Raw genomic sequence first — 72089 nt, 5'->3', positions numbered from 1 at the left:
CAGCACCAGATAGCATCATTTTACTTTCAAGCCTAGAAATTGCACACTTGTATATAAACCAACCGAAGATGAGGATTGAGAGTTCATCTTGGTGGATTTTTCCTTTGATGAATATGAAGTGTCCTTCCTTATCTTTTTTGATGACTTTTAGTTGAAAATTGATTTTATTTGATATTAGAATGGCTACTCCAGCTTGCTTCTTCTAACCATTTGCTTGGAAAGTTGTTTTCCAGCCTTTCACTCTGAGGTAGTGTCTGTCTTTGTCTCTCAGGTGTGTTTCCTGTAGGCAGCAGAATGCAGGGTCCTTGTTGCGTATCCAGTTTGTTAATCTATGTCTTTTTATTGGGGAGTTGAGGCCATTAATGTTGAGAGATATTAAGGAATAGTGATTATTGCTTCCTGTTATATTCATATTTGGATGTGAGGTTATGTTTGTGTGCTTTTCTTCTCTTTGTTTTGTTGCCAAGATGATTAGTTTCTTGCTTCTTCTAGGGTATAGCTTGCCTCCTTATGTTGGGCTTTACCCTTTATTATCCTTTGTAGTGCTGGATTTGTAGAAAGATATTGTGTAAATTTGGTTTTGTCATGGAATATCTTGGTTTTTCCATCTATGTTAATTGAGAGTTTTGCAGGATACAGTAACCTGGGCTGGCATTTGTGTTCTCTTAGGGTCTGTATGACATCTGTCCAGGATCTTCTGGCCTTCATAGTTTCTGGCGAAAAGTCTGGTGTGATTCTGATAGGTCTGCCTTTATATGTTACTTGACCTTTTTCCCTTACTGCTTTTAATATTCTTTCTTTATTTTGTGCGTTTGGTGTTTTGACTATTATGTGACGGGAGGTGTTTCTTTTCTGGTCCAATCTATTTGGAGTTCTGTAGGCTTCTTGTATGCCTATGGGTATCTCTTTTTTTAGGTTAGGGAAGTTTTCTTCTATGATTTTGTTGAAGATATTTACTGGTCCTTTGAGCTGGGAGTCTTCACTCTCTTCTATACCTATTATCCTTAGGTTTGATCTTCTCATTGAGTCCTGGATTTCCTGTATGTTTTGGACCAGTAGCTTTTTCTGCTTTACATTATCTTTGACAGTTGAGTCAATGATTTCTATGGAATCTTCTGCTCCTGAGATTCTCTCTTCCATCTCTTGTATTCTGTTGGTGAAGCTTGTATCTACAGCTCCTTGTCTTTTCTTTTGATTTTCTATGTCCAGGGTTGTTTCCATGTGTTCTTTCTTGATTGCTTCTATTTCCATTTTTAATTCCTTCAATTGTTTGATTGTGTTTTCCTGGAATTCTTTCAGGGATTTTTGCGATTCCTCTCTGTAGGCTTCTACTTGTTCTCTAAGGGAGTTCTTTATGTCTTTTTTGAAGTCCTCCAGTATCATGATCAAATATGATTTTGAAACTAGATCTTGCTTTTCTGGTGTGTTTGGATATTCCGTGTTTGCTTTGGTGGGAGAATTGGGCTCCGATGATGCCATGTAGTCTTGGTTTCTGTTGCTTGGGTTCCTGCGCTTGCCTCTCGCCATCAGATTATCTCTAGTGTTACTTTGTTCTACTATTTCTGACCGTGGCTAGACTGTCCTATAATCCTGTGTAGGAGTGCTGTAGACCTGTTTTCCTGTTTTCTTTCAGCCAGTTATGGGGACAGAGTGTTCTGCTTTCGGGCGTGTAGTTTTTCCTCTCTACAGGTCTTCAGCTGTTCCTGTGGGCTTGTGTCTTGAGTTCACCAGGCAGATTTCTTGCAGGGGAAAAGTTGGTCCTACCTGTGGTTCCAAGGCTCAAGTTTGCTCGTGGAGTGCTGCCTAAGTCCTCCCCGCAGCGGCAGCAACCGGGAAGATCTGCGCTGCTCTTTCCGGGAGCCTCCGTGCACCAGGGTTCCAGATGGCGTTTGGTGTTTTCCTCTGGCGTCTGGATGTGCACAGAGTGCAGTCTCTTCTGGTTTCCCAGGCGTGTCTGCCTCTCTGAAGGTTTAGCTCTCCCTCCCACGGGATTTGGGTGCAGAGAACTGTTTATCCGGTCTGTTTCCTTCAGGTACCAGCGGTGTCTCAGGTGCAGGGGTCCTGCCGCTCCTGGGCCCTCCCCTACGGGAACCCAGAGGCCTTATACAGTTGCCTCTTGGGCCAGGGATGTGGGCAGGGGTGGGCAGTGTTGGTGGTCTCCTCCGCTCTGCAGCCTCAGGAGTGCCCACCTGATCAGGCTGTGAGGTCTCTCTCCCACGGGGTTTGGGAGCAGAGAGCTGCTGCGGGCCGGGATCCGTGGGTGTGGGACTTCCGGTAAACACAGGAAGTGCCGATTGAAGTGTTTTTTAAGAAATTGCTTTTTAATAAACTCCTAATGCTAGGCATGGTGGCATATGATATTAATATTCTCAATACGAAGGATGAGGCAAGAATAGATTTTGAGAAACAAAGTTAAAATCAGGCTGTGTGATGCTAGATCATATCTGGTATTTGTAAGCATCTGTACTTTTAATTTGAATAGAAATATTAAATGTTCTCTATTTGGGACTGTGGAGAATGTTTGTTAATTAAGGGAATGTTGTTTCCAGGCTCACAAGCACGTGTGCATACATCTTTTAATTTTCATGATCCTCTTTTGTCATCGTGCACTCATGGACATATGTGTCTCTCCAATTACACAAATATGAATTAAAATAAATGGGAAAGCAAAACAAATCAAAAGACAACAAAAATACTTTGAAACTTTCTGAGATTTATTTTTTCTGAATTGAAGATATTTGGACCTAACCTATTTTAGACTCAAATTCAAGAACTCACACTATTCCTGAAAATAAATTTTTCAAGTCAATCATCACTAAGGGATTATGGCATGCATCTATACACTTCGCAGGTGTACTTCCTAATGTGCACAAGCAATCCCACATATAAACCACATAACATGTAAAACAGCAGCAGTTACAATTACATAAATGTTCTCTGGGAAACTGTGTAGAGTTGCTGCCAAATGCCTGTAATCTTGTGAAGAAAAAGGCATATGGGAGGACTATAAGTTAATCAAAGGCATCTTCTTCTACACAGTGACCTTATGACTAACATGAATGATGAGACAATATCTTACAAGAAATAACAAAGATTCACTCACCTTTAAAAATTTCATTTGCCTATGTTGAATATTGGCTAGAAAGCTTGGTGGATTGTAGAATCTTCTGGAATCAACACCATCACTCATTCTCTCAGTCAAGGGCACTGGTACAAAATAAACAAAACATAAGTCTTTCTAAGAAACTCCATCTTCTAGTCTTTTTGTTTCTCACTTTCTTCTTGGTGTCATATTTCAGAATTATTAATTCGTTTATATACTGTCAAATTGGATTAAAAATTTTGGCAAGAGGCTTTAAAACACCCATTGTCAACCAGAGAACCAAATAATACTATTAAAAAATGGAGTACAGAACCAAACAAAGAATTCTCACCTGAGGAATAGCGAATGGGCATGAAGCACCTAATGCAATGCTCAACATCCTTAGTTGTCATGGAAATGCAAAACAAAACAACCTTGAGATTTCACATCACACCAGACAGAATGGCTAAGATTAAATCTCAGGTGACTGCACATGTTGGCAAGGATGTGGAGAAAAAGGAACACTCCTCCATTTTTGGTGGGACTGCAAGGTGCTACAACCACTCTGTAAATCATTCTGGTGGTTCCCCAGAAAACGTGGCATAGAAGTACCTGAGGAACCAGCTATACTACACCTCAGAATATGCACACAAACGATGCTCCAACATATAACAAGGACACATGGTCCACGGTGTTCTTAGCAGCCTTATTTATAAAAGCAAGAAGCTGCAAAGAAGCCAGATGCCCTTCAACAGAAAATTGAATACAGAAAATGTGGCACATTTACACAATGCAAAACTACTCAGCTATTAAAAGCAATGGGTAAAAACAATATTTAAGCAAGTGAGTGGAACTAGAAAATATCATCCTGAGTCCTTTAACCCAGTCACAAAAGAACACAAATGTTCTGCACTCCCTGATAATTTGATATTTCCCAAAAGTTCTGAATACCCAAGAAACAATTCACAGACCATATGAAGTTCAACATGAAGGAAGTTCAAAATGTGGATACTTCAGTCTTTCTTTGAAGGGAAATCAAAATACTAACAGGAAGATATACAGGAACGAAGAGTGGAGCCGAGACTGAATAAAAGTCATCAAGAAAACCCCCCACTTACGAATCAATACCATATGCAGCCACCAAACCCAGTCATTATTGCTGATGCCAAAAAGTGCTTACGGACAAGAGCCTGACTTGGATGTCTCCTGAGAGGCTGTACCAGAGCCTTTCTGTTTTTTTTTTGTTTTGTTTTGTTTTTGTTTTTTTGTTTTGTTTTGTTTTTGTTTTTGTATTTTTTTCATATCTTTTATTAACCTGAGTATTTCTTATTTACATTACGAATGTTCTTTCCTTTCCCGGTTTCCGGGCCAACATCCCCCTAACCCTGCCCCCTCCCCTCCTTTATGGGTGTTCCTCTCCCCATAGTCCCCTCAATACTGCCCTCCCTCCAACAATCACGTTCACTGGGGGTCCAATCATGGCAGGACCAAGGGCTTCCCCTTCCACTGGTGATCTTACAAGGCTATTCATTGCTACCTATGAGGTCAGAGTCCAGGGTTAGCCCGTGTATAGTCTTTGGGTAGTGGCTTAGTCCCTGGAAGCATTCGCCTATGTATTTGCTGTATTCTGGCTGTGTCTCTCAGGAGAGATCTACATCCAGCTCCTGTCGGCCTGCACTTCTTTGCTTCATCCATCTTGTCTAATTGGGTGGCTGTATATGTATGGGCCACATGTTGGGCAGACTCTGAATGGGTGTTCCTTCTGCCTCTCTTTAAATCTTTGCTTCCCTATTCCCTGCCAAGGGTATACTTGTTCCCCCCCCCTTTTTTTTAGCAAAATTAGTTTTATTTTTAATTTAAAATTAGATAAAATTTCTACATTTTTGTTAACCTGTTTTTTTTTAAATTGGATATTTCTTTTTTTTATTTATTTAATACTTAATAATAATTCTTTGGTTTCCGGGCAAACATCCCCCTCCCCCCACCCCTTCCTTATGGGTGTTCCCCTCCCAACCCTCCCCCCATTGCCGCCCTCCCCCCAACAGTCTAGTTCACTGGGGGTTCAGTCTTAGCAGGACCCAGGGCTTCCCCTTCCACTCGTGCTCTTACTAGGATATTCATTGCTACCTATGAGGTCAGAGTCCAGGGTCAGTCCATGTATAGTCTTTAGGTAGTGGCTTAGTCCCTGGAAGCTCTGGTTGCTTGGCATTGTTGTACATATGGGGTCTTGAGCCCCTTCAAGCTCTTCCAGTTCTTTCTCTGATTCCTTCAACTTGTTCCCCTTTTAAAGCAGGAGTGAAGCATTTGCATTTTGATCATCCATCTTGAGTTTCATGTGTTCTGTGCATCTAGGGTAATTCAAGCATTTGGGCTAATAGCCACTTATCAGTAAGTGCATGTCATGTGTGCTTTTCTGTGATTGGGTTACCTCACTCAGGATGATATTTTTCAGTTCCATCCATTTGCCAATGCATTTCATAAAGTCATTGTTTTTTATAGCTGAGTAGTATTCCATTGTGTAGATGTACCATATTTTTTTTATCCATTCCTCTGTTGAAGGGCATCTACCAGAGCCTTTCTAAAACAAATAAGGTTTGAAGTCAACCATCAGACTGAGCATAGGGAAGACAATGGAGGAGTTGTTAAAAGGACTGAACGAGCTGAAGCAGTTTGCAAATGCATAGGAAGAACAGAAATATCAACCAACTAGACCTCCACCCACAGTTACCAGGGACAGGGCCAACAACCAAAAGTACATGGTGGGACCCATGACTCCGGCCAATTATGTGGCATAGTTTGGCATGTCCAGCATCAATATGAGGAAAAGCCCTTGTCCCTGTGAAAGCTCATTCCCCGAATATAGCATTATGCCAAGGCATTGAATTGGGAGTGGGTGCATGGGAATGGGAAAATCTTCATGGAAGAATGTGGAGGGAAAGGGGGATAGAAGAGGGGCCAAAGGAGATAACATTTGAAATGTAAATACATAAAATATCCAGTTAAAAATTAATTAGATTTCTCTTAAATACATCTTTTTAGTGATCTTCAGTTATGTAGTTAGTACTGACAGGACTATCATAGAGAACAGAGTGGTTAAAATCTTATAGTTCACAATTTCATACAGGTAATTTTTTTAAATTGATTGATTTGTTTAATGATTTATCGATTAATACTCATGCATAGTTATGGTTACCCTCATAAATATATGTTTCACACATGTTTCCTAATGATGAGGATACATAGGATGTCATATAACATAGAAGAAGACTGAAAGTCAACCTCTCAGCATCAGTTGAATGCATACCATTACCCACTTAGGTGTGTGATTACGTGAAAATGTCCCCGTCCCTATGGCATGCCAACTGGTAATGTCATTTTGTATGTCTTCCTTAGGTAATTCACTTATAATGTTGTCAAGCTGCAGCTCCACTGTTACATAGAAGATATTTCCTCTCAGCAGGAACCCTAGTGCTCTAGATTTCACCATCTTCTAGTCACTTCACATGAAGTTACTTGTGAACTCCAGGGCGTGGTGTCATGTTGTGCAGGTATCATATAGGGTTGGACACCCCAAAGTTAGATGTCCCATCATGTTAACAAGTACAGATTTTCTGCAACGCAGAAAATTAAAAATTGTCTTATTTTTAATAAGTCAATTGAAAATAACTTTTATTCTTTATAAACAGTACTATGCTTATGTGTGGATAAGGATAGATATTAAGAATTAGTATGGTTTACAGAAATAGAATTATTTGGTTCTCCGTTAGGCTCTAAGCTCTCAAGATTTAAGAGTATATTAGAAGTTATATTTGCCACAGCTCTAGTAAAATATATGTATTCTTTCTATGCTTTGTGGTGGTCCACAAGTTCAACAACTGGGTAGGACCTGGATTTGATTTCACTATCAGAAAAGCTTATAACTACTTCAGTAAAGCTGAATTATTTTCCTCAGAATAGAAACTTCCTGGTTAGTTTCAGATTAGTACTTCTATGTTCTGTAGCTGAAGTATAAGGTGCATTCAGAAAAAGGGCATAGATTCTGGGATGTTTTTGTAAAAATATAAAAAAATAAAATGCTGTCTTTTAAACAGTCAATGTCTGGCACTGTGGTATCTCAAATATCTGCTAGATATCTTCAGTTTCATAGTGCTGAGTGCCTCCAGAGTGAAACAGGAGATAGCATACATTAGCAGATTGACAGTATGCATAAAGATCTAGAACAAAAAGAGGCAAATAAATTCAAGATGAGTAGATGGCTGGAAATAATCAACCTCACAGCTGAAATCAACCAAGTATAATAAAAAAGAGCTTTACAAAGAATCAGTAAAACCAGGAGCTTGTTCTTTGAAAATAATCAAGATAGGTAAACCCTTAGGTAAAGTAACCAGTGGGCCCAGAGACAGTATCCTAATTAACAAACTCAAAAATGAAAGGGAGACATAACAAGAAAATCTGATGAAATTCAAAAAATGATCAGATTGTACTACAAAATCTATATTCAACCAAACTGGAAAAATCTCAATGAAATGGACAATTTTCTAGAAAGATACAGGGGCCAAAGTTAATTCAGGACCAAATAAATCACCTTAACATTCCCACAACCCCTAAGGTAATAGAAGCAATTACTAAAATTCTCCCAATCAAAAATGCCCCACTACCAGATAGCATTAATGCAGAATTCTGTCAGACATTTATAGAAGACATAAAACCAATAGTTTCCAACCTATTCAACAAAATAGAAGAAGGAACATTAACCAATTCTGTCAATGAAGCTACACTCATCCCTATATCTAAACCACACAAAGATCCAACAAAGAAATAGAACTTCAGACCAATTTCTGCTGTGAATATTGACTCATATATACTCAATAAAAATCTAGCAAACATAATCCAAGAACATCCAAAAATTCATCCATCATGACCAATTAGGCTTCATCGCAGGGGTGCAGGGATAGATCACTATGTGGAAATCCATCAATGTAATTCACTATATAAACAAATTCAAAGGAAAAAAATCATGATAGTTTCATTAGAAGCTGAGAAAGCATTTGATAAAATCAACACCCCTTCATGATAAAAGTCCTGGAAAGATCAGGAGTTCATTGCCCATACATACTAAATGCAATCTACAGTAAACCAGTAGTCAACATTAAAATAAACGGAGAGAAACTTGAAGCAATCCCACTAAAATCAGGGTCTAGCCAAGGGTGTCCATCCTCTCCCTACTTATTCAATATTGTACTCGAAATCCTAGCACGACCAATAAGAAAACAAAAGGATGTCAAAGAGATCCAAATTAGAAAGGAGGATTTCAAAATATCACTAATTGCAGATGATGTGATAGTATACTTGAGTGACCCCAAAAGTTCCTCCAGAGAACTACTAAGCCTGATAAACAACTTCAGCAATGTGCTGGGTACAAAATTAACTCAAAGAAATCAGTAGACATCTTCGATTCACGGGGTATACAGACTGAGAAAGAAATTAAGGCAACAACACCCTTCACAATAGTCACAAATAACATAAAATACCTTGGTGTGACTCTAAGCAAGTAAGTGAAAGACCTTTATGAAATGAACTTCAAGTGTCTGAAAAACAAAATTGAAGATCTCAGAATATGGAAAGACCTCACATGTTCATGCACTGGCAGGAATGATATAGTAAAATTGGCCATTTTGCCGAAAGCAATCTACAGATTCAGTGCAATCCCCATGAAAATTCCAAGTGAGTTTTTCCTAGAGTTAGAAAGAGTAATTTAAAAACACAGGATAGGGGGTTGGGGATCTAGCTCAGTGGTAGAGCGTTTGCCTAGGAAGTGCAAGGCCCTGGGTTCGGTCCCCAGCTCCGAAAAAAAGAACCAAAAAAAAAAAAAACCAAAAAAAAAAACCAAAAAACAAAAACAAAAAACGAGGATAGTGAACACTGTCCTCAACAAGAAAAGAACTTCTGAGGGAATCACCATCCCTAACCTCAAGCTCTATTGCAGAGCAATAGTGATAAAATTCTATATGGTACTTGTACAGAGACAGGCAGGAAGATCAGTACAATAGAACTGAATACCCAGAAATGAACACACACAGCTATGGTCACTTGATATTTGACAAAGGAGCTAAAACCCTCTAGTGTAACAAAGATATAGCATTTTCAACAAATGGTGCTCTTTCAACTGGAGGTCAGCATTTAGAAGAATGAAAATCAAGCCACTCTTACCACCTTAATCCAAGCTTAAGTCCAAGTGGATCAATGATCTCTGCATCAAACCAGATATGCTCAACCTAATAGAAGAAAATTTGGGAATTGCCTCGAATGCATGGACACCGGGGAAAATTTCCTGAAAAAACAACAACCCAGAAATTAGAGAAAAAAGAAATCAGGGAAAGGACACCTTTCATACTAGTCCAAAATAATATAAAATACCTCAAATACATCAAACCAATAGCTAATATTAAACTAAATGGAGAGAAACTTGAAGCAATCCCACTAGAATCAGGGACCAGACAAGGTTGCCCACTCTCTCCCTACTTATTCAATATAGTTCTCGAAGTCCTAGCCAGAGCAATAAGACAACAAAAGAAGATCAAAGGGATACTGTTTGGAAAGAAAGAAATCAAAATATCACTATTTGCAGATGATATAGTATATTTAAGTGATCCCAAAATTCCACCAGAGAACTACTAAACATGATAAACACCTTCAGCAAGGTGACTGGGTATAAAATTAACACAAATAAATCAGTAGCCTTCCTCTACACAAAAGAGAAACAAGCCGAGAAAGAAATTAGGAAAATGACACCCTTCATAATAGTACCAAATAATGTAAAATAACTCGGTGTGACTTTAACCAAGACGATGAAAGATCTATATGATAAGAACTTCAAGCCTCTGAAGAAAGAAATTGAAGAAGACCTCAGAAGATGGAAAGAACTCCCATGCTCATGGATTGGCAGGATTAACATAGTAAAAAATGGCCATTTTACCAAAAGTGATCTACAGATTCCGCACAATCCCCATCAAAATACCAATCCAATTCTTCAGAGGGTTAGAAAGAACAATTTACAAATTCATCTGGAATAACAAAAAACCCAGGATAGCTAAAACTATCCTCAACAATAAAACTACTTCTGGGGGAATCACTATCCCTGAACTCAAGCAGTATTACAGAGCAATAGTGATAAAAACTGCATGGTATTGGTACAGAGACAGACAGACCAATGGAATAGAATATAAGACCCAGAAATGAACCCTCACACCTATGGTCAATTGATTTTTGATAAAGGAGCCAAAACCATCCAATGGAAAAAAGATCGCATTTTGAGCAAATGGTGCTGGTTCAACTGGAGGTCAACATGCAGAAGAATGCAGATCAATCCATGCTTATCACCCTGTACAAAGCTTAAGTCCAAGTGGATCAAGGACCTCCACATCAAACCAGATACACTCAAACCAATAAAAGAAAAACTAGGGCAGCATCTCGAAAGCATGGGCACTGGAGGAAATTTCCTGAACAAAACACCAATGGATTATGCTCTAAGATCAAGAATTGACAAATGGAATCTCATAAAACTGCAAAGCATCTGTAAGGCAAACGACACTGTTCTTAGGGCAAAACAACAACCAACAGATTGGGAAAAGATCTTTAGTGACAGCAGATGCTGTCAAGGTTGTGGAGAAAGAGGGACTCTCCTACACTGTTGGTGGGATTGCAAGGTGCTAGAACCACTCTGGAAATCTTTATGGTGGTTCCTCAGAAAATTTGGCGTAGGAGAACCTGAGGATCCAGCTATACTACTACTGGGCATACACCCAAAGTTGCTCCAAAGTATAACAAAAACACATGCTCCACTGTGTTTATGGAAGCCTCATTTATTATAGCCAGAAGCTGGGAAGAACCTAGATGTCCTTCAACAGAAGAATGGGTACAGAAAACGTGGTACATTTACAGGATGGGATATTACAAAGCCATCAAAAACAATGACTACATGAAATTTTTAAGCAAGTGGATAGAACTAGAAAATGTCATCCTGAGTGAGGTAACTGCATCACAAAAGAGCACACATGTTATGCTTTCACTGATAATTGGATATTAGCCCCAAAACTTTGAATACCCAAGAAACAATCCACAGACCATGTGAAGCTGAAGACAAAGTAAGCCCAAAATGTAGATTCTTCAGTCCTTCTTAGAACGGAGAAAAACACTCATGGAATGGAATATAGGGACAAAGAGTGGAGAGGGGATTGAAAAATGATCACCCACAGACTGCCACACCTGGGGATCCATCCTTTATGTGGGGAATCCAAAACCAGTCACTATTGCTGATGCCATGAAGTGCATGCTGACAAAAAACAGATATGGGTGTCTCCTGAGACGCTCTGACAGAGCCTTAGTGATACAGATAAGGATGATTGCAGTTACCCATTGGACTGTACAAGGGGACTCCAATGGAGGGGTTAGAGTAAATACTGAAGGAGATGTAGGGGTTTGCAACACCTTAGGAAGAACAACATCAACCAACCAGAACCCACCAGAAATTACAGGGACTAAACCACTAACTAATTAGTACACGTGGAGGGACCCATGACTCCAGCCACATTTGTAACAGTCGAAGGCATTGTCCAGCATCCTGAAGGGGAAAAGTCCTTTCTGCTGTGAAGGCTCCTTTCCTCCAACGTAGGGTAATGCCAGGGCATTGAGTTTAGAGCGTGTGCGTGTCAGACAGTGAGCATCTTCAATGAAACCCGGAGCGGGGGTGTAGGTTACTGGGGAGGGAGAAGGGGATAACTTTAAAATGTAAATACATAAAATATTGAAGAAAAATAAAATTACAAATAGGAAAACATTACAATAGATAGAAGAAAGTAATTGTCTTAAGGATATAATTTGAATCATGTGAAGTCCACTAATTGGAAAGTGTGTAAGAAATGAGAACATGGGTGTTTGTGTTGTGTGTGTGTGTGTGTGTGTGTGTGTGTGTGTGTGTGTTAGTGGGTGTCTGTGTATAGATGTTATATAACAGCCAATGAGATGTAAATGATTTTACAAACTGCACTCTACAACAAAACAAAACAATACAAAACAGACAAACAAATATATAAACAAAAAAGCCCTTTGCTAGAAGAATTCAGCACAGAGTTCTAGCAGATCTTCAAAGTAGTAACATTAGGAGTTTTTAATTTTTTTCAGTAAAATGAAAAAAATCTCCAATTTTTAATTCAACAGTTTGTGCTTGCCATGTTTGTTTGTTGTTTGTTTCACAATAAGATAAACATGCATGAAAGAATTTCATTGTGATAATGCCTCCATAATATTCAGCTCTGAGTCATTTTCTTTTTGTCTCTTCAATTTTATTTAACATATTGAAGTAGGGTTTTTCTCTATAGCCCCAATTCTCCTAGAACTTGCTCTGTAGACCATGTTGGTTTTGAACTTAGAGATCCACCTACCTCTGCCTCCCAAATAATGGGATTAAATGCAGGTGCTAAATGCAGACCTGCATTTTCATAATTAATGCTTCATAGTCAAGTGTGGATCAGGGGCCTAGGATTTATAAAGGAGCAAACTGAGAAATACATTTGGGGTGAGTTTGAAGACTGCAATTCTTCCTGATCTCAGATCAGGCTTCCAGGTTCTAGTCTTATTCCTGACCCAATTTCCCTCAGTGATGGATGGTTCTTAGAAATGTAATGCAAAATAAATCCAAATTTCCTTCAGTCTTTCTGTTTCATTAAAGAAATTCTAACATTAATTATGCCACCAGAATTACTCCAATAAAAGTCAGAGAGAGAATGAAATTATACACTTAATATTTAAAGGATCCTTTGTTGAAATAAATGAAGTCCATGTCTTACAACATTATTTTTCATGAGGCAGAAGGCAGAGTCTTCTTTGAATTTTAGAAATCAGTATTGTTTAGGAGTGCTGTAACCTTGCTGTCTGATGGCTCTGGCATTAATTCATCACAGAGGAAGGCTTCCATATGTCCATGGGGCCTCTCTGCTCATCCACCAGTCCAGGCCAGATGCTTTCCACCAGTCCTAGCCTTTTGTTTGATTTTTTATTTTTTTTATATTACAAATATTATTCCTCCCAGTTTCCCTTTCACAATCCCCTATCCCATTACCTCCTCACACCTGTATCTATAAGAATACTCCCCACCACACCGACATGTTTCTGCATCACCACCATGCATTCCTATATGCTAGGCCATCTGGCCTTCACAGGACCAAGGGCTTCCCTCCCATTGTCTCCACATAAGGCCATACTCTGCTGCATATGCAGCTGGATCCAAAGGTCTCTCCATGTGTATACTTTGGTTTGTGTTTCATGTACATCTAAAGGTTCTGGTTGGTTGATATTATTGTCTTCCTATAGGGATACAAACCCCATCATCCTTCAGTTCTTCCTCCAACTCCTTCATTGTGGTTTCTCTGCTCAGTCCTATGGTTGGTTACAAGCCTGTGCATCTGTATTGATAAGGAGATAGCTATATCAGTTTCCTATCAGCAAGCACTTCTTGGCATCAGTAATAGCGTCTTTGTTTGGTGGTTGTATATAGGATAGATTCCTAGGTGGGGCAGTCTCTGGATTGCCTTTCCTTCAGTCACTGCTCCACTCTTTCTCCCTGTATTTCCTTTAGACCGGAGCAATTATGGATTAATATGTTTGAGATGGGTGTTTGGTCCCATCCCTTAAATAGAGACCGTGCCTAACATTTCATTATGTTCTCTAGAAGCCCTCTCTCTCTCTCTCTCTCTCTCTCTCTCTCTCTCTCTCTCTCTCTCTCTCTCTCAAGATTTTATTTTATTTATGAGTACACTGTAACTGTCTTCAGACACACCAGAAGAGGGCATCAGACCTCAATACAGATGGTCATGAGCTACCATGTGGTTGCTGGGATTTGAACTCAGGACCTCTGGAAGAGCAGTCACTGCTCTTAACCACTGAGTCATCTCTCCAGCCCCGAAGCCCTTTCTCTTATTTGTTCGTTTTTCTTCTATTGTTATCTCTGTTGCATTCTGGTAACCTCTATCTTTTCTGGCATCTGTTTTTCTGGTGGGTACCTCAAGTTCCTTATCCACCTTTGCTACAAACCTCTGTTCCATTTCATCTCCCCTGACTCCTGCATACCTGATCCTGCCCTCGTTTTCTCCTTTCCCTTCTTTCTTTCTCCCAGCTTCCTCCCATTCTCTACCAATGATGATTATTTTTTCCCTTTTCAAAGGAGTACTGAAACATCCACGCTTTGGTCTTCCTTCTTGAGTTTCATATGTTTTTTGTGTTGTACTTTGGATATTTGTAGCCTTTCTCCCTAATATCCACTTATCAGTGAGTATATACTATGTGTGTTCTTTTGTGGTTGTGTTACCTCACTTAGTATAATATTTTCAAGTTCCATCCATTTGCCTGCAAGTTTCATGATGTCATTGTTTTTAATAGATGAATAGTACTCTATTGTGAAAGTGTACTATACTATCTGTATCAATTTTACTTGAATTTTGCACAAGGAGAAAAAAATCAATCTATTTGCATTTTTCTCCATGCATACTGTTACTTGACCCAGCATCATTTGTTGAATACAGTTTTTTCCCCTCCATCTTTATTTACTTGGGTATTCCTTATTTACATTGCAATTGTTATTCCCCTTCCCGGATTCCAAGTGAACATCCCCCTAACCCTTCCCCATTCCCTTCTATAAGGGTGTTCCCCTCCCCATCCTCCCCCCATTACCGCCCATCCCCAACCATACCATTCCATAGGGGTTAAGTCTTGGCAGGATCAAAGGGCTTCCCCTTCCACTGGTGCCCTTACTAGGCTATTCATTGCTACCTGTGAGGTTGGAGCCCAGGGTAAGTCCATATATAGTCTTTGAGTAGTGGTTTAGTCCCTGGAAGCTCTGGTTGGTTTGCATTGTTGTTCATATGGGGTCTCAAGCCCCTTCAAGCTCTTCCAGTTCTTTCTCTGACTCCTTCAACGGGGGTCTCGTTCTCAGTTCAGTGATTTGCTGATGGCATTCGCCTATGTATTTGCCGTATTCTGGCTGTTTCTCTCAGGAGAGATCTACATCAGTTTACTGTCAGCCTGCAATTCTTTGCTTCATCCATCTTATCTACATTGGTGGCTGTATATGTATGGGCCATATGTGGGGCAGGCTCTGAATGGGTGTTCCTTCAGCCTCTGTTTTAAACTTTGCCTCCATATCCCCTCCAAAGGATATTCTTGTTCCCCTTTTAAAGAAGGTGTGAAGCATTTGCATTTTGGTCATCCTTCTTGAGTCTCATGTGCTCTGTGCATCTAGGTAATTTGAGCATTTGAGCTAATGGCCATTTATCAATTAATGCATACCATGTGTTCTTTTCTGTGATTGGATAACCTCACTCAGGATGATATTTTCCAGTTCCATTCATTTGCCTATGAATTTCATAAAGTCATTTTTTGATAGCTGAGTAATATTCCATTGTGTAGATGTACCACATTTTCTCTATCCATTCCTCTGTTGAAGGCATTTGGGTTCTTTCCAGCTTCTGGCTATTATAAATAAGGCTGCTATGAACATAGTGGAGCACGTGTCTTTGTTATAAGTTGGGGCATCTTTTGGGTATATGCCCAAGAGAGGTATAGGTGGGTCCTCAAGTTTTTCAATGTTCAACTTTCTGAGGAACCTCCAGACTGATTTCAAGATTAGTTGTACCAGTCTGCAATCCCACCAACAATGGAGGAGTGTTCCTCTTTCTGCACATCCTTGCCAGCATCTGCTATCGCCGGACTTTTTGATCTTAGCCATTCTGACTGGTGTGAGGTGAAATCTCAGTGTTGTTTTGATTTGCATTTCCCTTATGAATAAAGACATTGAACCTTTCTTTAGGTGTTTTGTAGCCATTCGGAATTCCTCATCTGTGAATTCTTTATTCAGCTCTGAATTCCATTTATTATAGGGTTATTTGTCTCCCTGCGGTCTAACTTCTTCAGTTCTTTGTACATTTTGGATATAAGCCCTCTATGAGTTGTAGGATTGGTAAAGATCTTTTCCCAATCTGTTGGTTGACATTTTGTCCTAAGAAGACTGTCCTTTGCCTTAAAGAAGCTTTGTAGTTTTATGAGACCCCATTTGTCGATTCTTGATCTTGGAGCATAAGTCATTGGTGTTTTGTTCAGGAAATTATCTCAAGTGCCCATGTGTTTGAGGTCCTTCCCCACTTTTTCTTCTATTAGCTTGAGTTTATCTGGATGATGTGGAAGTCCTTGATCCATTGGACTTAAGTTTGTATAGGGTGATAAGCATGGATTGATCTGCATTCTTCTACATGCTGACCTCATAGTGAACCAGCACCATTTGCCAAAAATGCCATTTTTTTCCATTGGATACTTTTGTCTCCTTTGTCAAAAATCAAGTGCCCATAGGTGTGTGATTTCATTTCTGGGTCTTCAATTCTATTACACTGGTCTATCTGTCTGTCTCTGTACCAATACCATGCAGTTTTTATCACTATTGCTCTGGAATACTGCTTGAGTTCAGGGATAGTGAGTTCAGGAAGTCCTTTTATTGTTGAGGATAGTTTTAGCTACCCTGGGATTTGTTATTGTAGATGGATTTGCAATTTTTTTCTGTCTAACTCTGACAAATTGGATCGAAATTTGATGGGGATTACATTGAATCTGTAGATCAGTTGTGGTAAAATGGCGATTTTTACTCTATTAATCCTGCCAATCCATGAGTATGGGAGATCTGTCCATCTTCTGAGATCTTCAATTTCTTTCTTCAGAGGCTTGAAGTTCTTATCATACAGATTATAACTTGCTTGGTTAAAGTCATACTGAGGTATTTTATATTATTTGGAATTATTATGAAGGGTGTCATTTCCCTAATTTCTGCATTGGCTTGTTTCTATTTTGTATAAAGGAAGGATACTGTTTTATTTGAGTTAATTTTATACCCAGCCAGTTTGCTGAAGGTGTTTTTCAGGTTTAGTAGCTCTCTGGTGGAACGTTTGGGATCATTTAAGTATATAATCATATTGTATGCAAATAGTTATGTTTTGATTTCTTCTTTTCCAATCTCTACTTTTTTGATCTCCTTTTTCTTATCTGATTGCTCTGGCTAGAACTTCAAGAACTATATTTAATAAGTAGGGAGGGAGTGAGCAGCCTTTTCTAGTCCCTGATTTTAGTGAGATTGCTTAAGGTTTCTCTCAGTTTAGTTTAAAGTTAGCTACTGGTTTTCTGTATATGACTTGTACTATGTATAGGTAGGGGCCTTGAATTGCTGTTCATTTGAGGAGTTTTATCATGAAGGGGTGTTGATATTGTCAAGTGCTTTCTCAGCTTCTGATGAAATGATCATGTGGTTTTTATCTTTCAGTTTCTTCATATAATGGATCACGTTGATGGTTTTCCGTATATTAAACTATCTCTGCATACTTGGGATGAAGCCTACTTGATCATGATGTATGATTGTTTTGATGTACTCTGGGATTCGGTTTGCAAGAATTTTGTTGAGTATTTTTCGTTGATATTCATAAGGGAAATTGGTCTGAAGTTCTCTTTCCTTGTTGGGTCTTTGCGTGGTTTAGGTATAAGAGTAATTGTGGCTTCATAGAAGGAATTCCGTAGTGCTTTATCAATTTTAATTTTGTGGAAAAATTTGCATAGTATTGGTGTGAGGTCTTCTATGAAGGTCTGATAGAATTCTGCACTGAACCCATCTGGACTTGGGCTCTTTTTGGTTGGGAGATCTTTAATGACTGGTTCAATTCTTTAGGAGTTATGGGGTTGTTTAAATGGTTTATCTGTTCCTGATTTAACTCTGGTACCTGTTATCTCTCTAGGAAATTGTCCATTTCCTCCAGATTTTAAAGTTTTGTTGAATATAGACTTTTTTAGGAGGATCTGATGATTTTTTGAATTTGCTCTGATTCTGTTTTTATGTCTCCCTCTTCTTTTCCGATTTTGTTAATTTGGACACACTCTCTATGTCCTCTGGTTAGTCTGGCTAAGGGTCTATCTATCTTCTTGGTTTTCTCAAACAACCAGTTTTTGGTTCTGTTTATTCTATTATAATCCTTTTTGTTTCTACTTGGTTGATTTCAGCTCTCAGTTTATTTCCTGCCTTCTACTCCTCCTGGCTGTGTTTTCTTCGTTTTATTCTAGAGATTTTAGGTGTGCTGTCAAGCTGCTGACATATGCTTTCTCCTGTTTCTTTCTGCAGGCACTCAGAGCTATGAGTTTTCCTCTTAGCACAGCTTTCATTGTGTCCCATAAGTTTGGATATGTTGTACCTCCATTTTCATTAAATTCTAAGAAGTTTTCATTTCTTTCTTTATTTCTTCCTTGACCAGGTTATCATTGAGTAGAGCATGTTCAACTTCCATGTATATGTGGGCATTCTTCCCTTATTGTTATTGAAGACCAGCTTTAGCCCATGGTGGTCTGATAGCACGCATGGGATTATTTCTATCTGTCTGCATCTGTTGACGCCTGTTTTATGACCAATTGTATGGTCAATTTTGGAGAACGTACCATAAGGTGGTGAGAAGAATGTATATCCTTTTGCTTTAGGAAAGAATGTTCTATAAATATCTGTTAAGTCCATTTGGTTCATGACTTCTCTTGGTCTGTCTATGTCTCTGTTTAATTTCTGTTCCCATGATCTGTCCATTGATGAGAGTGGGGTGTTGAAATCTCCTACTATTATTGTGTGAGGTGCAATGTGTGTTTTGAGCTTTAGTAAGGTTTCTTTTACGGATGTAGTTGCCCTTGTATTTGGAGGATAGATATTTAGGATTGAGAGTTCATCTTGGTGGATTTTTCCTTTGATGAATATGAAGTGTCCTTCCTTATCTTTTTTGATGACTTTTAGTTGAAAATCGATTTTTTTCGATATTAGAATGGCTACTCCAGCTGACTTCTTCAGACCATTTGCTTGGAAAGTCGTTTTCTAACCTTTCACTCTGAGGTAGTGTCTGACTTTGTCTCTGAGGTGTATTTCTTGTAGGCAGCAGAATCCATGGACCTCATTGCATATCCAGTTTGTTAATCTATGTCTTTTTATTGGGGGAGTTGAGACCATTGATGTTGAGAGATATTAAGGAATGGTGATTATTGCTTCCTGTTATATTCATATTTGGATGTGAGATTAGGTTTGTGTGCTTTTCTTCTCTTTGTTTTGTTGCCAAGACGATTAGTTTCTTGCTTTTTCTTGGGTGTAGCTTACCTCCTTATTTTGGACTTTACCCTTTATTATCCTTTGTAGTGCTGGATTTGTAGAAAGATACTGTGTAAATTTGGTTTGTCATGGAATATCTTGGTTTCTTCATCTATGTTAATTGAGAGTTTTCCTGGATACAGTAACCTGGGCTGGCATTTGTTTAATTTTACGATCTGGATTACATCTGTCCAGGATCTTCTGGCTTTCATAGTTTCTGGCGAGACATCCGGTGTGATTCTGATAGGTCTGCCTTTATATGTTACTTGACCTTTTTCCCTTACTGCTTTTAATATTCTTTCTTTATTTTTGCATTTGGTGTTTTGACTATTATGTGATGGGAAGAGCTTCTTTTCTGGTCCAATCTATTTGGAGTTCTGTAGGCTTCTTGTATATATGTGGGCATCACTTTCTTTGGTTAGGGAAGTTTTCTTCTATGATTTTGTTGAAGATATTTACCGGTCCTTTGAGCTGGGATTCTTCACTCTCTTCTATACCTATTATCCTTAGATTTGATCTTCTCATTGAGTCCTGGATTTACTGTATGTTTTGGACCAGTAGCTTTTTCCATTTTCCATTGTCTTTGACTGTTGTATTGATGGTTTCTATGGAATCTTCTGCTCCTGAGATTCTCTCTTCTATCTCTTGTATTCTGTTGGTGATGCTTGTATCTACGGCTCCTTGTCTCTTCCTTTGGGTTTCCATATACAGGGTTGTTTCCCTGTGTTCTTACTTTATTGCTTCTATTTCCATTTTTAATTCCTTCAACTCTTTGATTGTGTTTTCCTGGAATTCTTTCAGGGAGTTTTGTGATTCCTCTCTGTAGGCTTCTACTTGTTTTTTTTTTTTTTTATGTTTTCCTGCATTTCTCTAAGGGAGTTCTTCATGTCTTTCTTGAAGTCCTCCAGCATCATGATCAAATATGGTTTTAAATCTAGTCTTGCTTTTCTGGTGTGTTTGGATATTCAGTGTTTGCTGTGGTGGGAGAATTGGGCTCCGATGATGCCATGTAGTCTTGATTTCTGTTGCTTGGGTTCCTGTGCTTGCCTCTCGCCATCACTTTACCCCTGGTGTTACTTTGTTCTGCTATTTCTGACAGTGGCTTGAACGTCCTATAGGCCTGTGTGTCTGTGTGCTGTAGACCTGTTTTCCTGTTTCCTTTCAGCCAGTTATGGGAACAGAGTGTTCTGCTTTCGGGTGTGTAGTCTTTCCTGTCAGCTGTTCCTGTGGGGCTGTGTCCTGAGTCCACCAGATAGGTCGCTTGGAGCAGAAATGTTGGTCTTACCTGTGGTCCCACAGCTCAAGTTGCTTGTGGGGGCCCGCTTTTGAATTCTCCGTGAGGGCTGCAACCAGGAGGACCTGCACCGCCTTTTCCAGGAGCCCCTGTGTATTGGGTCCTAGATGGCATTAGGTGTTTTCCTCTGGAGTCAGAAATGTGGGCAGAGTGTATTCTCTTCTGGCTTCCCAGGCATGTGTGCCCTCAGAAGCTTTTGCTCTTCCTCCCACGCAATTTTGGTGCAGAGAACTGTTGATCTGGTCTCTTCAGGTCCGGGCAGTGTCTCCCACCTTATTTTTTTTTACTGTACAATCATGGCATTGACCTAACTTGTACCAGTCCTCTGCTGCCTATAGAAATCAACCTACATATCAGACATACATCTGTCTTGTTGCAATGTAATCCAAGACAATACCATTTCAAAACAAATACCAACTAGGCATAAAAATGTTATATAATAATATTACCAATAAAATTCTCCCTCATAAACGACAGCTATATACTTTCATTCTTTTAAATAAAAAATATAAAATTGTTCCCAACCATCTTAATGAGGTGTGAACAAACACCAAACAAAAACAAATATTTACCAAATGTCTTTAAGTGTCAAGGAATGATTATCAGGCAAATGATCAGCATTACAGCTCATAAAATGTCTGCATAGGAACTGCTATTGGACAGGATGAGTGTTGAATCTATATGATTCCAGGAATTTTTAAATTTAGCATAATGACATTCTCCAGATGATAAGAATCAAGGGAAATCTGAGGAGATTTTGTAAACATTCTCAATTCCTGGCTCAATGTTGGATGTAAATCTTCCCTTCCCTACACCAGGGAATGCAGGACCTAATGTGTCATTATTCAACACAAAGTCCAAATGATATGGAACATTTATGCCTTTGCAACTCTTGTCTTAATAAAAAAATTCTGAGGAAATCTATTGGGTTCATATGTATTGCTGTTGACACGTGCTCTGTTGAAGCTGTTCAAGAGAAAATTGCCCTTTGGAATATTTATGGCATGGATGTTAATGAAATCATGGCAGCTGTGGATGGAGAACATTATCTTCAAAACATGTTTTTGGAAATGTTTTGATCAAAAGTTTTCAGACCTCAGATGTAGAGCTTGAGGCCAGAATTTTCCCATTGTATCCAGGGAGCAGAACATATGATGAATGGAAAGAAACTGTTGAATATAATTAAGTGGATCACCCATCAGCTGAAGCCTTAAAAAATACAAACTTGTGTAAATGTGTGTGTTATGTTTCCCTGCATAAGAATCAGGTTTCACAATTGCTCCATGCTAGATCCTAGCAGACATGAAGAAGATGTGGGCATTCACTATTGCCTTTTTTTCCCTGAAGTTTTGTCTCATCTTGTGCAGCTTGACTGAACCCAGTTGCTTTTGGAGAATAAAGAGGAGTGAAGATAATGATGGAGATTTGCGAAGTGACTGCGGTTTTGTCCTTTTTACACTCGAGAGTCCTATTGAAGAAAATTTTTATAATTGCATTATTAATTTTAGGTAAGTTATTAACATTATTTCATGCTTCAATATTATGAATTAGAAATATGTAACTGTGTACAAAACCTGTGAGATTCTGTCCTTTTTATTCTCCTTGTAACTTTAGGAACCACAGAAAATTAATTATAACTTCAATCACTATTTTAATATTTTCAAATTTGTCACAGTTTACCTTAGGTTTACTACATTGGCTCTAGTTCACAGAGCTGGAAAATGAGAGAGACTGAATTCTATCTCTTAAATCTTTTTTGATATCATATGTTGAAATATGTTTTTACCTTTACCTTGAATTCATAATCCCCACTTATGGCTAGTGACTGCATCACTGTCTCTCTTCAACTTTCTGCCTAGCATTCCTGTATAAGCATGCATGGAAAGGCCTCAATAAAATGGTTATCTAATTTTGGCCTCTAAAAGTTGGGCATACACTTATACATTGAAATATGTGTGGTGGGGTGGTGGAAAGATGTCTACTATATATGATTAAATGTATATTATTACATATGTATTATGATCACATATATATGCTTTGCATTATAAAATAGTCTTTAAATGAGCCTCTCCTGTCATTCTGGAGCTGTCACTGAATATGGAAAAGCCTGCCAGAATTCTTATACTGTTACCAGAATATCTTTTCATCCAGTGAAGCAAACACTTATGCCCATATTAGAATTATTATCTGCATTATATAGATATTCAATATTTTTCTTAATTTCTAAAAATATATAACATTCGAGAACATCTAGGAGAATAAATGTACTTCTTGTGGATAAGAAGCTGTTCTCAATGTGGATACATACTTCTTAGATTCCAAGTGTGAGATGTTATCATTAGTGGCTGCAGATCATGAGAGAAGGGATGCTGAAATCACTCAAATTTTAGCTAATCAATCTGCTTGGGACTTCATTCTTTCATAAACTGAAGTTTCCTGCACTTTTATATCACTGACTCTCATCCCATTTCATATTCAAATTTTGTGTCTTTGGGATTTTAACAAAATATTTTCTAATTGATAGCCACAGTATACTGTGTACACTTTGATAGTAGTGGTGGCTTCACATTATTGTAATTCTGTGTGGGTCAGTAGAAATTTCATTTCTGATGCATTCTTTATCATCCCAGATCTCATTGGAAAAAATAGTGGACATTCTCATTACTGACACTTCTATAAGCGATAGTAAGACTTAAATTTACAAATATGTGAATTGCGTCAATACATTTTTACGGTTTAGAAAGGAAAACTTAGCTCCAAACATTTAATTGAAAAGTGCTAATTTCAGCAAAAGATCATGTTTGGTGTTTTACTCCTGATGAGAGGTAATTGCTAATAATAACAGATGAACAGATGAACTTCCAACTGTGCTTGGGCAGAGGTACACATTCCAAGTGAAAGAAAGTCTTACTGCTCAGACAACTCTTAAAGAATCTTAAAGAATTAAGAAGCCTGAAGTGTTAAGAGAAATCTCAATCTACTTTTACAAAATTAAAATAGTAACAACACACTGAAAAGTAACTTTAAGTTGATGTGTAATGGAGCCTATAAACTATTATTCAGGTTACATAGGATATTCTATCATTTAATGTACTTGAAATGAATAAATAAATTTAAGTGGAATATATCTTTGAATATTTATTGTTTAATGAATACTAACAGTGAAAACTATTAAAAGCATGTTCTGTGAACAAGGAAATATTATTGATAATGCTTCTCACTATGCATAAAATTAGCATTTTCATAATGTTTGACTTGAAAGAGTTTTTGCTAATTTGAAATTTGAAAAATGTTCTTACTGATACCATAAATTCTCTCCTAAAAACACTGATACGCTTTTCGAAGTAAACTGATTGTTAGATAATTTACACAGATACATAATTCATTTTGCATACACTTACTCTATGTTAGGTATTATTATATAAGGGCTTTTGAAAATATTTCTAAATGATTCACTTTTTAATATTTTATGCTCTTTTACTCTGCTTGATACTCAAAGGATATTTTGAGTTTTGAAACAAATTAGTATGTAACATTAGGTATAGGATCATGAGTAATAGACATTATTAAATATGCATTAATGATATTTTAGGGTGCAAAAGTGTATGAATATAAAAGTTGAACAAAATTTTGGATATAACATGATTCAAAAATATGAAATATAATAACATGTTTGAATATAAAGTACATTTAAATACTAAAAATATAATGCAAATGTGTTACATATTTCATGTGTAGTTTAAGTCATGCTTCTTATTTTGTATTTGTGGAATTACATCTCCATGATTATATTGTAACAGTCTTACTCAATTGGACTCTAATGTAGTTTGAAGATGGTGTTCAGAGATAAAATAGTCCCCTTATTGACTTTCACAATTACAAAATTCATCATAGGTTAGTGTCCTAGGTCTATGAATTCTTAAATTGTATTCAAATCTTAAGATCTAAATTTTATGAGACTTAATTCATGACACTTAGACAGAGATTTAGAATGTCTTGTGGTACAAACTTAACTGCAATTGAAATTTTATTTTTCAAGCATCTCTCTTAATCATCATTATGCTTGGTTTTAGGATACCAGCAAGAAAATATGAGTTTTTTCTGGTACTGTTTTTTGCTATCGATGAGATCAACAAGAATCCTTATCTTTTATCCAACATGTCTTTGATATTTTCCATCATTGTTGGCCTGTGTGAGGATACAATGGGAGTTCTGGATAAAGCATATTCACATCAAAGCAAAATTTTCAAATGAATTAATTATTTCTGTGGAATAAAGCAACGTTGTGATATAAACCTGACAGGACCATCATGGACAACTTCCTTAAAACTGTCAATTTATTCAAGGACACCAAAGGTAATAATGTGTGACACTGGACAGATTACCAACTTTTAAATTACATTTATATGTGCCTAAAGGAAAACTTGGACCCCATGCATTTGTGGGTATACTGCTACACAAACACACACAAACACACACACACACAGACACACACACACACACACAATAAAATAATCAGATTGTATAGCTATCCTGGGCAAACAGGAAAAACTGTTCTATAGAACATTCAGATTTGTCAGGAATATTCTAGAATATAATATGAAAAATATATGATATGTATAGTTTAATCTTACTACCCTTAATCTGAGTTCTGAACAGTGAGAAACATTAATTGTATATATGTCTAAACCTCCTAACAATCATATTCCTCATGTGGATGTTTCATCCTCTCTTCTGTACTCTTTAGATTTTCTTTGGCTCATTTAACCCTAATCTGAGTGACCATGACCAGTTTCCCTATATCTATCAGATAGCAAACAAAGACACATATTTGTTCCGTGGCATGGTCTCCTTGATGTTTCATTTTGGATGGACTTGGATAGGACTGGTCATCTCAAATGATGACCAAGGTATTCAGTTTCTTTCAGACTTGAGAGAAGAAATGCAAAGGCATGCAATCTGTTTAGCTTTTGTGATTATGATCCCAGAAACCATGCAGATATACAAGACAAGAGTTAAGATATATGACCAACAACTTATGACATCTTCAGCAAAGGTTGTTGTCATTTATGGTGAAATGAACTCCACTCTAGAACTCAGCTTTAGAAGATGGGCATATTTAGGTGCACAGAGAATCTGGATCACAACCTCACAATGGGATGTCATCACAAACCAAAAAGATTTCAGCCTTGATTTCTCCCATGGGACTGTCACTTTTGCCCATCACCACAATGACATCACTATATTTAGAAATTTTATGCAAACAATAAACACATCCAAGTATCCAATAGACATTTCGCAGTCTATGCTGCAGTGGAACCATTTTAACTGTTCAATCTCAAAGAACAAGAAGAAAATGGATTGTTTTACGTTCAACAACCCATTGGAATGGTTAGCACAGCACACATTTGACATGGTCCTGAGTGAAGAAGGTTACAATTTGTATAATGCTGTGTATGCTGTGGCCCACACCTACCATGAACTCATTTTTCAACAAGCAGAGTCTCAGAAAATGGCAGATCCCAAAGGAGTATTCACTGACTGTCAGCAGGTAACGTTTGTTACATTTCATTATGCTTAGATTTATCAATGTGACCTTTCAGGCCCCTGAGAAGTTCACATACATTTGTTAGAGGTTATCTCTTGGTATAAAGTTTTCTATACTGCAAAACTCCAAAATGACCTTTTTACATGGATATATATCATTCCCAGTGATAAGTTTTAATAGGAGACAATACATTTTTATAAATATCAGTGAATTGTGTGACAATGTGTTTCAACATTTAACCGAATGAGGTCAAAATTCAAAAGGAGCCAAGAGTTTTATCAGAAAATCCTTAAGTGATGACTAGACCAGAATATTTTTCTCAAAAAGAATTTCTCAAAAATAAATACATGTGCTCCAATAATAGCTATTCATTTAAATTAATTATTATTTATAACAACACATATGATTAACAGTGCACATTTCATTAAGTTAATGATTATTTCATACATGTATGCAGTATGTACATGATTGATCCCATACCATTCTTTACTTCCAAAACTTCCACACTTTTTTTTTCTTTTTTTTTTTCCGGAGCTGGGGACCGAACCCAGGGTCTTGCGGTTGCTAGGCAAGTGCTCTACCACTGAGCTAAATCCCCAACCACTTCCAGACTTTTTTACTTCCCCTTATTTCTTACATATTTATTTGGCTCCAGCTTTTAAATATAATTTTTGACAGACATGTGTACACATATACACACATACCATGTGATTTGTTCTCTGGTAATCATTTATTCTAGCTTTTTTAACCATCAAACATTAATTTGAATATATTAACTTGTAATTACACAATATAATATGTAATTATAACTTGTAATAATGCAGTATCATGCACTTTACTACATGGGATTAATTTAACCTGTATTTTCTGAAAGACATTAAAAGATTGTGGAACATTCTCAATTTGGCATTCACTGTATTGATATGCATATATAATCATCTAATGATTAATCTCATTCAGGTGGCTTCTTTGCTAAAAACTAGGGTATTTATTAACCCTGTTGGAGAACTGGTAAATATGAATCATAAGGAAAATTATTGTGCCAAGTATGACATTTTCATCATTTGGAATTTTCCACAAGGCCTTGGATTAAAAGTGAAAATAGGAAGCTATTTTCCTTGTTTGCCACAGAGTCAACAACTTCATATATCTGAAGACTGGGAGTGGGTCACAGAAGAAACATTGGTAGGTATATTAAAATTTTTATTTTTTAAAGATATCTGAATTTTAAAATAGCAAACATTCAAATAATATCCATGTAGTTAAGACCAATAAATACACTTGCAAATGACCATTCTCAGTTACAAGCACCAAAATTAAATAACACTGAAATTCATGTAATCTGGTCATAGCCATCAAAGGACTCTGAATTCCATGTTCAATTCCATCTATGTGACTATTTACCCCATACTACAGAAATATATTTATTAAATTCATAGCAATATATATATATGTATATATATAAACAATGAATTTATCTGATTATATGAACATAGTTGTAGCCCAATTGAGTATAGAATGGATTGATTAAGAGAAGTATTTTTCCAGATTCAAACTTTTCTTTTTCTAATTTATAGATTTTTATTATTAATTGTATTTATTTACTTTTTGATATTATCTTCCTTCCCAGTTTCTCCTCCTCTACAGAGTATTGCCTTATCTGGCATCAGAGTGAAGGGAGGCCCTTGGTCCTCTGGAGGGTGCATGCCACAGAATATAAGAATATTAGATCAATGAAGCCAGGGTATCCAATTTGTTGGAGAAGCTCTCTAATAGAAGCAGGGGGAGGAATGGAATGGGATTTAAAGGTTTTCTTTTACACTTAGGAGAAGTTCATTAATTGTATGAGAGTCTTATATGACATCCTTTGTTCTTACTCACTGAGCAATTCTTTCTTCATATATCCTACCTTCTCTCTCCTAGGAACTCAGTGTTCCTATTTTTATATTTCTTTTTTTTATTAACTTGAGTATTTCTTATATACATTTCGAGTGTTATTCCCTTTCCCGGTTTCCGGGCAAACATCCCCTCCCCCCTCCCATTTCTTATCGGTGTTCCCCTCACATCCTCCCCCCATTGCCGCCCTCCCCCCAACAATCTAGTTTACTGGGGGTTCAGTCTTAGCAGGACCCAGGGCTTCCCCTTCCACTGATGCTCTTACTAGGATATTCATTCTACCTATGAGGTCAGAGTCCAGGGTCAGTCCATGTATAGTCTTTAGGTGGTGGCTTAGTCCCTGGAAGCTCTGGTTGCTTGGCATTGTTGTTCATATGGGGTCTCGAGCCACTTCAAGCTCTTCCAGGTCTTTCTCTGTTTCCTTCAACGAGGGTCCTATTCTCAGTTCAGTGGTTTGCTGCTGGGATTCGCCTCTGTGTTTCCTGTATTCTGGCTGTGTCTCTCAGGAGCGATCTACATCCGGCTCCGGTCGGCCTGCACTTCTTTGCTTCATCCATCTTGTCAAATTGGATGGCTGTATATACATGGGCCACATGTGGGGCAGGCTCTGAATGGGTGTTCCTTCAGTCTCTATTTTAATCTTTGCCTCTCGATTACCTGCCAAGGGAATTCTTGTTCCCCTTTTAAAGAAGGAGTGAAGCATTCACAGTTGATCATCCGTCTTGAGTTTCATTTGTTCTAGGCATCTAGGGTAATTCAAGCATTTGGGCTAATAGCCACTTATCAATGAGTGCATACCATGTGTGCTTTTCTGTGATTGGGTTACCTCACTCAGGATGATATTTTCCAGTTCCAACCATTTGCCCACGAATTTCATAAAGTCATTGTTTTTGATAGCTGAGTAATATTCCATTGTGTAGATGTACCACATTTTCTGTATCCATTCCTCTGTTGAAGGGCATCTGGGTTCTTTCCAGCTTCTGTTTATTATAAATAAGGCTGCGATGAACATAGTGGAGCACGTGTGTTTTTTGTAAGTTGGGGCATCTTTTGGGTATATGCCCAAAAGAGGTACAGCTGGATCCTCAGGCAGTTCAATGTCCAATTTTCTGAGGAACCTCCAGACTGATTTCCAGAATGGTTTTACCAGTCTGCAATTCCACCAACAATGGAGGAGTGTTCCTCTTTCTCTGCATCCTCGCCAGCATCTACTGTTGCCTGAGTTTTTGATCTTTGCCATTCTCACTGGTGTGAGGTGAAATCTCAGGGTTGTTTTGATTTGCATCTCCCTTATGACTAAAGATGTTGAACATTTCTTTAGGTGTTTCTCAGCCATTCAGCATTCCTCAGCTGTGAATTCTTTGTTTAGCTCTGAACCCCATTTTTAATAGGGTTATTTGTCTCCCTGCGGTCTAACTTCTTGAGTTCTTTGTATATTTTGGATATAAGGCCTCTATCTGTTGTAGGATTGGTAAAGATCTTTTCCCAATCTGGTGGTTGCCGTTTTGTCCTAACCTCAGTGTCCTTTGCCTTACAGAAGCTTTGCAGTTTTATGAGATCCCATTTGTCGATTCTTGATCTTAGAGCATAAGCCATTGGTGTTTTGTTCAGGAAATTTTCCAGTGCCCATGTGTTCCAGATGCTGCCCTAGTTTTTCTTCTATTACTTTGAGTGTATCTGGTTTGATATGGAGGTCCTTGATCCACTTGGACTTAAGCTTTGTACAGGGTGATAAGCATGGATCGATCTGTATTCTTCTACATGTTGACCTCCAGTTGAACCAGCACCATTTGCTGAAAATGCTATCTTTTTTCCATTGGAAGGTTTTGGCTCCTTTGTCAAAAATCAAGTGCCCATAGGTGTGTGGGTTCCTTTCTGGGTCTTCAATTCTGTTCCATTGGTCTATCTGTCTGTCTCTGTACCAATACCATGCAGTTTTTATCACTATTGCTGTCATACTGCTTGAGTTCAGGGATAGTGATTCCCCCTGAAGTCCTTTTATTGTTGAGGATAGTTTTAGCTATCCTGGGTTTTTTGTTATTCCAGATGAATTTGTAAATTGTTCTGTCTAACTCTTTGAAGAATTGGATTGGTATTTTGATGGGGATTGCATTGAATCTGTAGATCGCTTTTGGTAAAATGACCATTTTTACTATATTAATCCTGCCAATCCATGAGGATGGGAGATCTTGCCATTTTCTGAGGTCTTCTTCAATTTCTTTCTTCAGAGTCTTGAAGTTCTTATTGGACAGATCTTTTACTTGCTTGGTTAAAGTCACACCGAGGTACTTTATATTATTTGGGTCTATTATGAAGGGTGTCGTTTCCTTAATTTCTTTCTCAGTTTGTTTCTCTTTTGTGTAGAGGAAGGCTACGGATTTATTTGAGTTAATTTTATACCCAGCCACTTTGCTGAAGTTGTTTATCAGCTTTAGTAGTTCTCTGGTGGAACTTTTGGGATCACGTAAATATACTATCATATCATCTGCAAATAGTGATATTTTGACCTCTTCTTTTCCTATCTGTAACCGCTTGACCTCCTTTTGTTGTCTGATTGCTCTGGCTAGAACTTCAAGAAATATATTGAATAAGTAGGGAGAAAGTGGGCAGCCTTGTCTAGTCCCTGATTTTAGTGGGATTGCTTCAAGTTTCTCTCCATTTAGTTTAATGTTAGCAACATTTTGCTAACATTTGCTGTATATGGCTTTTACTATGTTTAGGTATCGGCCTTGAATTCCTATTCTTTTCAGGACTTTTAACATGAAGGGGTGTTGAATTTTGTCAATTGCTTTCTCAGCATCTAATGAAATGATCATGTGGTTTTGTTCTTTCAGTTTGTTTATATAATGGATCACGTTGATGGTTTTCTGTATATTAAACCATCCCTGCATGCCTGGGATGAAGCCTACTTGATCATGGTGGATGATTGTTTTGATGTGCTCTTGGATTCGGTTTGCCAGAATTTTATTGAGTATTTTTGCGTCGATATTCATAAGGGAAATTGGTCTGAAGTTCTCTTTCTTTGTTGGTTCTTTGTGTGGTTTAGGTATAAGAGTAATTGTGGCTTCATAGAAGGAATTCAGGAGTGTTTCATCTGTTTCAATTTTATGGAATAGTTTGGATAATTTAGGTATGAGGTCTTCTATGAAGGTCTGATAGAATTCTGCACTAAACCCTTCTCGACCTGGGCTCCTTTTGGTTGGGAGACCTTTAATGACTGCTTCTATTTCCTTAGGAGTTATGGGGTTGTTTAACTGGTTTATCTGTTCCTGATTTAAGGTCAGTACCTGGTATCTGGCTAGAAATTGTTCATTTCCTGCAGATTTTCAAGTTTTGTTGAATATAGGCTGTTATAGTACGATCTGATGATTTTTTGAATTTCCTCTGTTTCTGTAGTTATGTCTCCCTTTTCATTTCTGATTTTGTTAATTTGGACAAACGCTCTGGGTCCTCTCGTTAGTCTGGCTAAGGGTTTATCTATCTTGTTGATTTTCTCATAGAACCAACTTTTGGTTCTGTTGATTCTTTCTATGGTCCTTTTTGTTTCTACTTGGTTGATTTCAGCTTGAGTTTGATTATTTCCTGCCTTCTACTCCTCCTGGGTGTATTTGCTTCTTTGTGTTCTAGAGCTTTTAGGTGTGCTATCAAGCTGCTGACATATGCTCTCTCCTGTTTCTTTCTGCAGGCACTCAGCGCTATGAGCTTTCCTCTTAGCAAAGCTTTCATTGTGTCCCATAAGTTTGGGTATGTTGTACCTTCATTTTCATTAAATTCTAAAACGTCTTTAATTTTTTCTTTATTTCTTCCTTGACCAGGTTATCATTGAGTAGAGCATTGTTCAATTTCCACGTATATGTGGGCATTCTTCTCTTATTGTTATCGAAGACAATTTTTAGGCCATGGTGGTCCAATAGCACACATGGGATTATTTCTATCTTTCTGTACCTGTTGAGGCCCGTTATTTGAACAATTATATGGTCAGTTTTGGAGAAAGTACCATGAGCAGCTGAAAAGAAGGTATATCCTTTTGTTTTAGGAAAGAATGTTCTATAAATATCTGTTAAGTACATTTGGCTCATGACTTCTCTTAGTCTGTCTATGTCTCTGTTTAATTTCTGTTTCCATGATCTGTCCATTGATGAGAGTGGGGTGTTGAAATCTCCTACTATTATTGTGTGAGGTGCAATGTGTGTTTTGAGCTTTAGTAAGGTTTCTTTTACGTATGTAGGTGCCCTTGTATTTGGAGCATAGATATTTAGGATTGAGAGTTCATCTTGGTGGATTTTTCCTTTGATGAATATGAAGGGTCCTTCCTTATCTTTTTTGATGAATTTTAGTTGAAAATTGATTTTATTTGATATTAGAATGGCTACTCCAGTTTACTTCATCCGACCATTTGCTTGGAAAGTTGTTTTCCAGCCTTTCACTCTGAGGTAGTGTCTGTCTTTGTCTCTGAGGTGTGTTTCCTCTAGGCAGCAGAATGCAGGGTCCTCGTTGCCTATCCAGTTTGTTAATCTATGTGTTTGTATTGGGGAGTTGAGGCCATTGATGTTGAGAGATATTAAGGAATAGTGATTATTGCTTCCTGTTATATTCATATTTGTATGTGAGGTTATGTTTGTGTGATTTTCTTCTCTTTGTTTTGTTGCCAAGACCATTAGTTTCTTGCTTGTTCTAGGGTGTATTTTGCCTCCTTATGTTGGGCTTTACCCTTTATTATCCTTTGTAGTGCTGGATTTGTAGAAATATATTGTGTAAATTTGGTTTTGTCATGGAATATCTTGGTTTCTCCATCTACGTTAATTGAGAGTTTTGCAGGATACAGTAACCTGGGCTGACATTTGTGTTCTCTTTGGGTCTGTATGACATCTGTCCAGGATCTTCTGGCTTTCATAGTTTCTGGCGAAAAGTGTGGTGTGATTCTGACAGTCCTGTCTTTATATGTTACTTGACCTTTTTCCCTTACTCTTTTAATATTCTTTATTTTGTGCGTTTGGTGTTTTGACTATTATGTGAGGGGAGGTGTTTCTTTTCTGGTCCAATCTATTTGGAGTTCTGTAGGCTTCTTGTATGCCTATGGGTATCACTATTTTTAGGTAAGGGAAGTTTTCTTCTATGATTTTGTTGAAGATATTTACTGGTCCTTTGAGCTGGGAGTCTTCACTCTCTTCTATACCTATTATCCTTAGGTTTGATCTTCTCATTGAGTCCTGGATTTCCAGTATGTTTTGGACCAGTAGCTTTTTCTGCTTTACATTATCTTTGACAGTTGTGCCCATGATTTCTATGGAATCTTCTGCTCCTGAGATTCTCTCTTCCATCTCTTGTATTCTGTTGGTGAAGCTCATATCTACAGCTCCATGTCTCTTCTTTTGGTTTTCTATATCAGGGGTTGTTTCCATGTGTTCTTTCTTGATTGCTTCTATTTCCATTTTTAATTCCTTTACCTGTTTGATTGTGTTTTCCTGGAATTCTGTCAGGGATTTTTGCGATTCCTCTCTGTAGGCTTCTACTTGTTCTCTAAGGGAGTTCTTCATGTCTTTCTTGAAGTCCTCCAGCATCATGATCAAATATGATTTTGAAACTAGGTCTTGCTTTTCTGGTGTGTTTGGATATTCCATGTTTGCTTTGGTGGGAGAATTGGGTTCCGATTATGCCATGTAGTCTTGGTTTCTGTTGCTTGGGTTCCTGTGCTTGCCTCTCGCCATCAGATTATCTCTAGTGTTACTTTGTTCTGCTATTTCTGACAGTGGCTAGACTGCCCTATAAACCTGTGTGTCAGGAATGCTGTAGACCTGTTTTCCTGTTTTCTTTCAGCCAGTTATGGGGACAGAGTGTTCTGCTTTCAGGTGTGTAGTTTTTCCTCTCTACAGGTCTTCAGCTGTTCCTGTGAGCCTGTGTCTGGAGTTCACCAGGCAGGTCACTTGCAGCAGAAAATTTGGTATTACCTGTGGTCCCGAGGCTCAAGTTTGCTCATGGGGTGTTTTCCTCTGGCATCAGAGATGTGTGCAGATTGCAGTCTCTTCTGGTTTCCCAGGCGTGTCTGCCTCTCTGAAGGGTTATCTCTCCCTCCCACGGGATTTGGGTGCAGAGAACTGTTTATCTGGTAGGTCCCTTCAGGTTATGGCGGTGTCTCAGGCGCAATGCTCCTGCTGCTCCTTGGCCCTCCTCTCCGGGAACCCAGATGCCGTATACAGTTTCCTCTTGGGCCAGTGATGTGGGCAGGGGTGGGCAGTGTTGGTGGTCTCTTCCGCTCTGCAGCCTCAGGAGTGCCCACCTGACCAGGCGGTGAGTTCTCTCTCCCACGGGGTTTGGTAGCAGAGCTATTATTATATTTCTAAATCTTGAGAGAAAAACTGATGCCACAAAAATGTTCCACTTGAATTAACAAGTTTAGGAAGGACAAAATTTAGATTCTGACACGTGAAATGTTAAATTATAATATTACATGACATAGTAATTTTTGTATGACATTCAGTGCATTCCCGGGTAATACAAAATAATAAATTGTCAGAGGAATATATCTGTTAATATCCCATATATTAATCTGTGTGTCATTTTACATATGATGTAATCATGAATTACACACACACATACAAATTAAATACATATTTATATATCATATATAATGTGTATAGTTCATGTTTATATATATATATATATATGTGTGTGTGTGTGTGTGTGTCTGTGTATGTCTGTGTGTGTGGGTGTGTCTGTGTGTGTGTGTGTATGTCTGGATGTCTGTGTGTCTGTGTGTCTGTATGTGTATTGCCTCAGGTTCCCTCCTCAGTGTGTAGTGTGACATGTACTGCAGGATTCAGAAAAATTCATCAGAAACAAACAGCTGACTGCTGCTTTGATTGTGTCCAGTGTCAAGAAAATGAGATTGCCAATGATACAGGTACATGCTTGCATGCAGAAGAAAATATGATGAATTTGAATACCTTCTCTTTACAAACTAGAAATATGATATGACCTAGATGGAATCTACAGTCCAAAAATCTCCATGTTTCATAATTTAATTAGTTAAATAATATCATTTTCTCTTGGACCCAGTAAATTACCTGCAATATCTTCTACAAACAACTCATGTCTCTCACAATATAATGGTTAATGATTTTATATCATGCAGAAAATATTTAGGGGGACATACATGTGTTACAATTATTAAAAAATAATTTTAGGTGTAACCTAAGCAGATGTTTGCTCTTTTTTGATTCTTTGTAAAAAGAGTCTTGACTACATGTACTGTCTACTATCTTTGTGTCACCCGGCTTAGTCCCTGACAAAGACAAGATGCTCAGAACAACAAGTGTTCTCTATTGAAACATATTTTAAGAACTTACATGCCATAAAGGATTAGGCATGTCCTATCAATGAATTAGAAAAAGAGTGATGATTTCAAGAATGCAACAAGAGATGGAAGAGTGCTTATCATTAATTACAGCCTAACTAAGGAAAGCAGGATGAATGTCAATATCAATAATCTTCATGCCATAACTTTCTATACCCATAATCATGGAAAGTTTAGTTGGGGGAAAGGAAATGATGCCACAATAAGAGGGACATTAGTGCATAAGTTTATGAGCCATACAGCTTCAAAAATGAGAATATTCCTTCACACGAATAGCATTTGAATGAGGAATTGGATGTTCACAAGCCTATGTGTAGGTACAGACACAGTGCACAATTCCCAGAGCAAACACAATACCTAATGGTTTTCATCAACCGGCATCAAAAAATATGTCGGCAATAGCAAATTTATGGTTTGAGAAATAAAATGAACTGAGATTATGCATATTAGTAGTCATCATATTTTTATTTCATTTTTGTTTAAGAGATAACTTTTCCATTTTCTATGATAATGATTTGTTCCCTCACAAAGCATAGGTTAATTGACAGCAATCTTAAGTTAGTAGACCCTAGAGCAATTATGAACAAAATATATTCTCAACACCAAACTATTTATTAATATATCCTCTGAATAAAACAAATATATGATTATTAACTACATGATCATGATATCTTATAAGGGATTATTGTTCTTTGCCGGCAGATATGGAGCATTGTGTGAGATGTCCAGAGGATTCGTACGCCAACTTAGAACAAACCGAGTGCCTCCAAAGAGTTGTGACTTTTCTCGCTTATGAAGATCCATTGGGGATGGCTCTATGATGCATGGCCCTGTCCTTCTCAGCCATCACAATTCTAGTACTAGTCACTTTTGTGAAGTACAGGGATACTCCCATTGTGAAAGCCAATAACCGCATTCTCAGCTACATCCTGCTCATATCTCTAGCCTTCTGTTTTCTGTGCTCATTGCTCTTCATTGGACATCCCAACCAGGCCACCTGCATCCTGCAGCAGACCACATTTGCAATATTTTTCACAGTTGCTATTTCTACTGTGTTGGCCAAAACAATAACTGTGGTCACAGCTTTCAAGCTTACTACACCAGGGAGAAGGATAAGAAAGATGATGATAAAAGGGGCAATTAACTTGCTCATTCCCATTTGTACCCTAATCCAACTTGTTCTCTGTGCAATCTGGTTGGTGACATCGCCTCCATTTATTGACAGAGATATACAATCTGAACATGGGAAGATAATCATCATTTGCAACAAAGGCTCAGTCATTGCCTTCCACATTGTCTTGGGATATTTGGGCTCCTTGGCTCTGGGGAGCTTCACTGTGGCTTTCTTGGCTAGGAACCTTCCTGACAGATTCAATGAGGCCAAGTTCCTAACATTCAGCATGTTGGTCTTCTACAGTGTTTGGATCACCTTCCTCCCTGTATACCACAGCACCAGGGGGAAGGTTATGGTTGTTGTTGAGGTTTTCTCCATCTTGGCTTCCAGTGCAGGGTTGCTAGGGTGTATATTTTTCCAAAAGTGTTATGTTCTTTTAGTTCAACCAGATTTAAATGTTCTTCAGAAATAAAAAGATAAATTGATTTATTGACCTTTGGTACTTTTAAAATGTTAGATGGTGGTCAACATATTTTTTTGCTTCGTCATAACAATAGTTTTCATAAATCATCAAATAAAATTAAGTAATATCTAAGGATAGTATTTGTACCACAGGACAACACTGCATAAAGCAATACCAATTAGTAAGTTTTGGTAGCAAATGAGCTCTCAGAAACCTAAACATATTGAGAAAAGGAGATCTCCACTAAGGAGAGGCTACAATCGCTTTGATTTTTAGAGATGTGTTTTTAAGAAATCTTTTTTTTTTACATTGTAATCGGTCTGAAACAGGCCTCAACAGATACAGAAAGACAGAAATAATCCCATGTGTCCTATAAGACCCCCACAGGATAAAGGTGGTCATTGATAACAATAAGGAAAGAATCCCCACATATACATGGAAGTTGAACAATGCTCTACTCAATGATAACCCGGACGAGGAAGAAATAAAGAAAGAAATTAAAGACTTCTCAGAATTTAATGAAAATGAAGGTACAACATACACAAACTTATGGGACACAATGAAAGCTGTGCTAAGAGGAAAACTCATAGCTCTCAGTGCTTGCAGATAGAAACCGGAGGGAGCATATGTCACCAGCTTGACAGCACACCTGAAACTCTAGAACAAAAAGAAGCAAATACACCGAGGAGTAGAAGGCAGGAAATAATCAAACTCAGAGCTGAAATCAACCAAGTAGAAACAAAAAGGACCATAGAAAGAATCAACAGAACCAAAAGCTGGTTCTTTGAGAAAATCAACAAGATAGATAAACCCTTAGCGAAATTAACCAGAGGACACAGAGAGTGTTTCCAAATTAACAAAATCAGAAAAGAAAAGGGAGACATAACAACAGAGTGAATGGAAATTCAGAAACTCATTAGATCCTACCACAAAAGACTATATTCAACAACACTTGAAAATCTGGAGGAAATGGACAATTTCCTAGACAGATACCAGGTACCGAAGTTAAATCAGGAACAGATACACCATTTAAACAACCCTATAACTCCTAAAGAAATAGAAGCAGGCATTAAAAGGCTCCCAAACAAAAAGAGCCCAAGTCCAGATGGGTTCAGTGCAGAATTCTATCAGACCTTCATAGAAGACCTCATACCCATACTATCCAAACTACTGAACAAAATTGAAACAGACAGAGTGCTACCAAATTCCTTCTATGAAACTACAATTACTCTTATACCTAAACCACAAAAAGATTCATCAAAGAAAGAGAATTTCAGACCAATTTTCCTTATGAATATCGATGCAAAAATACTCAATAAAATTCTTGCAAACTGAATCCAAGAGCACATCAAAACAATCATCCATCATGATCAAGTAGGCTTCATCCTAGGTATTCTGGAATGGTTTAATATGCAGAAAACTATCAACCTAATCCAGCATATAAACAAACTGAAAAATCAAAACCACTTGGTCATTTCATTAGATGCTAAAAAAAGAAGGCCAATACCTAAACATAGCAAAACCCATATACAGCAATCCAGTAGCTAACATTAAACTAAATGGAGAGAAACTTGAAGCAAACCCACTAAAATCAGGGACTAGACAAGGCTGCCCACTCTCTCCCTGCTTATTCAATATAGTTTTTGAAGTCCTAGCCAGAGCAATCAGACAACAAAAGGAGATCAAGGGGATACAGATTGGAAAAGAAGAAGTCAAAATATCACTATTTGCAAGTGATAGGATAGTATATTTAAGTGATCCCAAAAGTTCCACCAGAGAACTACTAAACCTGAGAAATCCCTTCAGCAAAGTGTCTGTGTATAAAATTAACTCAAATAAATCAGTGGCCTTCCTCTAAACAAAAAAGAAAGAAGCTGAGAAAGAAATTAGGGAAAGACACCTTTCATAATAGTCCAAAATAGTATAAAGTACCTCGGTGTAACTTTAACCAAGCAAGTGAAACATCTGTATGATAAGAATTTCTGGCCTCTGGAGAAAGAAATTGAAGATCTCAGAAAATGTAAAGATCTCCCATCCTCGTGGATTGGCAGGATTAACATAATAAAAATGGCCATTTTACCCAAAGATACCTACAGATTCAATGCAATCCCCAATGAAATTCCAATCCAATTCTTCAGAGAGTTAGACAGAACAATTTGCAAATTCATCTGGAATAACAAAAAACCCAGGATAGCTAAAACTATCCTCAACAATAAAAGGACTTCGGCGGGAATCACTATCCCTGAACTCAAGCAGTATTACAGAGCAATAGTGATAAAAATTGCATGGTGTTCGTATAAAGACAGGCAGATAGAACAGCGGAACATAATTGCAGATCCAGAAATGAACCCACACACCTATGGTCACTGGATTTTTGACAAAGGAGTCAAAACCATCCCATCGAAAAAAGATAGCATTTTCATCAAATGGTGCTGGAGGTCAGCATGTAGAAGAATGCAGATCGATCCATGCTTATCACCCTGTACAAAGCTTAAGTCCAAGTGGATCAAGAACCTCTACATCAAACCAGATACACTCAAACTAATAGAAGAAAAAGTGGGGAAGAATCTCAAACACGGAATGATCCTGGGCTCCAACTACATAAGTAGCAATTAATAGCTTAGTAAGTGCACCAGTGGAAGGCAATCCCTTGGTCCTGCCAAGGCTGGACTCCTAGTGAACAGGAGTCTTGTTTGAGAGTTCAGTAATGGTGGGAGTACTGCACAAGGTACACCCATATAGAAGTGTAGGGGGAGGGGTTGGGTTGATGTTGGCATGAAAACTGGGAAAGAGAATAACATTTGAAATGTAAATAAGAAATACCCAATTTAATAAAGATGGGGGGAAAAGGTGGGAAAACAAAAGGGAAAGGATTTTGAACAGAGGTATAAAGGAATGGTGAATAAAAACTGAAGGTAATTACTGGAAAGTCGCAGATTCCATGGAAGCAAGAAGTTTCCAGGATGCAATAGGAATGACCTTACCTGAAGGACTCAACAAGGGAGAGAGAACCTATAGAGATCATTTGGAGAGAAAAGGCACTCCCTCCTGTTGAGGAATGAGACCACTCACAGTTCCCAAAATTTTTACCAATATCACTAATGTTTAAAGGAAATACAATGACACAAAGGGGGAAAGAGATTGCAGGAAAGGACTTTCCACCTGGGGATCCATGTGGAACCCACTCCCTCTTGCTGAAGCCAAGAAGTGCTTCTTGACAGGGACTGTTGTAGCTGTCTTCTGAGAGGCTCTGCCAAAGCCTTATCATTAAAGATGTAGATGCTTTTTCCCAACCATCAGATATAGCACAGGGGCAGCAATGGACATGGTAGGGAAAGGACTGAAGGAACTGAAGGTATTTGCAAGGCAATAAGAAGAACAATATCATTCAACCAGAACTCCCAGAGCTACCAGTTACTAAGCCACAAAGCAAGAAATAAACACAGAAGTACCAATGGATCCAGCTACATTTGTAGAATAGGATGGACTTTTCTGGCATCATTGGAAAGGTAGGCCCTTGGTCTTGTTAAGTCTTGATGTACAGCTTAGCAGAAATCTAGCGTGGTGAGGCAAGAAGGCATGGATTGATGAGGGAGCACCTCATAGAACCAGGTGGAATAGGGGTTTTTTGGAAGGGAATATTGTAAGAGGAATAACAATTGAATTGTAAATAAGTGAAATAACCAACATAAAAATTAAAAATACAATAAGTGTAATAAAAATTAAAATTAGAATTAGGTATACAAAATATTTTAATGTATGTATATTAACATAGTATTATTCAAAATATTTGTGTTACTTCAGTTGATAGCAGTCTTCCAAGATCCACAGACACTCTAATATAAATTTCCAAATCATGTAGGAGAAACTATTTCTAGACGTTGTATAGGGGAACTCAAAATACTGTGAAAACTGTGTTATGGCCATTCATCTTAGAGCCTCCCAGTGTGGGGTGATGTCACAGGTGAGGCAGGCACAAGATAGAATGAGGTCTGTCATTGGATGAAAAGGAAGGACAGGTGGGAGAAAAGATTGAAGCAAGAGGAGGAGCCAGGAACGCAAGGGAGGAGACTGAGAGAAGCCACCAAAATAGAATAGGGAGGCTGATGTTAAGATTCCACGCTGTAACTTTACAGGTTGTTATGAATGTGTACAGAGTTTTGTATGTTTAGGTGGACAATTATATCTTATCAATTGGATCAAATGTTGTATGTGAAGGGTCTGGGGTGTACCTGGAAGAGAATGGGAGACAAGAGACACGAAGAAGGACACCAAGACAAGAGTCTGATCAAGGTGACAATTTTATTTTTCCCCAGGGCTGAATTTATACCATAACATGGGTAACAGATGGAGGGGGAAAGTAAGAAACATTTATGCAGGCCAAGGACACAATATTTGTGTGGGCAGGGAGTAGGCTGATGTTGACAGGTTGTCAGAAAGGTCACAGGTTTCTCATATCTATTAGTCAGCAGGATGTTGGTGTTTCAGAAACTTTACAGGTCATCACATTGGGTATCTTAACACGTCAAATGTTATCATATTATTATTAATTTTGACCACCAGATTTGTATTAGTCTTCTGCAGCTGGCTGGAGATTTTCCAAGAACCCAGTCATACTTAATTCTAACCATAATAATAACATCAACAATGGATGGCTTCAAGGGCATTGCTCCCAACATCTCCCCGTTCCTTACAGTCAAACGAAAAGGTGGCCAAATGGCCGTGATGTCCTGGAATGAGCCCCTCGGGAACTGTGTCTATCTTAGGTTGGAGTGGTATTTGTCACATGGCCAAGAGAATCTTGTGGCCAGGATCCGTCATGGGATAAGGCAGCAGCTAATGGTGGGCCTTCTGTCTTAGGCCCTTTATTCGTGAATATATCACTCTCTTACCCATCATTGACTGTCCAGCTCAGCACGCAGGGGTGACAATTTGTTGATTTTTCAGCAAAGGCATCAGGACAGCAGGCAGAAAAGAATGTTGGCCTCATTTGGCCGAAGGACAAAAAATGTCCTTGCCTGGGCTGGGAGGAGATGTGTAGGTGAGCTTGGCCATCATCAAAGCATCCTCCATAGCTAGCCTATGACAATATACCTGAATAAGTTTTGCTGCTATATTATCTACGTGTTGTTTAACAAAGATGGTTAAACAATTAAATGTCCAAGGGCCAAAAGATACAAGCCAAAGAAGGCCTACTAGGGGACCCAACAGAGACCAATTTTGATACCAGTTCTCAGGTTTTTCTCTTTCTCATTTTCTCTTTTCCAAGCCTTTTCTGACTTGTTTCATGTTTTCTTTAACCATATTCTAAGACACAGGAAATATCTAAGCACTGACTTTCTCTCACAAACCAGAATTTCATAAAATATCACAGAAAGGATGCCACCAGGCAGAGAATTACAATTTTAACTGATATTAAACATTTTAAATAATTTGGAGAAACCTCAGCATTGAACTATAACCATCAGGGAAAAAATAAAGACATTAATAGTTATCCCACGCATGTTATGTCAGAAAAAAGCAAACCAAAACTCAGTATAGTAAAGTATCAATAACTGAAAGTTAAATAATATGTTGATACATAGAAGGAAAAATAACATGTTGACTGCCATTGTTGACATTCACAAAATAATTCCAATAGACAATTCAGTTTGGTTTCATGTAACAATCATAATTGCATTATCCAAAAAGTCAACCCTACAAAAGTTATCACATTGTAGAAGAATACATATCTCAGCTGTCCTGGAGTGGGGTGGTAGGACTTCCAATTTTTCTTCTGTGATGGCAATGTTCTCGAAGTGTTGCACTTCTTTGAGCAAGCAGCTCCTCTCAGTGAAGTGCAGGCTGTAGATGAAGTCGCATGTACCTTGTGCCATATTCAGTGCCTCCCTGGGCTTCTTCTTTGGATCAGTGTCCAGAAGCCGAGGAGTAGGAATGTACAGGCTCTTTTAACAATTTTATGGTAAATACAATCCCTGTATTAGCACCTGATTGAAACATTCTAAGACCCCAAGTATATCCACGTGTCCAATCCAGGTTTCAAACCGTGGAGGTAAATTTAATATTTAGGGGGATGAACCATTCCCTTGTTTTAGAATTAGAACCTTCACAACGGGAATCTGGGACATGTATATTAGTAGTATGGGAGATATTATAAGTCAAACAATGCAGTGTATTAGGTGATAAAATTCTTAAGAACAGGAGAAAGGGGCCAGGCAAGAAAGCTAGAGGGTGACCTGGAGAGAGCTGGTGGAACAACCAGATCAGGTGACAAATGGCATTCAGTCACACAGCTAAACAAACGAGGCAGCTTTCTTGGAATGAAAAGGCCATTGCAAATACAAACGCAAGCTTTGTGCCTGTGAAACAGAAAGGTGAGCAGAGGGACAGCCGGAGTCTGTTACCAGCTGTCTCTCTGGACTTAGATTTTGCTTAAGGAGTACCTCCCTTCAGTGTCAGCTCGGTGGCTCTGCCTCTCAAGAGATCCAGTCTCCAAACATCACTAGGCTTCCAGTAAGAACTAATAACAAAAGGATGGAGAGATGGTTAGGACCTGGGTGCTAGATGCCAAGCAGCTGACAAAAGAATTGTATGGTTCATCCACTTTAGGGGGAAATTTTCTTCCAGGCAGTCAGACGTGCCTGGCGAACTTGAGCCAAGAGACCAGGAGAGAATAGCATCTAGTATTGAAGGGGGACTTGCCCAGGAGGGTGTTATCCGATTGAAGCCTCAGGTATCAGAGAGTAAGCTATAGTTAGCAATAACTGACTATAAGGACTCTTTCTGTTGCCATTCCTGAGGCAGGCTCACAATTGAGTTGGGCTTCCTGCCTCTTATATCCAATATAGAGTTTGCTAACACTGGAATACTGATCTTTAATAGAACTACAGCCCTCCCAGGACTTCAGTAACAGTCCTTCACCAAGCTGTCTTACTGGCTTAGAGGACCATGGAAAAGAAAACATTGATCCTGACCTTGGCCACAGCCTCCAGTTGGAGTAAGCTGAAGAGCCAGTGCCAAGACTTTCTCCTCTTATCATCCTAGAGTAAAGCCTGTTCTGTCTGGCAAAACAAAGTTATTCACAGTCTGCTGCACACTCTTTATGAAAATACTTTAGGGGCTCCCCTGACCCCCAACCTGGGGCATTTTGAACACAGGGGCAGGAACTGACTGCTGCAGGGTTAGGATCAGAGGCACTCTCTATGTCAATGATGACTAACGGGGAAGGTAACTTAATGTTGGAGATCAACTCCTCTCCTGGAATAGGGCCAGCAGATAAGGCAGGCTCCCTTAAAGAACTTCTCTTAATGAATGCTCTCCTTCTGTGAGCAAGTGTTGAAGGTCTGGCCACTGAAGGCAGCAACTGCAATTTTTTTTTCAGGGCCAAAGGTCTCATAATAATCTATCTTTTTGCTGTTAAAGCTTCAACCCCAGCCAGGCTCATCACCTTGAAACTCCTCTTACACTGACTTGGCCTGAGCTGCGCAGCTGCCTGTGTGCAGCCTGCAGTTTGCTTGCTAGCTGCCACCCTCAGCCCCACACTTCCTCACTCTGTGCTTCCCTTTCTTAGAAGCTGTGAATGTCTAAGCAATAGGGAGAACCTTTCTTCAGGATCCAAGGCAAAGCTTTCAGGTTCTTGTTAATGCCTACTTCAGACAAGATCATTCGCTAACCTGGAGTCCTTCATATACATGTGTGATAAACTGTTAACATCTGCTAGACTGGGCAAGGGGATCAAAAGGAGGGGCATCTCTTCTTGGGAAGGAGGCTCAAGAGAGAAAGACAAAACTCCCTGGCAGAAAACAATTTCTTTCAAGCAAATCATTTCCAAGTTAAGCACCAAGAGGACCAAGTAAAATTCCTTGACAAACAAAACAAACAGTTCCATGATTTCAAACACAGTCTTAAGTCCATGATTTCAAACACAGTCATCAGTCCAAGTTCAAAAATGAAGCAAAAGCCAAGAAGATACTCGACAATACCGCAGAAAACAAACTAGACAAACAAGACCAAGACAAGGTGTCCTATAAGCAATTTCCACAAATGCCTGATACCTTCAGTACCTGGCCCAAACTGCAGCTTAACCTAAGCTGCTTCCAGGAAGAGGAGGACTATCTGACCCCACCTCCCAACGAGATACCAGAGTGTCCTCTAGATTATTTCTCCTCCTAGAGCATCCTTTAGGGCCTGTGGCCTGTGACAACTAGCACGTCTGCCTGTCACAGACATAAGCCCCTCACAGGACCCACAGCAACCACCAAGGGGACTCTAACTTCTCTCCAGGGGGGACTCAAACTCTTCAGACAGCAGACGAAGACAAACACAAGACAATATGAAACAAAGACGAGACTCGACACAGAGACAAAACAGAAAGTAACACAGAACACAAAACACAGATTTGCTAGAGCTTACCTCCAATATCCTCAACAATTGTAGTCTGGGGGAGCACAGTTCCTGGCAGGTGCACCAAAATGTTGTAAGACCCCATAGTGGCCCTACCTCAGGAGGGCCACCCACAGAGCACAGATTGACAAAGTGACCGCTGCAATAGCATGAGGGTATAAGGTTTTTAATCCAGGTATGTGGGGTTGCCCAACCATACAGGAAGAGGCAACCTCAAACCCAGAAAGCACACAATTTTTATTCATTACAGAGGGCATATTTCAGCAACAAAAACAATCACTAACTCTGCACTATCTTTTGTGTTAATTGTTTCCTCCTGGGGGAACTATGGACAAATATTTCTACAAAATCTAAGCATTTTTAAAAAATTTTTTCTTTACTTTTTTCTTTTTTCTTTTCTTTTTTTTATCCCTATTCTTCGCATCTTGAATGACTCCCTGAGTCCTGTCACAAAAGGTAACTGTAGAATGCTTGTCCCATCACTCACCACTGAGATCTGTGTCATCCGTAGAGAAACATACACCAAGCCTCTGAACCAAGGTCGGGTAGTCCATGGTTGCCAGAAGCGGGGAAGCAAAGGCTCCAAGGAGGAGCAAAAGCTCTGAGGGGGAGCAAAGGCTCTGAGAAACAAGAAAGACAGGCCTGCCTATTCACTGGGGATGACATTCTCGTCCAGGAGACCTCCAAACAGCCACACACTGGGCACCATTTGTAAACGACTGGTCCAGGGGTGTACCTGGAACAGAATAGGGGACAAAGGATGTGAAGAAGGAAGCCAAGACAAGAGTCTGATCCAGGCAACAATTTTATTTTTTCCCAAGGCTGAATGTATACCATAACATGGGTAACAGAGGGAGGGAGAGAGTAAGAAATAGTTACACAGGCCAAGGACACAATATTCCTGTGGTCAGGGTTAGGACAGGATGTCAGAAAGGTCACAGGTTTGTTATATCTATTAGTCAGCAGGATATCTTTATCATATTATTATTTTTCTTGACCACCAGATTTGTATTAGTCTTCTGCAGCTGGCTGGGGATTTTCCATGAACCCAGTCATACTTAATTCTAACCATAATAATAACATCAACAATGGAGGGCTTCAAGGGCATCGCTCCCAACATGGCATCTATGCCTTTTCTCTATGCCAGGGTTCCCTTTCTGCAGAACTGTATATTTAAAACTACTTAGTTCTATCAGTAGACTTTTGAATTTGTAAGTTTATTTATAAAAGTAGTGGAAAAACCTTCAAATAAAATAATCAGTTCAAGGTCAGGTGGACTATATGAGACTCTGTCTCAAGACAAAAGACAATACTGACAAAAGGGGGTGGGGTAGAGAGATAGCCTCCACCCTCTCAGTGAAAGGCTTGCTTAGTGTAAACCCCAGAACCCACGTTAAAAATGCTATTTGTTGCTCACCAGTGGTGGTACTTGCCTTAATCCCAGAACTCCAGAGGCAAAAGCAGGTGGATTTCTGTGAGTTTCAGGCTAACCTGTTTACAAACTAAGTTCGAGAACATTCAAGGCTACACAGAGAGAAATCCTGTATTATCCAGGCAGCTGTGAATCCTTTAATCCCTGCATGAGGGATGCTTTTAATGCTGAGGAATGGGACTCTTTCAGATTGAGACCACTCTAGTCAACAGAGTGAGATCCAGGACAGTCAGATCAACACAGAGAGAAACCCCATCTAAAATCCAAACGAACAAACAAACAAAAAACAAAAGCAACATAAAACAAACAAACAAACAAAATGAAAGATAAGAAAAAAGAAAAGAAATGGACAGGCATGTCAAACTATACAGCCAGTCACACAGGAATAGGCACAAACTTTAACTATATAGACAAAAAAAAAAAAAAAAAAAAACCAGGGAAAGGGAAATCTCTTAAAGGAAAGTAAGTATAGAGAGTCTTGTTCGAATCATATTTCAAAAACATTTTACTTATTTAGTGTATCTGAGTATACTATGGATCTCTTCAGATACAGCAGAATAAGACGAATAGGACACTGGATCCCATTAAACCTTGTTCTGAGCTACCACATGGTTGCTGCAAACTGAGCTAGGTACCATTTGGAAAACTAGTCAGTTCTCTTAACATTGAGTCATCTTTCCAGCCCTCATATATCTTTTTAAAATCTCTTTTTTACGTCATATTTATTTATTTTTGTATTTATGTATTTGTGTATGTATGTGTTTATTTATTTATTGATTGGTTGTTGTTTGCCTGCATGTATATGTGTGTGTGTGTGTGTGTACACACACACACACACACATACACAGATACACAGACACAGACACATACACACACACACACACACACACACACACACACACACATATATATATATATTGCAGTATGTGTGTGCTATGCATAGTGAATGCCAGAGGCTTTCCATTTGGGTACTGGGAATTGAACCCTAGTATTCTGGAAGCACAGTCAGCTCCTCTTAACTACTCCTATGTCTCTCCAGCCCCCTCTGTACATCTTTTGAATGATGTAGCCAAAAGGTAGGGCTTAGGAATATTGCTTGAAATTCCAGTAGTTAGAAAGCTGAGAAGTTGGGTCAGATTCACCATGAGATGATATAACCAGCCTCAGCTACATATTAAGTTCTAGGTCACCCTAAGAAACATTAGCCTCTCCTCAAAATAAATCACAATCCTATACAGGGCTGTTATTTCTAGACTTACAGGATGTAGGAACTTTTTTTTCTTTTTTCTTGTTTCTTTTGGTTGTCTGTGTTATGGTTTCTCTGCATAGCCCTGGCTGTCCTGGAACATATTCTGTAGATCAAGCTAGTCTCAAATTCAAGAAAGCCATGTGCCTTAAGTGATGGGATGAAAAGCATGCACTGCTACCTCCACATAGATGAAAGCAAAGTTTATTAACATTTATTTTGGAACTGCAGACAAGGTATAACAGTTAAGAGCACTAGATGTTCTTCAGGTTTAATGCTCAACTCCAACATGCTAAATGCAACTCTAGTTCCAGTGGATTCCACATCCTTTTCTGACTGAGACAATTCATTCACATAAAATAAATAAAAATTTGAAAATAAATGAAATTTATTTTTATTATTTTAGTAAAATAAACTTATTTATATGTGCAAAAATGTCTGCCTGTCTCTATATGGATGAATATGTACCACATATTCCTGGTATGTAAGAGGACAGAAAAGAGATCTGACTCCCTGCTTCTTGAATTGCAGATAGTTGTTGGCTGTCATGTGAGTGTTAATAATTGAACTTGGGACCTATAGAAGAACAGTCAATGATTTAATGGGTAAGTGATCTCTCCAGGCCCTTTAAGGAATTTAAAAGTATCGTTTTAAGTTAGCCATGCAAAGACAAGCTCAAGACCTTCTGGGATAGAAATCAGCAGTATCAAACTTAAAAGCTCAAAGGACAAGAATTCACAAAATGTTAAATGTGTATTCTGTTTAGTCTTTGTTAACCTAATATCAACTAGAGTTGAATTTAGAAGAAGATGCATTAAATGAGGTATTGTCTCCATCCAACTGACAATTGGGCAAGTCTCTTAAGTCATTTCCTGTGTGCAACTCGCAGTGCCTGGAATGACTTCTAAGTGGGGGTCTTCGGTTCTATAAGAGCATAGGGATAGCAGACCAAAGAGAGCAAGCCAATAGGAATATTTCTCCATGAACTCTTCCTCCAGATTGATTTAGTCACTGTTCTATTGCTGTGAAGTGATACCATGATGACTACAACTAATATAAAGGAAAGCCCTTAATTGGTGCTCTTTCCTGAGGTTCAGTCACAGTAAGGAGCAGGTTCTGAAGACGAGAGTCTTATGTCTACATCATCAGGCAGCAAAAAGAGTTTTGAACAGTTTTGAACATTTGAAAGATCAACACTTACTGTTGCTGTAAAAATATATAAATAAAAAAGTTTGGTTGTCTTTTATCCCACTAGGTCCGCACCGCGGTGCCCAAGGTATCTTGGCAGAAACACATCCCAACTCTGCGGCGGCCCAGTGTCTCTTGTCACCACACACTTTCCTACACTCAAACCTTCACATAAAAGAAAACACGACACAATAATCTTTGACCCAATTGATAAGATATAATTGCCCACTTAAACATACAAAGCCTGGTACCATCCATCCCTTGAGAACATTAATAACAACCTGTAGATACACAGGAATCTTAACATCACCTGCTATCTTGTCCTGCCACAGCTTCTCTGCCCCTCTCTCCCTCCTGTCTCCTCCTTTCTCTTCTCAGCTACTCCTCTTCCTTCAAACTTCTCTCCTGCCCATCCTTCCTTCTCCTCCAATGACAGGCCTCCTTCTATCCTGTACCTGCCCCTAACCTGTACTTTACAAATTCAATGGGGAGGTGGTTCTGGTGAAGTCACCTGAGTTCTGAGTCCTTGACTAGGCAGCTGTCCTTGGGGCAGTGGAATTAGCATCAAAATACAGATAACTTCAGGGCAAACCACAACAGCTTACCTCATTGACAGAGTTCCTCTATGTAGGCCACACCTACTCCAACAAGGCCACACCTCCTAATATAATAACACTCCCTGTTGATGAAGCATTCAAACACATGTGTCTATGGGGCCATTCCTACTAAAACCACCTCAGCTACCCTCACTGATCAACTATTTCCTGAAAATTAGAAACATAAATATTTTGGAAATGCAAATGACTGATAAAAAGGCGCTTTTTCTTCTGTATTCTACCTTCACTTTTTGTTTCTTGTTTGTTTATCACTTAGTCAAGGCTAGATTTAAAATCACTCTGTATGCAGCAGCTCTCTGCTCCCAAACCCCGAGGGAGAGAGACCTCACCACCTGGTCAGGTGGGCACTCCTGAGGATGCAGAGCGGAAGAGACCACCAACACTGCCCACCCCTGCCCACATCCCTGGCCCAACAGGCAACTGTATAAGGCCTCTGGGTTCCAGAAGGGGAGGGCCCAGGAGCGGCAGGACCCCTGCCCCTGAGACACCGCCGGAACCTGAAGGAAACAGACTGGATAAACAGTTCTCTGCACCCAATTGCGTGGGAGGGAGAGCTAAACCTACAGAGAGGCAGACACCCTGGGAAACCACAAGAGACTGCACTCTGCACACACATCTCAGACGCCAGAGGAAAACACCAAACGCCATCTGGAACTCTACTGCACTGAAGCTCCCGGAAAGGGCTGTGCAGATCTTCCTGGTTGCTGCCGCCGCAGAGAGCTCCTGGGCAGCACCCCGCAAGCAAACTTGAGCCTCGGGACCACAGGTAAGACCAACTTTTCTGCTGCAAATGACCTGCCTGGTGAACTCAAGACACAGGCCCACAGGAACATCTGAAGACCTGTAGAGAGGAAAAACTACACGCCCGAAAACAGAACACTCTGTCCCCATAACTGGATGAAAGAAAACAGGAAAACAGGTCTACAGCACTCCTGACACACAGGTTTATAGGACAGTCTAGCGATGAGACACTGGGCCGCCGAAGAGTTGGGATGTGATTCTGCCAAGATATCTAGCAGATACCTTGGGCACTGTGGTGCGGACCTAGTGAGATAAAAGACAACCATACTTTTTTATTTATATATTTTTACAACAACAGTAAGTGTTGATCTTTCAAATGTTCAAAACTGTTCCTACAGAGGCAAAGATTAAAACAGAGACTGAAGGAACACCCATTCAGAGCCTGCCCCACATGTGGCCCATACATATACAGCCACCCAATTAGACAAGATGGATGAAGCAAAGAAGTGCAGACCGACAGTAGCCAGATGTAGATCGCTCCTGAGAGACACAGCCAGAATACAGGAAACACAGAGGCGAATCCCAGCAGCAAACCACTGAACTGAGAATAGAACCCCAGTTGAAGGAATCAGAGAAAGAACTGGAAGAGCTTGAAGGGGCTCGAGACCCCATATGTACAACAATGCCAAGCAACCAGAGCTTCCAGGGACTAAACCACTACCTACAGACTATGCATGGACTGACCCTGGACTCTGACCTCATATGTAGCAATGAATATCCTAGTAAGAGCACCAGTGGAAGGGGAAGCCCTGGGTCCTGCTAAGACTGAACCGCCAGTGAACTCGACTGCTTGGGGGAGGGCGGCAATGGGGGGAGGGTTGGGAGGGGAACACCCATAAGGAAGGGGAGGGGGGAGGGGGATGTTTGCCCGGAAACCAAAGAATTATTATTAAGTATTAAATAAATTTTTAAAAAAAGTCATGGAAATCTATTGACAGAGTTTTGGTAAAGACTAAAGAGGTTAAAAAAAAAATACTTTCAAATGAGAAAGGATTTTAGATGGCGGCCTCTGCTTTAAAATAAGAGAATGTCCAAAATAGAAGTTGAAAAAGAACATAGTAAGAACAGAATCAGAGTGCATAGGCACTTGGCATGAGGCCGACTGAGACACAGAAAGGCTTCTCAGAGATGAAAAAAAAATAAAAAAAAAAAAATAAAATCACTCTGTAATGAGGCTGGTGTTGATATACTGAATTTTTTGGCTCCACATCCTCAGTATTTTTGCTACAAGAAATGTGTCATCAGCCTATCTTGTGATGCACATGCACACACATGAGAGCACAAATAAGGGCACATGTTTGTTCCACATGCATCTATGAAGGTCATGGTTCATGGTCGTTTTTGTTTGTTTGTTTGTTTGTTTGTTATACAGTAGATGACTGGCCAGTGAAATGGAAGGGATCCACCTGCCACAATATATTCACAATTTACATGGATAAAAGGAATTTGAACTCAGGGCTTCACATTTGTACAACAGCCATTTTACTGACTTCTCCTTGTTCCTCTTTCCAAAGTTTTGAAATTCTGAGGTTTCAAAGCATTTTAAAGATGAACTCCACAGGTCAAATAATAAGACAGATAATTTATCATTCAAGAAGTTGAGGCAAAAATATTAAAAAGACTTTTGAAATCAATGAAAATGAAGGCACACCATACCAAAACTTATGGCACACAATGAAAGCATTGCTAGAAAGAAAATTCATAACTCTTTTTGAGGGTCTCCACAAAGAAATTGGAAAGATCATGTACCAGCAGCTCAACAGCTCATCTGAAAACTCTAGAACAAATGCACCCAAGAGAAGTAGATGGCAGGAAATCATCAAAATAAGACAGAAATCAACAAGGTAGAAACAAAAAGAACTGCACAAAGAATCAAAAATTAGGAGCTAGTTCTGTGAGAAAATCAACAAGATAGACAAAACTTAAGCCAGATTCATGATAAGCACAGAAACAGTATCCAAATTAACAAAATCAGTGATGAAAAGGGAGATATAGCAACAGAAACTGAGGAAATTAAAACAAAATGATCAAAACCTACTACAAAAGTCTATAGTCAAGAAAGTTGGAAAACCTGAATGAAGTGGATGATTTCCTAGAGAGATACCAGGTACTAAAGTTAAATCAGGATCAAGCAAACCATCTAAACATTCTCATAACCGCTAGTGAATTAGAAGTCATCATTAAAAGTCTCCCGGGTATTGGGGATTTAGCTCAGTGGTAGAGCACTTTGCCTAGCAAGCACAAGGCCCTCAGTTTGGTCCCCAGCTCCGAAAAAAAGAAAAAAAGAAAAGAAAAGTCTCTCAACCAAAAAAGCCCTAGGAACAGATTGTTTCTGTGCAGAATTCTATCATACCTTCAAAGAAGTTCTAATACCAATAATCCTCAAACTATTCCATAAAAGAGAAACAGAAGGAACACTACTCAATTCTTTCTATGAAGCCACAGTTACACGGCAAACCAAACCACAAAAATAACCATCAATAAAAGAGAACTACTGACCAATTTCCCTGATAAATATTGATGGAAACATATTCAACAAAATTCTTGCAAACTGAATCCAAGAACATATCAAAAGGATTATCTCCCAATGTCCTGGTTTGTTATGTGAGTCACCTTGACACAAGCTGGAGTTATCATAAAGAAAGGAGCTTCCCTTGAGGAAATGCCTCCCAGGAGTTTCAGCAATAAGGCATTTTCTCAACTAGTGATCAAAGCAGGAGTGCTTCCTGTGGGTGGTGCAATTCCTGAGCTGATAGTCTGGGGTTCTATATGAAATCAAGCTGAGCAAGCCAGGGGAAGTAAGCACGCCAGTAAATAACATCACTTCATGGCCTCTGCATCAGCTCCTGCTTCCTAACCTGCTTGGTTACATTCCTGATTCACTTTGGTGATGAAGAGCAGTGTGGAAGTGTCAGCTGAGTGAACCCATTCCTCCTCAACTTGCTTCTTTTTCATGATGTGAGTGCAGGAATAGAAACCCTGAATAAGACAATTGTGATCAAGTATGATTCATCCCAGGAATGCAGGAATGGTTCTACATGTGGAAACCCATCAACGTAATCCACTATATAAACAAACTGAAAGAAAAAAAAAAACACATGATATTTCACTGATGCTAAAAAGAGCCTTTGACAAAATACAACACCCATTCTTGTCAAAATTATTGAAGAGATCAGGAAATCAAGGTGCATACCTAAATATAATGAAAACAATATATAGCAAACCTATAGCCAAAATCAAACCATATGGAGAAAAACTCAAAGCAATCCCATTAAAATCTGGAACAAGACAAGGCTGCCCATTATCTGCCAACATATTCAATATAGTCCTCAAAGTTCTAGCCAAAGCAATTAGGCAACAAAAAGAGATAGATCAAAGGGACACAAATTGGGAGGGAGGGAGTGAAGATATTACTATTTGCAGAGGATATTATAGTACACATAAGGAACCCTAAAGTTCTACCAAAGAGTTCCTACAGCTCATAAACAACTTCGACAATATGACTTGATTTAAAATAAACTCAAACGAATGAGTAGCCCTCCTCTACTCAAAGGATAAAAGGTATGAGAAAGAATTAGGAAACACTTCCTAGTTGCTGCCGGCACAGAGAGTTCATGGGCAGCACCCCGCGAGCGAACTTGAGCCTTGGAACCACAGGTAAGACCAACTTTTCTGCTGCAAGAGACCTGCCTGGTGAACTCGGGACACAGAGAGGCAGAATTCCTCTAGGACCGGGCACGTCCTGTGTTTACCGGGAGCCCCAAACCCGTGGATCCCGGCCCACAGCAGCTCTCTGCTCCCAGAACCCGTGGGAGAGAGACCTCACCGCCTGATCAGGTGGGCACTCCTGAGGCTGCAGAGCAGAAGAGACCACCAACACTGCCCACCCCTGCCCACATCCCTGGCCCAAGAGGAAACTGTATACGGCCTCTGGGTTCCCGCAGAGGAGGGCCCAGGAGCAGAAGGGCCGCTGTGCCTGAGACACTGCCATAATCTGAAGGAACAGACCAGATAAAGAGTTCTCTGCACCCAAATCCCGTGGGAGGGAGAGCTAAACCTTCAGAGAGGCAGACACGCCTGGGAAACCAGAAGAGACTGCACCCTGCACACATCTCGGACGCCAGAGGAAAACACCAAACGCCATCTGGAACCCTGGTGCACTGAAGCTCCCGGAAAGGGCAGCGCAGATCTTCCTGGTTGCTGCCACCGCAGAGAGCTCCTGGGCAGTGGAAGTGGAAGCCCTGGGTCCTGCTAAGACTGAACCCCCAGTGAACTAGACTGTTGGGGGGAGGGCGGCAATGGGGGGAGAGTGGGGAGGGGAACACCCATAAGAAGGGAAGGGGGGAGGGGAATGTTTGCCCGGAAACCGGGAAAGGGAATAACACTCAAAATGTATATAAGAAATACTCAAGTTAATAAAAAAAAAAAAGAATTAGGAAACAACAGTCTTCAAAATAGTCACAAATAGTATAAAATATCTTGCTGTGACTCTAACCAAGCAAATCAAAGTTCTTCAGGAAGGGAACTTCAAATCCCAGAAAAAAGAATTCAAAAAAGATTTCAGAAGATGAAAAGATATCTCCTGCTCATGGATTAGCAAGATTAATATAGTAAAAATGGTCATCTTACCTAAAGCAATCTACAGATTCAATGCAATCTCTATTAAAATCACAACTCAATTCTTCACAAAGTTAGAATAAACAGTTCTCAAATTTATTTGAAATAAGAAAAATCTAATTATAGCAAAAACTCTTCCCATCAATGAAGGAATTTCTGGGATCCTCCAGACCCTGTCCTCAAGCTATAGTGTAGAGCAATAGTGATAAAAACAGCATGAAATTGGCAGAGATACAGGGAAGAAGATTAATGGAGTAGAATTGAAGACCCAGAAGTGAATCCACACACTTATGGTCACTTGTTCTATCCAGTGGGGGGAAAAGTATGCTCAACAAATGGTGATGGTTCACCTGGTGGCCTGCAAGTAGAAGAATGCAAATTGATCCATTTTTAAATCCTTATACAAAGCCCAAGTACAGGCAGATCCAGGACCTCCACATAAAACCAGATATGCAGAATCTAATAGAAGACAAAGTCATGAGCAGCCTTGAGTACTTGGGCACAGGGTAAAACTTCCTGAATGGCTTATGCTTTAAGAGCAACTGTCAACAAATGTACCTCATAAAACTGAAACTTCTGTAAAGCAAAGAAGCCTGTCAATAGGACAAAATGGCAGCCCACAGGGTGGGAAATGCTATTTATCAACCCTACATCTGATAGAGGGCTAATATCCAAAATAAATAACTCAAGAAGGTATACTCCAGAGAACCAAATAATCCTATTATAGATTAGAGTACATACTTAGAGAATTCTCAACCAAGAAATCTCAAATGGCTGAGAAGAACCTACAGAAATGTTCAACATCTTAATTATTAGGGACATGGAATCAAAATGATCCTGAATTTCCAAATCACACCAGTCTGAATTGCTAAGTTAAAAAATCCATTTAAAGCAGATGTTAGAGAGGATGCACAGAAAGAAGAACACTCCTCCATTGCTGGTGGGACGAGAAGCTGGTTAAATCACTTTGGAAATCAGTCTGGTGGTTCCTTAGAAAATTGGAAATAGTTATTACTGAGGACCTAACTATACCATTCCTTGGACTGTACTCAACAGATGCTCCAACATATAACTAGGACACATGTTCTACTGTGCTTATATCAGCCTTATATATAATAACCAGAAGCTGGTCACATCCCAAATGTCCCTTAACAAAATAATGTATACAGAAAAATGTGAGAAATATACACATTGGAGTACTATGCAGCAATAAAAACAATGATTTCATGAAATTCACAGGCTAATAAATAGAATAAGAAAATATCGTCCTGAGTGAGGTAACCCAGATGCAAAAGAATATTCATGGTATGTACTCACTAATAAGTAAATGTTAATCCAGAAGCCCACAATGCCCAACATACAACCCACAGAACATTTTGTGCATAAAATGTGAGAAGACCAGGGTGTAAATGCTTCAGTCCTGCACTGAGTGTGTAACAGGATGACTGTAGGAGGTGGAGTGATAGTGGAACCGGGAGGGAGAATAGAGGGGGAAATAAGCTACACAGCATCAGGATCTCGAGGATGGTCAGGTAATCGAATAAAAAATGTGTAGCAGGGGAGGAATGAGGAACTGGGGATAGCCACCAGAGGCTCCCAGACACCAGGGTAAATGAGGCTCCCAGGACTCAGCAGGCATGATTACTATTACTACAAATAAGAATAAGAACAAGAATAAGAATAAGAATAAGAATAAGAATAAGAATAAGAATAAGAAAGAATAAGAATAAGAATAAGAATAAGAATAAGAATAAGAATAAGAATAAGAATAAGAAAAGTTGCCTACAAGACTGGCCTGAATGCATGCCTATAGGGAACATTCCTAACTATTAATTGGGGTAGGAATGCCTTGCCTCTTTACTATGGGTGATCCCTGGGCAGGTAGTTCCTAGTATCTTAGTATAAAGAAGGTAGAATGACAGAGGGAGCAAGCCAAAAACCAACCTTCACCTGTGGTCTTGGCTACAGTTCTTGACCTTTGGTTTCTGCTGTGGCTCCCCATTTTACAGTCACTTTACATGAAAAGTGTTGGAGGAAATGAACCCTTTCTTCCTTCTTCTTGACTTAGTTTTATGTATGGTGTTTACCACAGCTTCAGAAAACCTAACTGAAGAAACACCCTAAGTTAGAAAAGACCACTCACGTCCTTCAGTCCCTTAAGTGACTCTTCCCTTGGCTATCACAATAAAGAGCATTGTTTTCAAGAAGGTCTAACTCTATACAATGGTGGTACCACCCTAGATAGATTGGGGCCAGTCTTGTTAAGTTTAACCCCTTCTGGTCACACATAAAGTTGACCGGGTCTTGGGGTAAATCCAGCCTTCTGTGAGGTCAAAGGTGTCTTGTTCTAAGATGAGTATGGCTCAGAACAGTCATTCATTCACTAATGCTCTCTATCTGACAGATCACCACTAAGAGATAGTCAGGGTCAAATCACTGACCAGAATCAAACGTCATCCTCTAGAACTTCCTCAGAGCTGCAAATAGACAAGGGATCTTGTTGATTGGTCATAAGATGAAAGTGCCTAACAAGCATAATAAATATTATGAGGTAAAGAGTGTCTGTGAGAGCCTGGAGATCAGAAATTACAGCCAGAAGAGCCCTAATAGTGGGAGATGGCATCGATGCTGAAGGCAATGACTAATAATTCTGAAGTAGTAATATGATGATTTTAAGGGATTAGGATGAGAAAAGAAAAACTATTTTAGTATTTATATTCCAGGATTACTGAAGAAACAAATTGAGATAAAAATCATAAAAGGGGCCTTGGGAACTAAAGTTATCCAAACATGACCTGACAAGCCATTTTAGAGTTGTGTGAGCCAAAAAGTACACAGTAAATCTTTTACATTCTCAATTATTTTGGTTGCTGTTTGGTTTGAGGTGTATTGGTTTTTTTGTTTTGTTTTGTTTTGTTTTGCTTTGCTTTGCTTTGCTTTGCTTTGCTTTGCTCTACTTTCTCAAAATGTGCCTGGGAAGAGTAGGTTTCATTGAGGAAATCATATGTGACTTTCCCTTCCAGGATGAAGATTCCAGAATGAACATCGTTCAAAGTATTTTTTCTCTATCTTTTCAAATATATTAATCCACTGCCTTCTGGGATGCTAGCTTTCTTTTTTTTTTTTTTTTTTTTTTTTTTTTTTTGGTTCTTTTTTTCGGAGCTGGGGACTGAACCCAGGGCCTTGCACTTCCTAGGTAAGCGCTCTACCACTGAGCTAAATCCCCAGCCGGGATGCTAGCTTTCTGTGCGCTGAATAAATGGATGAAGAATTTATGGCGAAAATGTGACAAAGTCTCTCTGTCTCAGCCCACAGAGGATAGTCGCTTACCCTGGAGTGTCCCAAGCAACAGAACGTTTTGTCACAGCATCGCAGTGTCAGTCAGAAGCTACCGTTTTACTCTTTTTACTCTGCATCTAATAAAAAAATAAACCAATTTTTATGAGGATGGATGAAGTAGGTTCTATAAACCAATAGGTATAACTCAATGTTAGGGTTCAAGTGAAAGTGAACCATCCACTAATATATGTATGTTATCTTTTGTCATTTAGGTTTTGGCAAAGTGACACAAACTACAGAAATCTGACCAAGCAGAAGGATCTTAATTGGCTTATAGTCTCTAGGGGAGCATCATGATTGATTGATACCCCTAGGTACAAGGTCATGGCTGTATATATGTATATATACATAAACAGGCAACATCAAGGACAGCAAGCATGTAAGCAGCTTTATTCCATGGCGACTGCCTTGTTTCTTGCCTCAAGAGTCCTGCCATGACTCTACCATGAATTCTACTTATGGTAGAATATGTTGGGATATTTAAGCTAAATAAACCCTTTCTTTAGCAAGTTCTGTTTGGTCATGGTGTTTTAAATTCCAGCAAGAGAATGCACACAATACTGTGTGAATATACAATGAAGCATAATAGTCTGCAGCTTGTTGCAATTCAAATGATTCCACCTAGTATTATTAAAGGTGAAATCTTTATTGGAGTTTGGTTATCAACTATCCAAGAAAGGGTCATGTATTTGAAGATTGAACCCTGGCATGTGGCCCTGTTTGGGCAAGTTGTAGGAAATCTGGGAAATATAGCTTAGCAGAAAGAAATTGGTCATAGGGGAATCTAGGGATTGCTAACAAGGTATAACCATCTTGCTCAGGTCTCTACCTTTTCACTGAACATATTTTCAGATCTTTAGGACTCAATGCAAAGAAAAAATGTGGGCTGTACCCAGCAATCATTGTTCCATTTCAGCTCTAACCTCAAAGAGTACCATTGTGAGGTCATTGACCTTCCAACTTACACTTCCTGTCCTTACAGGGAATGCTTTTGCTGTTGGTTGGAGAGTACTTGGATTTCTGGGCTCGTGAGCCACAGCATATGGTTCTTCATGAATTGTTGAGTCTGAACATAGTGAGTTTCCTTGACATTTCTGTGTTTCAGTTTGGAGGTTTTTGTTTTATGGACTTAAACAATCTTTCTCTTCCTGTCCTTTCTTACTTTAAAGTATGAATATAGACATTTTTATTTTCTTTGTTAATTAGAATTTGACTCCATTTAAAATGTCTTACTTTGCTTGATTTTATTTCTTTCACTGTAGGAACATTAGTTTATATTAACTACACAAGATGAGCAATCTCACAGTGATTTTTCCATACATGCACATGAAGAAATTTGACCAACTTCCAATCCCTGATCACACTGGCTCTTGACCAGATCTTCTAATTCCCTCAGTGTTTCCCTTTTTTTGTTCACTTAGTTTCCAAGTACAATACAAATTACTCCAAGTCTTCCTGCTCAGAAAACTGACAGGAACTATTAGATGGTCTCTTAAGCAAGGTCACCATTGTGTCTGAATGCTTCAGAAGAATGCCTCCTCCTAGCTGGTTATTGTAGGATCAAAAAGGCAAAAGGCATGATTCCATGTAAGGGGCAAAGGCAATGCTCAAATCCCATTATTTTGATGCTAATTATGGAAGTGGGCATCTATAAAGAATCCAAAGACAGAAGAAAGTTAAATCTAAAAAGAGCCCTTTTTTTTTATTTCCAGGAAGAACTTTCCTTGGTGCTCCACCGTAGCCTGGCCCTCTATCTATCTGGGTACATCTGTCTGTAGCTATCATTCCAGAGACTATAGTCTGCCTTAAGGAGAGTGAATGCTGCACTAAAGCTAGTATGTTTTTATGCAGAGGAGGTAGAGGCAATAATGATTTTGTTAAAGCAAAGTATCATGCCTGTGCTCTTGATTCCTACTAGATAAGGAGCTCAAAGAACATGTCCAGGAACAAAAATTGCCTAATTTTGGAATGATTTTCCTAGCACTCCACTGAATCCACCTCCAAACATCTGCCTCTTTGGAAAAACACAGGGAAATTATAATGTCAATGATTCTCCCTAACTTTACAACCTAGGCTTGAGTAAAATTCTTCCTCGAATCTTAGGCTTTTCATCTGTTACAAGGGAGACAGTGGGGAGCAAAAACTTCATGGTACAGCAGCAAATCCCTTTTCAGGTTCCTTCCTGTTCTCCAAGATGTTGATGAGAGGGTGTTTCTATCTTATATGACTTTCTGATTAGACTACTGGAAAGAAAGGCTTTGGTGCTCATTGGTGAACAGTACCTCTGTCTCCCTTTTATTGTATAATGATTTTGCCTGTTATAATTGCTACCTAGTTTTTAGTGTGGAATTTCCCAACATATGCTCTGTCTAAATGACGGTGAACATTTTATTAAGAGAGAATGTTCTCCTAGGACTCTGATACACTACAGTTCAGTGACTTGGCATCTATCACGTAGCTGGTTCTGGGTGTGTCCATTGAGGTACCATTAATGTATAAATTTAAAGACGTGTGATAGGAGTTTATGGCAGCATAACTTCAAGTACATGGTAAAAGTTGACCACAGCTCTTGCACCTCAGTCATTGATGTGACACTCATCTGTGGCTATGCCCATGTATAACTGCAACCAATAATTTTTGAAGCATTGGGAACATAGATCATGTACAAACAAAAGCACTCCATTCCTTTCTTTTCTTTTGTTTGCTTTTCTTCTAGGTTTCATGGTACAGGCTCTTCTGGAGCACATGCTGGCCTCACCATCACTATATAGCCAAAGTTGGCTTGAATGTTGCTCATCATGCTGCCACTTTCAAAAATTTTATAATTAGTATGGGCTCATCTTTATGAGATTCTATTGATTTTCCCCTTTAAAAAATGTGTGTAAGACCCTCGGATCCCGGCCCGCAGCAGCTCTCTGCTCCCAAACCCCGTGGGAGAGAGACCTCACTGCCTGATCAGGTGGGCACCCGTGAGGCTGCAGAGCAGAGGAGACCACCAACACTGCCCACCCCTGCCCACATCCTGAAAGACCCCAGCTTAGCAGCAGTAACGCCATTTTGCAAGGCTGTACTTAAGATGACTGGTTCAGAGAAAGGTTAGAACACTGAGTACACAGCGGCTGCCAAGCAGGATGTGTTTGGTTGAAGGCCTGGCAACAGGATGACTGCGGTTGAGCACCTGACAATGAGAAAAGCCCCGGGAGAGGTCCCACACCCTGGTTATGTTCCAAGAAGGTAGCTAGGAAACTTGCCCCCGGGCTGAACCCTTGGGGGGCCAAGTCAGTCGTTATGTTTAAGGAAGGTAGCTAGGAAACTTGTCCCGGGGCTGAACCCTTGCCACATTAGAATCCACCAATTATATCCCTGTAACCATGCATCTGCTTCTGTATGCTTGCTTCTGCTCCCCAAAATCCTATAAAAAGCCCATCCTTGGTTCCGTGGGGCGCGCCAATCCCCCGAGTGACTGAAGCGCCCGCAGGTGCCTGTTCCTGTGTATCCCGACAATAAACCAAATCCTCTTGCTGATTGCATCCTGTGGTGTCTCGGTCTGGTCATTAAAGTTGGAGGGTCTCCATCCCGAGGGAAAGTTCTCCCTGAGAGCTTTTCATTTGGTGCGTTGGCCGGGAAAGGAGATCCTCCACCCAGGGACCACCGACCACCCACTGGGAGGTAAGCCGGCCGGCGTCTGTCTGATTCTGTCTCGTTCTGCCTTATTCTGTGTGTTCTGTGAGCGCTCAGCCAGGTCTGTTCTGTGAGCACTCAGCCAGGTTGTTTGGAATTTGGGCGGGACGAAGAAGGAGCTGACGAGCTCGGACTTCTCACCCCGCAGCCCTGGAAGACGTTCCAAGGGTGTTGGGGGCCCGACTTTTCGGGGCTCAATCTGGGACTCTGGTTAGAGGAGGAGGATCCGGACTTACGGCACCTCTGTCTGTATTTTTGGCTTTCAGAGGGCCCTGGACCTTTGCCACCTCCATCTGATTTTTTGCTTTCAGTTTGGTACCAAAGCCATGCAGCACGCCTGTCTGTTGTTTGTTTGACTGTTGGTGTTGTTTGTTTTCTCTGTGTCCTAATCTTCCTTAGAACTAACATGGGACAGTCTCTACCTTTGTGAAATCAGAGCCTTCTAAGAAACCTGTCCTCCCGGCAGACCCAAACTCCCCTCTCATAGATCTTCTCTTTGACAGGCCCGGCTAAAACGGAGGAGGCAGAGCTGCCGGCCAGATCAGTTGCTGGGCCACAGTCTGATAAGGGTTTCTCCCCTGTCGCAGGGAGATTTCGCAATAAGCGCGAGGTGATGCCAGATTCAACCTCCCAGGCTTTCCCACTTAGACAGGGAACCGGTGGCCAGACCCAATACTGGCCGTTTTCAGCAGTTGACATTTCTCCAAAGATCCGGTGGCACTCACCGACCTAATAGAATCTGTTTTACTTACCCACCAGCCTACTTGGGATGACTGCCAACAGCTCTTACAGGCCCTCTTAACCTCAGAAAAAAAGAAAAAAAAAACAAAGAGTGTTCCTAGAGGCCAAAAAGCATGTTCTGGGAGATGATGGGCGTCCCACCCAGCTGCCTGAGGAAATTGATGCTACATTCCCACTTAAGAGACCAAACTGGGATTTTAATACAGCTGAAGGTAAGGGACACCTACGCCTTTATCGCCAGTTGCTTCTAGCGGGTCTCTGAGGGGCTATACGACGCCCTACTAATTTGGCTCAGGTAAAACAGGTATTACAGGAAGACTAAGTTACAGAGGTTAAAAAATTTACAGGGCTATACATTACAGGATTTACTTAAAGAAGCTAAAAGAAAAAGAAGATAGAGTTCACAGAGAGAGGGAAGAGAGAGAATTGAGTCAAATCTTGGCGGCCGTAGTTCAGGGCCAAGAAAAGAAGGGAGATAGGGGGGAGCTCAAAAGGGGCTGTAGCTGGATAAAGATCAATGTGCCTATTACAAAGAGAAAGGGCACTGGGCCAGAGAGTGCCCCAAGAAGCCTGGCGGACCCCGAAAGCCTCGACCACGAACCTCCCTCTTGGCTCTAGATAAAGATTAGGGAGGTCAGGGCCAGGAGCCCCCCCCTGAGCCCAGGGTAACGCTTAAAGTTGGGGGGCAGCCGGTTACTTTCCTGGTAGACACAGGAGCCCAGCATTCAGTCCTCACCCAAGCTTCAGGACAACTCAGCGACCGGACAGCCTGGGTACAAGGAGCTACTGGTGAGAAACAATACCGATGGACTACGGACCGCCGGGTTCAGCTGGCTACCGGTAAGGTGACCCATTCCTTCTTACATGTTCCGGACTGCCCGTACCCTCTGCTGGGCCGTGACCTGCTCACCAAACTAAAAGCACAAATTCATTTTGAGGAAGGAGGGGCCCAAATAACTGGCCCCCACGGAACTCCCCTTCAAGTTCTAACCCTACAATTAGAGGACAGGACAAGCCACAATCCCTAGAAATAGACACTTGGGTCACGAATTTTCCACTGGCTTGGGCAGAGACTGGTGGGATGGGGTTGGCGCTCCAACAGCCCCCCTTAATTATACAACTCCAGTCTCCATAAAACAATACCCCCTGTCACATGAAGATTATCAAGGTATAAGGCCTCACATTACGAGGCTTCTGGATCAAGGCATCCTAGTCCCCTGCCGGTCGCCTTGGAATACGCCTCTTCTGCCTGTTAAAAAAACCCGGCACTGGAGATTATAGGCCAATACAAGACTTGAGAGAGGTCAACAAGAGGATAGAAGATATTCATCCGACTGTTCCAAACCCTTACAATTTGTTCAGTAACTGTTCATCGATGAGAAACAGGGGTATGCTAAAAAGGTCCTAACACAAAGGTTGGGACCCTGGAAACGCCCTGTGGCCTACCTGTCTAAGAAATTGGACCCTGTGGCCTCCGGCTGGCCACCGTGCCTAAAGATGGTGGCTGCTATTGCTGTCCTGATCAAGGACACTGGAAAATTGACTTTGGGACAGCCACTCACCATCCTAACACCCCACGCAGTGGAGGCCTTGGTAAAGCAGCCCCCAGACCGCTGGCTCTCTGATTCCCACATGACCCACTACCAAGCCTTGTTAACCAGGCCGGACCTATCGGACCAGCCTCTTCAGAATGCTGACCACACATGGTACACGGATGACAGCAGCTTCTTGGCAGAGGGAGAGCGAAAGGCTGGAGCTGCGGTCACTACGGAGGACAAAGTGATTTGGGCGAAAGCCCTGCCTGCTGGTACCTCCGCACAACGGGCTAAACTCATCGCCTTTACTCAGGCGCTCAAGATGGCAAAAGGTAAGAGGCTAAATATATATACTGACAGCCGTTATGCCTTTGCCACGGCACACATCCACGGGGAGATCTACCGGAGGCGGGGGCTGCTCACATCTGAGGATAAAGATATTAAAAATAAGGCTGAAATTCTGGCCCTCTTAGAAGCCCTATTCTTGCCCAAAAGACTGAGTATTATACATTGTCCAGGACACCAGAAAGGGCACAACCCAGAGGCACAAGGAAACCGGCTGGCCGATGCCATGGCGCGAGAAGCGGCCATGAGCAACCTAATCTTGCCCTTAAATAGCCCAGACCAACCCATGCTCCCACCAGTGGGACAAACCAGTTGGGTTTATGCCCATGAGGACATAGAGCTCCTAAAAAAAATGGGGGCCATCTACCACCCTCAACTAAAACAGTGGTTCTACAAAGGAAAGACAGTTATGCCAATAAAAATGACTTTTGAATTGATCTCCTTTTTACATAAATTAACCCATTTGGGGTTTAAGAAGATGAAAACCTTACTAGATCGAGAAGAGATAAATCTGTGTTTTTTAAATCGGGACAAAGCGATACAAAAGGTGACTGAGAGTTACAAAGCGTGCGCTCAGGTTAACACGAAAAGGACCATGATTGGACAAGGAGTTCGTCCTAAGGGACACCGTCCCGACATCCATTGAGAAATTGATTTTACTGAAATTAAACCAGGTATATATGGATATAAGTATCTCCTAGTGTTTGTAGACACCTTCTCAGGATGGGTCGAAGCCTTCCCCACAAAGCACGAGACTGCAAAAATGGTCACCAAGAAGCTCCTCGAGGAAATCTTTCCCAGGTATGGCATGCCTCAAGCGTTGGGGTCGGACAACGGGCCCGCTTTCGTCTCCCAAGTAAGTCAGTTGGTGGCCAAATTGCTGGAGATTGATTAGAAATTACATTGTGCCTATAGACCCCAGAGTTCAGGTCAGGTAGAATGCATGAATAGAACAATTAAGGAGACTTTATCCAAATTTACGCTTGCAACTGGTTCAAAGGATTGGGTGGCCCTCCTTCCCCTAGTTCTATATCGGGCCCGGAATACCCCAGGCCCCCATGATCTAACTCCTTTTAAAATAATGTATAGAGCACCACCCCCATTTGTCCATTTCTTTGATTCAAACATTGCTGATTTTGCTGACAGCCCTTCTCTGAGGGCCCATTTACAGGCCCTACAGATTGTGCAGAGAGACGTCTGGAGACCTTTGGCCGCTGCTTACCAGGACAAGCTTGAGCATCCAGTGGTGCCACACCCGTTCCAGATTGGAGACACCGTGTGGGTGCGCAGACACCAGACCAAAAATCTCGAGCCACGGTGGAAAGGACCCTACACCGTCCTCCTAACTACCCCTACAAGCCCCTTCTCCACAACGGGGGGCTCCACCATTTTGATCTCCCCGTCGCCAGGCACCGGGGATCGATTATTCAATTTGGTGGCTGGTGCATATCTGGCTCTCAACTATTCAGACCCTTTTAGGAAAATAGTAAGAGATAATATGGCTAAGCTTCGAGAACGCCTGGCACAAAGACAAAAACTGTTTGATTCCCAACAGGGATGGTTCGAGGGGTGGTTTAACCGATCCCCTTGGTTTGGTACCCGCAGGTGCCTGTGCCTGTGTATCCCGACAATAAACCAAATCCTCTTGCTGATTGCATCCTGTGGTGTCTCGGTCTGGTCATTAAAGTTGGAGGGTCTCCATCCCGAGGGAAAGTTCTCCCTGAGAGCTTTTCAATCCCTGGCCCAAGAGGCAACTGTATAAGGCCTCTGGGTTCCCGTAGGGGAGGGCCCAGGAGCGGCAGGACCCCTGCGCCTGAGACACTGCCGGAACCTGAAGGAAACAGACCGGATAAAATGTTCTCTGCACCCAAATCCCGTGGGAGGGAGAGCTAAACCTTCAGAGACGCAGACACGCCTGGGAAACCAGAAGAAACTGCACTCTGCCCACATCTCTGACTCCAGAGGAAAACACCAAACACCATCTGGAACCCTGGTGCACGGAAGCTCCCAGAAAGGGCGGCTCAGATCTTCCTGGTTGCTGCCCCCACGGAGAGCTCATAAGCAACACCCCACGAGCAAACTTGAGCCTTGGAACCACAGGTAAGACCAACTTTTCCCCTGCAAGAAACCTGCCTGGTGAACTCAAGACACAGGCCCACAGGAACAGCTGAATACCTGTAGAGAGGAAAAACTACACGCCCGAAAGCAGAACACTCTGTCCCCATAACTGGCTGAAAGAAAACAGGAAAAGAGGTCTACAGCACTCCTGACACACAGGCTTATAGGACAGTCTAGCCACGGTCAGAAATAGCAGAACAAAGTAACACTAGAGATAATCTGATGGCCAGAGGCAAGCGCAGGAACCCAAGCAACAGAAACCAAGACTACATGGCATCATCGGAGCCCAATTCTCCCACCAAAATAAACATGGAATATCCAAACACGCCAGAAAAGCAAGATCTAGTTTCAAAATCGTATTTGATCATGATGCTGGAGGACTTCAAGAAAGACGTGGAGAACTCACTTAGAGAACAAGTAGAAGTCTACAGAGAGGAATCACAAAAATGCCTGAAAGAATTCCAGGAAAACATAAATAAACAAGTAGAAACCCATAGAGAGGAGACACAAAAATCCCTGAAAGAATTCCAGGAAAACACAATCAAACAGATGAAGGAATTAAAAATGGAAATAGAAGCAATCAAGAAAGAACACATGGAAACAACCCTGGACATAGAAAATCAAAAGAAAAGACAAGGAGCTGTAGATACAAGCTTCACCAACAGAATACAAGAGATGGAAGAGAGAATCTCGGGAGCAGAAGATTCCATAGAAATCATTGACTCAACTGTCAAAGATAATGTAAAGCAGAAAAAGCTACTGGTCCAAAACATACAGGAAATCCAGGACTCAATGAGAAGATCAAACCTAAGGATAATAGGTATAGAAGAGAGTGAAGACTCCCAGCTCAAAGGACCAGTAAATATCTTCAACAAAATCATAGAAGAAAACTTCCCTAACCTAAAAAAAGAGATACCCATAGGCATACAAGAAGCCTACAGAACTCCAAATAGATTGGACCAGAAAAGAAACACCTCCCGTCACATAATAGTCAAAACAACAAACGCACAAAATAAAGAAAGAATATTGAAAGCAGTAAGGGAAAAAGGTCAAGTAACATATGAAGGCAGACCTATCAGAATCACACCAGACTTTTCGCCAGAAACTATGAAGGCCAGAAGATCCTGGACAGATGTCATACAGACCCTAAGAGAACATAAATGCCAGCCCAGGTTACCATATCCTAGAAAACTCTCAATTAACATAGATGGAGAAACCAAGATATTCCATGACAAAACCAAATTTACACAATGTCTTTCTACAAATCCAGCACTACAAAGCATAATAAAGGGTAAAGCCCAACATAAGGAGGCAAGCTATACCCTAGAAGAAGCAAGAAACTAGTCATCTTGGCAACAAAACAAAGAAAAGCACACAAACATAACCTCACATCCAAATATGAATATAACGGGAAGCAATAATCACTATTCCTTAATATCTCTCAACATCAATGGCCTCAACTCCCCAATAAAAAGACATAGATTAACAAACTGGATAAGCAATGAGGACCCTGCATTCTGCTGCCTACAGGAAACACACCTCAGAGACAAAGACAGACACTACCTCAGAATGAAAGGCTGGAAAACAACTTTCCAAGCAAATGGTCAGAAGAAGCAAGCTGGAGTAGCCATTCTAATATCAAATAAAATCACTTTTCAATTAAAAGTCATCAAAAAAGATAAGGAAGGACACTTCATATTCATCAAAGGAAAAATCCACCAAGATGAACTCTCAATCCTCATCTTCGGTTGGTTTATATACAAGTGTGCAATTTCTAGGCTTGAAAGTAAAATGATGCTATCTGGTGCTGGATAGAGGAGCCTTATTTTTTATTATGGCAGCTTGCTATTTTTGTAACATGGTGATTTGGTTGAACACATTAAAGTACAGTAGTAACTGATCTCCCCTTCTTCCTGGATGAGTGAGGAGATGATTAAATGTTGATGTCAGCATCCTTGAGCATATTCAGATGAGCTTCTGCTTCTGTTGAAAAGGATGCTGTGTTTGATTGTGGTCCGAAGCTTTGAAGCACTACTTGGCATCTCCTTCCTTGGAGGTCTCTCTGTTTAAACATAACAGATTTGATAGCTTGTTGGTAAGGTGAGGTCCAGCTTGTCTCCACTAGGTCATCTTCATGTGAATCCGGTGGTTATACGGTTTTGTTCTACGGATATTTCATTTTTTTAATAACAGTTTTAGCTGACATTCATGGAGAGAATGAATCCTTAGAACTGTGCCACTAGTGAAAGGAAATCCTGTCTAGAGTATGTTTCTTTACAAAGCTGTGTCACACCATCCTTTGGGCCCTCTGCTGGAAAAGTAGAATCAAGTCTCAAATAATGCCTTTTAAATTGTATCCTCTAGTATTATAGATGTAGGACAGTACTGTATCATACCTCTGTGGATGTAAAATAGCTTGTACCTGCTTTATGACACGTAGTAGTGACCGTGCTTTATCAGAGCTGTTTTTAATGATGTTGCTCAGAATGTTTTCTTTCCAGATGATGATTGAGAAGCTAATTAAAAAAAAATGGTGCCAGGTACCACAAGAGTAACAGAACTGTGCTGTTTTCTCGGGTTTTGTTTTTTTTTACTTTTTTTTTTTTTAATGGAGTGTGCTGGATGTCTCTACAGTTTTGTTCAGATGACTGCAGAACCTGGAAAAGCTGTTGCTGCTGTTGATGCATAACACACTGCTATTATTGGTCTTTTTATATAAATATAAATATATATATACAGATATATAATTTGAATTTTTTGAAACTTTAGCTCTGCTTTCAACTTTGGAAAAAAGTATCCCCGTTTACTGTGTTGAGTTGGCACTGTACAGAAATTAACAGCCATATTGGTCTAGAAATGTTGAACTTAAGTTTTTTCCATTTGTACAGGGGTAACACACTGTATTAAATATGTAAGGTCTTATCTACGTGGGTTTGATTACAAAAACTAATAAAGTATTCTCTAAATTTAAAAAAAAATGTGTGTAAGCTGACTTTGGAGGGCTCTGATCTGGCAGGGCACAGCTAAGTTGATTGTGTCTAGATGTGTTGTATGCATGTCTGTGTTAGGCCAACTGATTTGTCAAACTTCAACCTCAATACAGCAATAGTAAGATTTTGGAACTCACAAGTAGTAGACACTTGCTACAGTGCAGAACATGTGGCCTTTAGCAAAGGGATCTATAGAATGATTTCATGCTATTTTTTGACTATCTTAGAATACCTCTACAGTGCCAATTAAAAACAACTCTGTTATGCAATCTGCTACCTTGCTCTTGCCATGCCAACATTAAGATGCACAAGCAATCAATTTCTGTTGTTTGTAAGGAGACAACTAAAGCATATTTTGAGAGTAGAAGGGCCTATGTTGCCAGGATACTGCTCCATCTTTCACATCTCTTGTTTATAGTGTCCTGGCTGACAGGTATTTCCTTGGTCATGTTAAACATGTCAGCCCCCTGTCTATGGATCATGGGCTTTGGTGAGAAGACTCAGGCCTAATAAGGACATGGGATGAATGGTGTCCTCTTCCTGGCAGCCCCACAGATTATGGTTTCACACCCTGGGGCACTACAAAAAAACAATATTTTGTCATAACTCCCAACTTAGTAAGGAGCTAACGTCCTTTACCATCCATTAATCTTATTTTAAAAATAACAAACTGAATACTTTGAGTAGAGACATGAATTACTAAAAAGTTGTAAAAGCTGGATTCCAAGTGGAAAACAAAACACTCTCCATCTACTAGCTAGTGTGTACCAGAGCCCATACATGAGGACAGACAAAGCTCTGGAGTTCATTGACATTCTTAGGATATCCAGTTTGATGTTTAACGTGGAAAGGGTCTGTATTAAAGTTTCAGTGTCAAAGTTCCCACAGAGTGTCCAGTGTTTGAATGTTGTTCCCACCCAGTGTCACTTTTTGAGGAAAGTTAAGGGCCTTGGGCTGTGGGCCTAGCAGGAAAAAAAACAATGGATCAATGGACAATATTGGAGACAAACATTTGAGTGTAAGCAGCCCTCTACTGCCCCACTGAGGAAGAATCTTGGAAACAGAAAGCCAGAAGAACCAGTGGGCTCTGCCCAGCCACCATTGGTCCATTTTTGCTCCGACATCACAAAGAAGCATCGTAGGACATCATAGATACCTGTTCACTTACAGATCTGCCTGAGACTGTCTCCTGTACCTACAGTACTCAAGTTGGCATTTGTTTGAAAAACTACTAGAGTCCGATGCTGCTGGAAGATTCTACTGGAACTTCCAGGAGCTTTTAAACATTGACATAGTGCATTTATCTCCACTTTGGTGCCTTTGATTTACCTTTTTCATAGTGATTTGCATATTTGCTGTCTTGATTTATGCATTTAATTTTTCCATGTTCTTTATTATCTTCCGCACTACTTTTTCGTAATTTAAGTTATGTTTGATAAGTTAGAGAATTTTGTTTTCATTTATATGTATAAGTATTTTGCCTTTATGTATGTTTGAGCACCATGTCCCTGGTGTCTTCCGTGGAGGTCAGAAGAGGAAATCAGATTTTCTGGAACTGGAATAGGACATGGTTGTGACTTCCTATCCCACACCTGGAATTAAAACAATAACATGTTCACTTACCATAATTGGGCTTTTAAACAAACCCAAACTCTTATTAAAACTACCCGTAGTTGCACTTCCAGAAAATCTGATGCCCTGTACTGACCTTCAAAGGTAATAAATAATATTACATAAAAAGTTTTGTATAACTTTTTAAAGTGACGTATTGTGCTTGTGACTGTGCTGTGTATGGATGCCCTATAGGCCAGAAGTATACGATCTTCTAGAACTGGATTTAGGGTACTTGTGGACTACCTGACCTGTATCCCAAGAACCAAATGCAGGTCCTCTGCAGAAATCATAGACATTGTGGACTCCAAAGCCAGCTCCCCAGCCTGAACCTAGTGAGTTTTGAAGTGTCTGTTGTGTTATCAACTCCTCTTGAACCTGATTTTCTTGCTGTGTTGGTTCACAGTGATTGCTGAGATCAGGGGAGAGGGAGGCTATCCTTTTCAATGAACAGTTCTTACTGTCTGTGATCCTTTGTT

The 72089-nt window shown here is 40.0% G+C and overlaps 1 long non-coding RNA gene and 1 pseudogene across 1 annotated transcript; one reads left to right on the top strand and one right to left on the bottom strand.

Moving 5' to 3' along the window:
- The first annotated feature begins 21873 nt into the window (after nt 1-21873).
- LOC148006805 (vomeronasal type-2 receptor 116-like) lies at nt 21874-36955 on the top strand (annotated as a pseudogene).
- A 4274-nt stretch (nt 36956-41229) lies between these two features.
- Nucleotides 41230-46129, bottom strand: LOC148006804 (uncharacterized). Its single transcript, XR_015644576.1, has 3 exons — nt 45837-46129; nt 45359-45488; nt 41230-43466 (listed from the first exon to the last, which is right to left on the bottom strand). It is a non-coding gene; the product is annotated as an uncharacterized LOC148006804 (long non-coding RNA).
- Between the last annotated feature and the right edge of the window lie 25960 nt (nt 46130-72089).

Source organism: Rattus norvegicus, chromosome 1 (genome assembly GCF_021556685.1).
Source record: "Rattus norvegicus strain SHRSP/BbbUtx chromosome 1, alternate assembly SHRSP_T2T, whole genome shotgun sequence".
NCBI lineage: Eukaryota > Metazoa > Chordata > Mammalia > Rodentia > Muridae > Rattus > Rattus norvegicus.
Note: the sequence above shows the minus strand (reverse complement) of the source record. Positions and strands in the feature narration are given on the sequence as shown.